This window comes from Primulina eburnea, chromosome 2 (genome assembly GCF_022965805.1).
Source record: "Primulina eburnea isolate SZY01 chromosome 2, ASM2296580v1, whole genome shotgun sequence".
Classification (NCBI taxonomy): Eukaryota; Viridiplantae; Streptophyta; class Magnoliopsida; order Lamiales; family Gesneriaceae; genus Primulina; species Primulina eburnea.
In genome coordinates, this window is record NC_133102.1 from 4703 (window position 1) to 66241 (window position 61539).

A 61539-nucleotide genomic window follows, 5' to 3' on the forward strand; every position below is an offset into this window, starting at 1 on the left:
ATCACCTCCGGTGGTGGAATCGAGATGTTTTTGGTAACATCTTTGATAGACTCACTGAGGCTGAGAGGGCTGTTCGTTCAGCTGAGGATGTTTGTGAGGCCGACCCTTCTGACGCGAATTGGACTTCCCTGTCCGATCGCAATGAGGATCTGGCTCGTATCACCGCCATGGAGGCGGATTTTTGGAAACAGAAAGCGGCTTGCCATTGGCTTGAGGATGGTGAGCGGAACACCAGACTCTTCCATAATATGGTGAGGAAAAAGCGCGTGGCGAATAAAATTTTCCGCATATGGGAGAATGGGGTTTGCCTGACGTCTCAGGATTTGATTCAGCAGTCGGGAGCCTTGTTTTTCCAGGATCTTCTTACCGGGGAGCCCTCTGCGCTCGATTGCCCTGATTTTTCGGGTTTTCCCTCGGTTATCTCTGCCGTGGAGAATGATGGTATTGCTGCGATTCCCTCTTTGGAGGAGGTCCGCGCGACCGTCTTCTCCATTCACCCTGATAGCGTTGCTGGCCCTGATGGCTTTTCCTCGGCGTTCTTTCAGCATTGCTGGGAGATTGTCCATCAGGATGTTTTTGGTGCTGTTCTTGATTTTTTCCAGGGTTCTCCTATGCCTCAGGGCTTTACCGCCACCACGATCACTCTTATTCCCAAAGTCGAGGGTGCACGCGCCTGGTCGGACTTCCGTCCGATCAGCCTGTGCAATGTCACGAACAAAATCATCTCTAAGCTGTTGTACTCTCGGTTGAGGGATGTGGTGGAGAGACTTGTTTCCCCGAATCAGAGTGGCTTCGTTCCGGGTCGATTGATCTCGGATAATATTCTCCTTGCCCAGGAGCTCACTCACAGCATTACTCTCCCCACTCGTGGTGGTAATGTCATATTGAAGTTGGATATGGCCAAGGCCTATGATCGGGTCCAGTGGCATTTCCTCTTCGACGTTTTGAGACATTTTGGTTTTTCAGAGCGTGTCGTGGCTTTGGTTTCGGCCTGTATTTCCCATTGTCATTTCTCCGTGAACATCAATGGTTCGCTATCGGGGTTTTTTGGTTCCACCAGAGGCCTCCGGCAGGGCGATCCATTGTCTCCCCTTCTCTTTGTTTTGGGGGCGGAGTATCTTTCTCGTGGCCTTGACCGCCTATACCTGCAGCATCCTGCGCTCAGGTACCGTTCTGATTGTGATATTTTGATTTCCCATCTGGCTTACGCTGATGATGTCATTATTTTTGCCAGTGGTGGGACTCGTGGTATGCAGCGCCTTGTCGATTTTCTGCATCACTACGAGAACTGTTCGGGGCAGCGTGTGAATGCTGCCAAGAGTTCTTTGATTTTGCCTCCGAGGTGCTCTGGGCGCCTCCGCTCCCGGCTTTTGCGCATCACCGGGTTCGCCGAGGGTCATCTGCCCCTCAAGTACCTCGGAGTTCCCCTTTATCGGGGTAATCGCACTTGCTCCCTTTTTGAGCCCCTCCTACAGTCTGTTCGTAGGAAGTTAGAGGGTTGGGAGATTCGGACCCTCTCCCCGGGTAGCCGCATGACCCTGATACGTAGCGTGCTCCTCTCCATGCCGATTTATCTGTTTCAGGTGGTTCAGCCACCTCTGGCTGTCATGGAGAAGCTTGAGCGGGCCTTCAACGCCTTCCTCTGGGGGTCGAGACCCTTGGAAAGGAAGTGGCACTGGGCCCGGTGGTCCCGGGCTTGCCTCCCCGTGCTTGAGGGGGGACTTGGATTCCGCAGATTGAAAGATCTCGTGGAATGTTTCTCGATCAAATTATGGTTTAGATTTCGGCAGGGCTCTTCTTTATGGGCGAGATTCCTTTTCCGGAAGTATTGCCGGCTGGATGCTCCTGCCTGTGTCCCCGCCCGTGCTTCTATTTCCCCCATTTGGCGTCGTCTCCTCAGGATCCGCCCTCGCGCGGAGCCTGGCATTCGCTGGCGAGTTGGTCTCGGAGATGTTTTCTTTTGGGATGACACTTGGTTTGGGGACGTTCCTTTGTCCTCCCGGTGTGTGGTCCGCGGGGGCCGTGATGTTCGGGTCTCTCATTTTCTTTCTGAGGGGTCCTGGGATTTTGATCGCCTCTGTGCGGTTGTTGCTCCTTCGGTTGCCGAGGAGATTGTTTTGATTCCTGTTCTTTCGGGTGACCCTGATCTGGCACGATGGATCCATAGCTCCGATGGTGCTTTCTCTGTGAGATCTGCTTGGGAGCTGATCCGTCAGCGTGCTCCGTCTTCTGATATATTCCGCCCGTGTTGGGGGAGCTGGTTGAGGCCTACCATGTCGTTCTTCCTCTGGAGATTCTGGCATCAATGGCTCCCAGTTGATGAGGTGCTCCAGCGCCGGGGTTTTGCGTTAGCCTCGAGATGTCAGTGTTGTGATATGTCTGAGACATTCACACACATATTCATTCGCAGCCCGGTTGCTCGGTCTGTCTGGCACTTCTTTGGCGCAGTGTTTCGGGTTCGTATTCCCGACACTGAGGATTTCAGTTTGTTCCTCAGTGCGTGGAAGAGAGATTTGGTCTGGTCCCGGGGGGGCCATGTGCGGGAGTTTCTTCCCTGCATTGTCCTGTGGTTCCTCTGGACTGCGCGGAACGATGCTAAGCACCGTCATCTTCCCATCTCTGGGGAGACGGTGAAGTTTCAGATTTTGTCTTACCTGCGTCTCGCCCACTCTGCGCGTACTGTCAAGCCCAGACATTGGCTGGGTGTGTTTCATGTGGCGAGATTGCTGGGTATTTCGGTTGCTCTCCACAGATTTCATAGGACGGCGATTGTTCGCTGGCTGCGGCCGCCGTCCGGGTGCTTCAAGCTTAATGTGGATGGGAGCGCGCGTGGTACATCTGGGGACTCCTCTGCTGGTGGCGTTGTTCGGGATGATTCCGGGAGGGTCGTGCTCTCATTCAGCGAGTTCATCGGAGCTGGGTCTTCTCTCCGGGCTGAGCTTTGGGCGGTTTGGAGGGGTCTTCTCCTTTGTTCTGATCATTCTTTTTTCCCTCTTTGGATCGAGCTTGATTCTCTGACTTCTATTCAGCTCATTCGTTCCCGTCGATGTTGCTGGGGTCTTGATCACATTATATCCAGGATTCTGGTCCTTTTGAGGGGGCGGTCTGTTCATATTTCGCATATATTCCGGGAGGGTAATTCGGTGGCGGATGCATTGGCGGCGAGGGCCCATACCCTTAGGCACTTTACCTTAGAGTTAGGTCCCTCCCTCCCTAGGCACATTTCCATACTTGCACGTTCGGATACCTCCGGACTTCCCTACCTGAGATATCGATGTTCTTAGCCGCTTGCAGCCCATCCCTTCTCTTGGACCCATTTCTTCGGTATTTCTATATGTATATGTATATTTTTTCTTTGCAGGTACTGTTACTTAGGGGGTTTCTCTTTTCCCCCGTTTTGCCAGTCTGGTGTGAGTGGGCCCAGACACTCGCACACTACATGTTTGGTCTCCTCGGGATTGGGTGGGCTCTCGCACTTACCCTCTTGGTGCTCTTCTTTGGCCCTCTCATATTCCCTGGAGCGCTATTTCTGTTTGGGCCTCTCTTTGGTCCACTTCTGGTCCCTGGCGGGCGTTTACTGCAGTTTCTCCTTGCCCGCCGTCTCAGTTCTTTTACAGGAGTTTACTGGATGTCGTGGTGGTTCCAGGGATTCTTTCCGGACGATCCTCTTCATTGTTATGATACCTTCGTCAGATTTATACTTCAGATGCTGGATCTTTTTGTTCTGGCTGGATTGCGATCTTCATTTTGCTCTTCTATCGTCATTGTACAGTGATTTCCTGGCCTTATCTTATTTTGACTGCTGGGATTCATACAGTTACTCGGTTTCAGATTAGAGTCGTTTTGACAGATTGGATTCTTCAGGGTGATGGCTTAGAGATGAGAATTTCTCCATGGATTCTGCACTCATCTCCCAGTTATCATTTGGTCTTCTTCGGCGTGTTGACTCTTAGCGCAGCTCGTATTTGATTAGTTTCTGGCGCATTTTTGTCGTAGTCTAGGGTTATTTTTGCATTTGTATTTATGTCCCTAGGCTACTTGGTATTTATGTTTCTACTGCTTTAGCCTTTTTGAGGAGGTCTTGGTTTAGTCCCCCTCCTCTTTTAGGTTTTCTTTCTGCTGTTACTTTTTTATTTTGTGGATATATACAGGTAGGGGTCTGCCTAACCCCCCCGCATCCGGCGGTGTTTTCCGGTAAAAAAAAAAAAAAAAAAAAAAAAACCCTAAACCCTAAACCCTAAACCCTAACCCCTAACCCCAAACCCCCAAACCCCAAACCCCCAAACCCCCAAACCCTAAACCCTAACCCCTAAACCCTAAACCCTAAACCCTAAACCAACCCATTTGACCCCAAAAAATTTTCTCTCAAAAAACACACAGTAAAGGTGCGAAAAAACACACTAAAACGTTACTATTCACGCCCTCACCACCGCCATGCCGCCGCCGCCGGATCCCGGCCGGCCAACCACCCCATGTGAACCGCCACCTCACGGCGACCAACATACCAAAATTTCAGATCATTCCACGTCCGATTGCCCCTCCGATTTCGCGTTTGAAATTCTGGCCGTTTCTTCACCTGCTTCGCCGGCGGTCACCGTCGCTCCTCTTGGTGCCGGCGACCATCCATTAGACTCGCCTCTTCCTCCCCGTCATTTTCCCACCCCTGCGCGACCGGATAACCCCGCCGTTCCGTCGCATTTTCCGATTGAAGCCTCGGCAGTACTGTTCACTGCGCAGGCGACTGGTTTTTCTCCGATTCCGGCTGATTCCGACCACCTCTGTGAAAAAGGGCTCCCGATCTGGAATGCCCATGCTGAGACGAAGCTAATGCCACCGGAATCGGGTCCAATGGTGTTCTCCTCCGGCGGCAATTTCAGATCTACGATTTCTGCTACAGTCGCGCCGTTCACGTCTCCTTCTCCGTCCGATTCCGGCGCCGTCACGGCGAGTGTTTTCAATTCCTCTTCACAGCTTGATCGTCCAGTCATGGGTAGGATTTTGCCTCCTTCAATTTCCGGTTTCCGGCCACCGATCGGAAACCCCCAAATTCTAGGGCAAACTCGATTTTATTCTCATCCTTTGGTTCAATCGACCCCTCTGCCGGCCGGTTCTAGTGGATTGAAGACCGGTTCCGTGATCTCCTCGCCGTCGCCGATCTTTGGTACTTCTCCGGTGGTCAACTCGCCGGTCAACTCGGGCGGGTCAACTCAGCGCGTTGACCGGGTCAACTCAACAGTCAACAACTCGGGTATGGCTTCTAAATCTGATTTTCGAGCGACAAAGACGTTTCCGGTGTCATTTAGGGATGCTCTGGCTCCTACTTCCCCTCGCTCGGGGAAGAATGGCTTTGGAGATGTCTTGGATGCTATGGAAGAAATGCCTCGGCCGACTCTTAAGGATGGGAAACCGGGTATTCTTTTCCCGGATGAGGTAATGTCTTCCCTGACCGAGCCTTTTAAGTTTTCTTTAGTTGGGAAGATTTCTGGTAATCGATCCTTAGTCCCAAACTCGGAAATTTCTAAGGCATTTGCTCGTTTGGGATTGAAGCGATCTTTTGATTTGAGGTTTTTGCCTCGGGGTTTTCTGATCCTCTCACTTCATTGTGAGGAGGATTATGCGTTTTTTTGGACGCGTGGGCAGATGATGGTGGGACCTCTCGGGATCCGTTTCTCCAAATGGACCCCGGAATTCAATCTACAGGAAGAATCTCCCATCGCCCCTGTTTGGGTGCGTCTCCCGGGTTTGCCCATTCACCTGTTTAACAAGAAAAGTCTTTTTGCCCTTGCTAAGATTTTGGGCAATCCGGTGAAAATGGATGACTTTACTGCTGACTCCTCTCGGAGCGCTTTTGCTCGAGTCTGTGTGGAGATGAATGTGTTGGAACCACCCGTTAAGCAAATTTGGGTGGGTTGGGGTGATCATACCCAGGAGATTGATGTTGTGTATGAGAAAATACCTGGGTATTGCTTGGATTGCAAGATGTTGGGTCATTCGACCGACATTTGCTATTCTCATGGTAAAAATCCTAAACCTGCTCGATCCAAGCCTGCTGATCGAGGGCCTCCTCAGCCAGAGGCGCCTCCTGCTCAGGCACCACCTGAGGGTGCAGCCCCTGTCATTGTCCCGGGACCACAGCCCCAGCTTCATGTCAATGGCCATGGTCCTCGGCGTAGACAGAGACGGAGGCCTGTTCGTCAGGCTCTTCCGAGGGATGACCCACTTGCTTCGAACTCTTTTGGAGTTCTTTCACATTTGCAGGAGACAGAGGTTGGCTCTGAGGAGCTTGGATTAGGTGTTCCTGATCCCTCTGTCGGTTTGAGTTCTCATCAGGAGGCCCCTTCTTCTGACCGCCCTGCGGTCACGGTGGCTGAGGACGATGAGAGTGTTCCTTTTATGGACTGCGTGGATGACCTTGGATCTCCACGCCCGGATGTGGTGACTGTGTTTGTCCCCCCGGAGGTTTGTCTTGAAAATCATAGCAGCCACTCGGTCCCATCTTTTCCTGCATCCCCTGCTGATGCCACTTCTATGCTGGACGAGTTGATTGCTCGACAGGGACCCCCTATTCTTGAGATGACCCCCAGTCACATGTCGGCTGATGATCCTGATCAGGATTTTGATCGACATTCTGTGTCTGGAGTTAGCTGTGGGTCCGAGTGTAGTATTCTGGACACTGACATGTCCAACCCCAGAAAAAGACCTCAGGATGATGGTCGGCGATCGCATAAAAAGCGATCGGGTCCTTCTTCCACCCGTTCCCCATGAATTGTTTAATCTGGAATATCCGGGGACTTCGAGGTTCGGAGTCCCAGCAGAGGCTTCATGCCTTTGTGAAGGAGAAACAGATTAAGGTTTTGGCTGTTTTGGAGCCCTTGATTGATCTGGATCCGAGATTCATGACTCGCCGTTTGGGGTTTTCTGGAGTCATCTCTAATCTCTCCGGTCATATCTGGGTATTTTTTGCTGCTGATGTGAGGGCGGAGTGTGTTTTTGATCATGCTCAGTTCCTTCACATCAGAGTCTCTGCCTCTTTCTTGCCGACAGAGATATTTTGTTCTTTTGTCTATGCTAGATGTGATTATGTTCAGCGTAGGGATCTTTGGGCTTCTTTGCTTTTGGTTAAGCCTGTTTTGGGTCCCTGGCTGGTTGGGGGCGACTTTAATGTCGTCAGGGATGCGTCTGAGTGCTTGGGCTCCCGTGGTGGTAGGTTGCTACCCATGGAGGAGTTCAACACTTTTATTCTTGATTCTGGCTTGATCGATGCTGGTTTTGAGGGGTCTTCGTTCACTTGGACGAATAAGACCATTTGGAAGCGTTTGGACAGGGTCTTGGTTTCTGTTGATTGGGGCGATCATTTCAGCTCGATTCGGGTTGAACATCTCGCTCGTACTGTCTCGGATCACTGTCCGCTTTTGGTTACCGCCCCTGTTTTTGCCCGTGGGCCGAGCTCGTTTCGCTTCCAGCGTATGTGGGTTAGGCACCATGGTTTTTTGCAGACTGTGAGGCTTAATTGGAATCTTCCTTGCAGTCTGAGCGGCATGCCTCGGCTTTTTGCCAAGATGAAGCGTCTCAAGCATCACCTCCGGTGGTGGAATCGAGATGTTTTTGGTAACATCTTTGATAGACTCACTGCGGCTGAGAGGGCTGTTCGTTCAGCTGAGGATGTTTGTGAGGCCGACCCTTCTGACGCGAATTGGACTTCCCTGTCCGATCGCAATGAGGATCTGGCTGGTATCACCGCCATGGAGGCGGATTTTTGGAAACAGAAAGCGGCTTGCCATTGGCTTGAGGATGGTGAGCGGAACACCAGACTCTTCCATAATATGGTGAGGAAAAAGCGCGTGGCGAATAAAATTTTCCGCATATGGGAGAATGGGGTTTGCCTGACGTCTCAGGATTTGATTCAGCAGTCGGGAGCCTTGTTTTTCCAGGATCTTCTTACCGGGGAGCCCTCTGCGCTCGATTGCCCTGATTTTTCGGGTTTTTCCTCGGTTATCTCTGCTGTGGAGAATGATGGTATTGCTGCGATTCCCTCTTTGGAGGAGATCCGCGCGACCGTCTTCTCCATTCACCCTGATAGCGTTGCTGGCCCTGATGGCTTTTCCTCGGCGTTCTTTCAGCATTGCTGGGAGATTGTCCATCAGGATGTTTTTGGTGCTGTTCTTGATTTTTTCCAGGGTTCTCCTATGCCTCAGGGCTTTACCGCCACCACGATCACTCTTATTCCCAAAGTCGAGGGTGCACGCGCCTGGTCGGACTTCCGTCCGATCAGCCTGTGCAATGTCACGAACAAAATCATCTCTAAGCTGTTGTACTCTCGGTTGAGGGATGTGGTGGAGAGACTTGTTTCCCCGAATCAGAGTGGCTTCGTTCCGGGTCGGATGATCTCGGATAATATTCTCCTTGCCCAGGAGCTCACTCACAGCATTACTCTCCCCACTCGTGGTGGTAATGTCATATTGAAGTTGGATATGGCCAAGGCCTATGATCGGGTCCAGTGGCATTTCCTCTTCGACGTTTTGAGACATTTTGGTTTTTCAGAGCGTGTCGTGGCTTTGGTTTCGGCCTGTATTTCCCATTGTCATTTCTCCGTGAACATCAATGGTTCGCTATCGGGGTTTTTTGGTTCCACCAGAGGCCTCCGGCAGGGCGATCCATTGTCTCCCCTTCTCTTCGTTTTGGGGGCGGAGTATCTTTCTCGTGGCCTTGACCGCCTATACCTGCAGCATCCTGCGCTCAGGTACCGTTCTGATTGTGATATTTTGATTTCCCATCTGGCTTACGCTGATGATGTCATTATTTTTGCCAGTGGTGGGACTCGTGGTATGCAGCGCCTTGTCGATTTTCTGCATCACTACGAGAACTGTTCGGGGCAGCGTGTGAATGCTGCCAAGAGTTCTTTGATTTTTCCTCCGAGGTGCTCTGGGCGCCTCCGCTCCCGGCTTTTGCGCATCACCGGGTTCGCCGAGGGTCATCTGCCCCTCAAGTACCTCGGAGTTCCCCTTTATCGGGGTAATCGCACTTGCTCCCTTTTTGAGCCCCTCCTACAGTCTGTTCGTAGGAAGTTAGAGGGTTGGGAGATTCGGACCCTCTCCCCGGGTAGCCGCATGACCCTGATTCGTAGCGTGCTCCTCTCCATGCCGATTTATCTGTTTCAGGTGGTTCAGCCACCTCTGGCTGTCATGGAGAAGCTTGAGCGGGCCTTCAACGCCTTCCTCTGGGGGTCGAGACCCGTGGAAAGGAAGTGGCACTGGGCCCGGTGGTCCAGGGCTTGCCTCCCTGTGGTTGAGGGGGGTCTTGGATTCCGCAGATTGAAAGATCTCGTGGAATGTTTCTCGATCAAATTATGGTTTAGATTTCGGCAGGGCTCTTCTTTATGGGCGAGATTCCTTTTCCGGAAGTATTGCCGGCTGGATGCTCCTGCCTGTGTCCCCGCCCGTGCTTCTATTTCCCCCATTTGGCGTCGTCTCCTCAGGATCCGCCCTCGCGCGGAGCTGGCATTCGCTGGCGAGTTGGTCTCGGAGATGTTTTCTTTTGGGATGACACTTGGTTTGGGGACGTTCCTTTGTCCTCCCGGTGTGTGGTCCGCGGGGGCCGTGATGTTCGGGTCTCTCATTTTCTATCTGAGGGGTCCTGGGATTTTGATCGCCTCTGTGCGGTTGTTGCTCCTTCGGTTGCCGAGGAGATTGTTTTGATTCCTGTTCTTTCGGGCGACCCTGATCTGGCACGATGGATCCATAGCTCCGATGGTGCTTTCTCTGTGAGATCTGCTTGGGAGCTGATCCGTCAGCGTGCTCCGTCTTCTGATATATTCCGCCCGTGTTGGGGGAGCTGGTTGAGGCCTACCATGTCGTTCTTCCTCTGGAGATTCTGGCATCAATGGCTCCCAGTTGATGAGGTGCTCCAGCGCCGGGGTTTTGCGTTAGCCTCGAGATGTCAGTGTTGTGATATGTCTGAGACATTCACACACATATTCATTCGCAGCCCGGTTGCTCGGTCTGTCTGGCACTTCTTTGGCGCAGTGTTTCGGGTTCGTATTCCCGACACTGAGGATTTCAGTTTGTTCCTCAGTGCGTGGAAGAGAGATTTGGTCTGGTCCCGGGGGGGGCCATGTGCGTGAGTTTCTTCCCTGCATTGTCCTGTGGTTCCTCTGGACTGCGCGGAACGATGCTAAGCACCGTCATCTGCCCATCTCTGGGGAGACGGTGAAGTTTCAGATTTTGTCTTACCTGCGTCTCGCCCACTCTGCGCGTACTGTCAAGCCCAGACATTGGCTGGGTGTGTTTCATGTGGCGAGATTGCTGGGTATTTCGGTTGCTCTCCACAGATTTCATAGGACGGCGATTGTTCGCTGGCTGCGGCCGCCGTCCGGGTGCTTCAAGCTTAATGTGGATGGGAGCGCGCGTGGTACATCTGGGGACTCCTCTGCTGGTGGCGTTGTTCGGGATGATTCCGGGAGGGTCGTGATCTCATTCAGCGAGTTCATCGGAGCTGGGTCTTCTCTTCGGGCTGAGCTTTGGGCGGTTTGGAGGGGTCTTCTCCTTTGTTCTGATCATTCTTTTTTCCCTCTTTGGATCGAGCTTGATTCTCTGACTTCTATTCAGCTCATTCGTTCCCGTCGATGTTGCTGGGGTCTTGATCACATTATATCCAGGATTCTGGTCCTTTTGAGGGGGCGGTCTGTTCATATTTCGCATATATTCCGGGAGGGTAATTCGGTGGCGGATGCGTTGGCGGCGAGGGCCCATACCCTTAGGCACTTTACCTTAGAGTTAGGTCCCTCCCTCCCTAGGCACATTTCCATTCTTGCACGTTCGGATACCTCCGGACTTCCCTACCTGAGATATCGATGTTCTTAGCCGCTTGCAGCCCATCCCTTCTCTTGGACCCATTTCTTCGGTATTTCTATATGTATATGTATATTTTTTCTTTGCAGGTACTGTTACTTAGGGGGTTTCTCTTTTCCCCCGTTTTGCCAGTCTGGTGTGAGTGGGCCCAGACACTCGCACACTACATGTTTGGTCTCCTCAGGATTGGGTGGGCTCTCGCACTTACCCTCTTGGTGCTCTTCTTTGGCCCTCTCATATTCCCTGGAGCGCTATTTCTGTTTGGGCCTCTCTTCGGTCCACTTCTGGTCCCTGGCGGGCGTTTACTGCAGTTTCTCCTTGCCCGCCGTCTCAGTTCTTTTACAGGAGTTTACTGGATGTCGTGGTGGTTCCAGGGATTCTTTCCGGACGATCCTCTTCATTGTTATGATACCTTCGTCAGATTTATACTTCAGATGCTGGATCCTTTTTGTTCTGGCTGGATTGCGATCTTCATTTTGCTCTTCTATCGTCATTGTACAGTGATTTCCTGGCCTTATCTTATTTTGCCTGCTGGGATTCATACAGTTACTCGGTTTCAGATTAGAGTCGTTTTGACAGATTGGATTCTTCAGGGTGATGGCTTAGAGATGAGAATTTCTCCATGGATTCTGCACTCATCTCCCAGTTATCATTTGGTCTTCTTCGGCGTGTTGACTCTTAGCGCAGCTCGTATTTGATTAGTTTCTGGCGCATTTTTGTCGTAGTCTAGGGTTATTTTGTTTTTGTATTTATGTCCCTAGGCTACTTGGTATTTATGTTTCTACTGCTTTAGCCTTTTTGAGGAGGTCTTGGTTTAGTCCCCCTCCTCTCTTAGGTTTTCTTTCTGCTGTTACTTTTTATTTTGTGGATATATACAGGTAGGGGTCTGCCTAACCCCCCCGCATCCGGCGGTGTTTTCCGGTAAAAAAAAAAAAAAAAAAAAAAACCCTAAACCCTAAACCCTAAACCCAAAACCCAAAACCCTAAACCCAAAACCCAAAACCCTAAACCCCCAACCCCCAACCCCCAACCCTAAACCCGAAACCCGAAACCCCCAAACCCGAAACCCGAAACCCTAAACCCCCCAAACCCCCAAACCCCAAACCCCAACCCCAAGCCCCAAGCCCCAACCCCAACCCCTAAGCCCTAAGCCCTAAGCCCTAGAACCCTAAACCCTAGAACCCCCGGAACCCGAACCCCGAACCCCTAAACCCTAAACCCTAAACCCTAAACCCGAGACCCTCAACCCGGGACCCGGGACCCTGGGACCCTGGGACCCAGGGACCCAGGACCCAGGACCCAGGACCCGAGACCCGAGACCCGAGACCCCGAACCCCGAACCCCGAACCCCGAACCCGGAACCCTGAACCCTGAACCGAGACCCGAGAACCGAGACCCCAGGCCCCAGACCCCAGGCCCCAGACCCCAGGCCCCAGACCCTCAACCCTCAACCCTCAACCCAGAACCCAGAACCCTCAACCCTCAACCCAGAACCCAGAACCGAAAACCCAGAACCGAAAACCCTGAACCCTGAACCCGACATCTTTTATTCAAATCTAAAAATATTATAAAATTTATTCAGATAAGAACATAGTTATGGATACTAATTACAAAGAAGCACAAATATTGTAAAATAAAATCTTAAAATTTCTATAAGATTTGGGCTTATCAATGTCCCATTAATATTTTTCAAAGGAAGAAAATACAATTATATTTTGGAATTTTCCGATTATGAATTATTTTGAAATTTTTCTATGTCCCCAATAAAATATGTGGAGAAGCTGAGTAAGACTATAAAAAACAAAAAGAATAAAATGGAGTTAAACCGAAGGGTAAACAATTCAAATAAACAAAAAAAGAAGACTAGAGGAAAAAGAACACGCAACCATCAAAGTGATTAATCAAAATCAAATCTCACAACGAAAAAAAAAAACATGAAAAATAGGTATGATTACTGAATTTAATCGAATAAAGAAGTAGGAAAAATAAAAAAATGAAAAAGATAATGAAAAATTCGAAAATCATGCAAGAAAAAGATTGAAGAAACTAAACCATGGTTATTAAAATGATAGATAAACTGTGAAATCATATTTGTTAAAAAATTGTGTCTACGTGCGTTTGAAAATTTAGGATCAATATTCATTGTGTACTTATCGTTACCCACGTGCCTTGTGCTTTGCTACTTGTAACTTAAAATAAAGACTTGTCAACATTGAACTAGGCAACCATTGCTTACACTTAATCATACCTATATAGTTCCCAAAATCTTAGCTATACTGTTTCAATACCAATGAGTTCAAAATATTTAGAATATAAATTATTATACATCATCATCAACTAAAAACCAAAGTGCAGAAAGCGAGATCAATAATATTGTTGACTCGTATAACTCTAACCGGTGGATAAAAATTAAATATCCATGATAATTTGAGATGTGGTGGCCTGTACAGATAGCTACATGGATACTCTTTTTTTCATTCGCCAAAATTGTAGCATCAAATCAGATAGCATCATTGCTCATCCTATGATATATCAATGATCTCTCTCATGTAAGTTAGCACAGGTTTCAAACCGCCATCTACTTCAAATTCAATAGAAACCAACCAATCAACTCTTTTATTTGATACTAAAGTTATGAAGTCCTTTTTATGGAGACTATTTTCAGAGGTGGGGAAAGTAAAAAAAGCCACTGAAAACGCACATCAACCAACGAATGTAGGGAAAAAAATCTTTAAAGACGTACAGCCCAGTAATGGTGATTGCTGATGTTCCAGCCTCCAGTGTATTTATGAAAATCATCAAGAGGGTCTTCTCTGTAGATTCTGAAAGCGCAAGAGGCTCGGTTAGATTATTAGCAACAACCTCTCCGTTCGAGCCCAAGACACAACCATCATGCCATCACCCTCATTTGTTGCCCTGCATGAGTTTGAAGAAATTAATGGGCAGCAGCATTACACTAAGTAAAGGAAAACTATTTGATAATTTGGTCGACCTTCAGACCTGAAGAGTCATCCCCATTTGCAAAAGGTAAATCTGATGAAAGAAGCAGAAAGAAGGCTACAAGGTAAAGTAGCAGGGACCTGGAACATTGCATGGTTTGAAAATGACAAGACTGGGCTGGATTGATTCATGTAACTTGAAATTGTGTTTGGTTTGCAAATAAATTGGCGTCGAGATGGTAATGTTGTATTAGTAGTATACGTTCTTAAATCGGCGGTGGTTGCATTATGGAAACGAAAGATTGGCTCTAGTTGGAAATGATAAAATAATGGAAGGTACTGTGTTTAAAATAAATATAATAAATAATTAATGGTGTGGATGCCAAATGGCCTGAGATTCGACACAATCCCATCGACACAATCCCAGGCAGTGATAATAAGTCAGATCGATCACCGAAAAGCACGATCTCTGCTCTAATCAACACCACACTATTATCATACTGCCTAAACATAAGGTGAGCAAAAATACAAAATGTTCTGATATATCGCACTTATCTCATCGTAAAATAACTCGTATATCAAATTTAACGGTATACCGAATATTTTGTTACTGATCTCATACTGAACTTTTTGGTATCAGTAGCGGTATGGAATTCAAAAAATTTTGGAACCGAAATACCGATTTTTTTAATATATTTTAAAATTATAATATAATATTATTTGGCTCACTTACTCTTTCAATTCTAATTTTTTATGTTGGCCTTTTTAGCTTTTTGTGATGAGAATAAGACAATTTTTTAAAAAAAATCAGTATTGACGGTATTATACCAAAGTATCACCTCCGGAAAAGAGTTAAAAAAAAGTGAAAACCCGCTGAAGTCGACCTATGATTCAAAACATTGCATTTTTTTATCAAACCAAAAATTCCAGAACTTGGAAAATCACAATCATCCATTAGATAGATAATAACAGTACCGTTGCTGCTAGATTCTGCTACCGCAGCATCGACTTTGTCTTTTAGATAAATGGTCTTGGATTCTCTCCGAATAGCATGGCAGGTTATTACAATTTTTGGTTTGCAATCAATGATACTCTGGGCAAGAGACTCCGAGAAAAATCCAGCAAACACAACCTGAAGAAGCGAGCAATCAACTTTATATTTTTCAGGAGTGGATGACCCACCCAAAAAATGAAGATATAACCTACATATTCTAGTACAGTACCGAGTAAACAGCCCCTATTCGCGCACAAACAAGCATGGCGATAGGAAATTCCACGATCATAGGCAGATAAATCAAAACAGCACTACCCTTTTCGATGCCAACATCTTTCAAGTAATTTGCAAGCTGTTAGGATGCAAAGCAAGGGATGAAAACACAATTATTATATGAAAATCACTTTTACAGCGATTTACAGCAGAAAATATGAGAGTCCACAAGGAAATCAATTATAAAATGACCTGACAAACTCTCTGCATGAGTTGGTTGTAAGTCAAAGTGGCGTCAACTCAAGGTTCATTTCCTTCCCATAGATTGCAAATTTTTCACCATCTCCGGTTGCGATGTTTGCATCTAAACAATTGTAGCAGACGTCGGTAATCCCACCCTTGAACCACTGATCCCAAATAAAAGTCAAACATTTAATAAATTTAGGAGAAGTGCAACGAAAAGCGAAAAGAAATGCGGGAAGTGAATATCTGAATGACTTCAATGTTGATAGACCCCTTTCGAATGTCGACATTCTCCGAGAAAACAAACCGTTCCCATTTTTGTTTCCAGTAAAAATGGATGCAAAGTCGGACCACAATCCAGCAGGGTCCTCCAATAGACTTTCTATACATCTCCGGACACTATAGCACCACCTCAGAACGATTAAAATAAAGGAAGGAGGCATGAAGCAAAGATCAAAACAACTTAAAAAATACCTGGCCGGGGGAAGAGACATGAGTTTGCGCAGAGAAATCATGGCTGGGGATGATTAGATGATCCTCTTCAGAAGCAAGCGCCTCGCCAAGGATGAGAGCATTCAATTGGGTGATCCTGCCAGCTTTAGAGTGGAGAGCGGTCATAGACTCAACGTGGCGCAACGGCTTCGTATCCATGGCCGATTGAAAGAGAGATGGTTGTAGATGGTGCGTGTGAAACTTCAATATAAATATGGAGGGGACTTGGAGATCCAGCTGATCCTCCTCGTTCCTCTCGCAGATTTGCTATTATTATTATTTAAATTGATACAATTCATGTCAGGTGTGATATGGACTCCTTTTCCATCGGATATTATAATCATTATTATGAAAAGAAGGTGAATCGCAGTAGCAACAGACAACTCAACCCGTTGGATGCAAACCGACCAAGGAAAAATGTTTAATTTTTCTCAAACATTATTTATTTCAAAAATAAATAAAATAAGCTCAATTTTTTATTTACACGAAGATGTCAACAGAGTAATAAATTAAACATGATATTATAAATTATTAATTGACCTGTCAAAATGATACATTCAATTTTTAATATATTTTTTTATTTTTATGATAGACAATCATTAATGATTCATCGATTAAGTAAATTTAGATTTTATCACAAACACATCTGATTGAATTTCTCTAGTCTTAACATTACAATTAATTGAAGGTATGATATTGAAGCTTGAAAACTAACTCTTCCATATGTGTTAACCAACAAGAGTAGGTCTCTTGTGAGATGATCTCACGAATCTTTATATGTGAGACATGTCAACCTTACCAATATTCACAATAAAAAGTAATATTTTTAGCATATACAAAAAGTAATAATTTTTTCGTGGATAACCCAAATAAACGATATTCACAATAAAAAGTAATACTCTTAGCATAAAAAGTAATATTTTTTCATGGATGACTCAAATAAGAGATTCGTCTCACAAAATTCAACCCTTGAAACCATCTCACACAAGTTTTATCGAACAACAAATTGACAACTTTGTGTTTCCAAATCAATCAAAGCAAGTAAATGTTGTTGAAACAATATGTAATACAATCTCACAAAAAACCTACCAATAAAATATAACCTCATGTGAATACCCCAAAAAAAATACATATAGCCTTAATGTAAAAATTATGATTTTCGAGAAAAGCCTTTTTTGGAAAAGTCAAACTTAAGGCTTCCTGCAAAAGGGTGAAAACGTGGCTCATTTTAAAACATGGGCTTTTAAAAAGTATTTAATTTTACATTTAATTTTTTATGTTTTTTTATAATATTTATACTTAGACTTTTCAAATCTTGAACACATGTACCTGAAAAACAAATATATACTGACTGCTCAAAATTTGAAATGTTAGAAGCTATAGATCACTTGTTTTTCATGAAGTGTTTTTAGTAATTTCGTGATTTCATGAGAATATTATATGCAATTAACCTATTATAAAACATCATTATGCATTGATCATATTATACATTATATATCGATAAATACCATTTGAAAGCTTATTAGTCGAAATATGTATACATAATTTTATTATACATATAATGAAAAACCAAATAATTCTATTATAGAGGAATTTGTCAAAAAAATCCCTATTCTCATTCTCAACCTTTCATTTACTCCCTACCCTACTAAAACTTTGTTTCAACTCTCCATATCTTTCAAATTTCCAAATTTACCCTTATATTTTTATTTTGAATAATTGATTTTTCATTTGTAAATAATGGCTCATCATGCTTCCGTAAAATAAATTAAATCTTTTACCCCTTTGACCGGAGTACCACCAGGTTATATCCACCGTATTTTACAGATTGCTCCTCACAGCCCAACCACGCGATCGCAACCGATGGTTACCGACGTAGATTCCTTCAGCAGTACTTAGCACAACCCTAATTCGTTTCCTACCTTATGGTGTACAATAAAAGATACGATTTTGAAAATAATACATGAGAGGGGCTAAGAGCAAATATCTCTTTATTCAAACACCAACATTTTATTAATACATAGTAAACTCCTGTAGAGGATGAGAAACTTGTTTAGCTACTAATAGTAGCTGAACTTACTACACATATATACTTGAAAGAGAATTATTACAAATGCTTTGAAGAAAAATGAAGAGGTTGATCGATGCCTTCATCTTCATTCTGCTTCCTTATTTATAGAAGACTTCTTCGGATTTGAAACTCGAACTTCAAATATTGATAAGCCTTTACAGCTTTCATATGGACCATGCAGTGGTTGAGTGGTCCCTTCTTAACCTATCGTTTTCTAGATTATTAATCTAGAAATTAACTTCTCATCTTTTTTTTTTATTTCTCCGAGATACCAGTATAGATGAGTCTGGAAGATATCGGCTGTAATCTCATTTCCTTTTTCTTTGTACATTTGAATTATCGATCTGAGAGCTGCAGCCTCACTTCTATTATACTTGATTCTTATTTTCAAGACTTTTACATATACACGGTACATCTTCAAGTTTTGATTTTGGTGTGCTTAATTGTTTCCATTTACCCTTATTTATAGTGTAAAGTTGGGGTCCAGTTTTCTTTTTTTTCTTCATTGGATTCTTTTTTTAAATTAGTTATTCAATGGTCCTTGTCATTTTCCACCGATTATTGGTGGTCCTGTCTTCCACTCACATGGTGGGTTTTCTTTTTGTTAGTGGACTAGTCACATGTCCACAATCAACTTTGTCGAGGAATCTTTGGCTTTTCCTCGAGAAAAACGTGAATGTGGTCCATCCCACTTGTGCTTGTGTCGGTAGAGTGTTTCCGATCAGATCTCGGTTTGAATCCTTTACGAATTCAGGTTCCTTCTGATTTGTGCATTTTGTGCAGATGTTCTCAGACCATCTTCCTACATGTGCCATGTTACAGAATTTCCGACGAGTTTCTTTACTTGCCGGCAGCTTGCTATTCCACAAAAGATTTCTCTTTTTCTCAAATAAATCTTCTGCAAAACTTGTGGTTTTTCCTATTATGGTATTTAACATGAATGTTCCGTTCACTGAAAGATTATAAAATTTGAATGGGAACTTGACTTTGTCCATCTCAGTTAAAAAATCTGCAAGAATATTTTCATGAGATTTTATTATCACAATATAAAAAATATAATTATGACATAGTGTTTGCCATCTTAATAATCTGGCTTTCTCAGGTTTAGATTCAATTATATTCCTTAAAAAAGATTTCACATGTGTATTATCAACTTTCAAAGTGAATTTCTTTGCAAGTAAGAATAATGGCCATTTTTCAAAAGCCCTTTTTACTGCATAAAATTCTTTCTCGTTGATATGCCATCTAATGGCTTCTGCATCTGAGAATAACCCACTACAATATCTACATGGTTGTTCTCCATCTGGTGTGAGCTTAGTAAGAACTGATGCCCACCAATGATCACTGGCATCGATATACAATACCAGATCATCTTCGTCTTGAGGAATAGCCATTTTTGAAAGATTTTTACAAACCTCCTTTAAATGGATGAGTCCTTCGGTGTGTTCTTCTGTCCATATAAATCTTGCTTCTTTTTTCAATAATGGACTGAACACCTTTCTATGTTGTGCTAGGTTTTTGATAAACATTCCATAAAAATTAACAACTCCTAGAAAACTTTGAAGTTGTTTCTTTTCTTTTAATTCGTTTGGAAAATTTTGCACTTTCTCAAATATATGATCTTGCAAAATTATTCTAGATTCATCGATTTCTATCCCTAGAAATTCGATCTTTCTTGTGGCAATGACTGCTTTCTTTTCTGATAGAACCAGTCCTTCATTCTTGCAAAAATTAGAGAAAATCTCCAAATGCTTAACATGTTCATTCATATCTTTAGATGTTATTAAAACATCGTCAATATAAACAAACATAAACTTAAAATAATCTTTAAAAAGATTATCCATCTTTCTTTGAAATATCTGGGGTGAATTAGCCAATCACATTGGTAATACTTCCCAAATATAATGTTCTTGAGGTGTGGAGAAAGCTGTGAATTTCTTGCTTTCTTCCTGCATTTGAATTTGATAGAATCCGGAGCAATCAAACTTAGAGAATATCTTGGCGTTGCGTATGCAACTAATCAAGTGTTCTATACTAGGTATAAAATACCCATCAAACTCCAGAATTTTATTAATTTCTTGATAATTAATAACCAATATGGGTTTTCAGCATGTTTGCCCATCCGATTTACCGATTGAAGTTCCGAAAATTCCGGCCATTTCTACAGCTCCGACGAGATCAACTCCGATCAGTGTAAATGACCTACCATTGGATTCTTCTCCTCAAGGCAATGCTAATGTCCAAAATTCAAGTCAATCGGAGTTCGTTTGCCCTTACGATTGCACGTTGCAATTTTCGACGACACTATTCATGCATGCGTCGATCGGTTTTTCGCCGACTCCGGCAGTGTCTTGAGGTATAAATTTTTTATGTTTGGTGATATTTGAAATTCTTCGATTTTTGGAATAAAACCGATAAATTGTTAAATCATATAGAAATTGAAAATTGTTAAATACTGTATGATTTTAACGAAGTAGAGAAGATTATAATGATGTTATTTTTAATTAATCTTAATTTATTATAATTAAGGATTTTAATCTTTGGATTGAGATCGAGGAGTTTTTTTTATCAGTTATTAGTAATTCTGATTATATATTTTGATTCTACGAAGTAAGGCTATCTGTTTATATGAATTTTTCGTAGTTTAACAGTTGTTGTAAAATATCCTATTAATTGAAGTTAATTTATTATGGTGTATTTGATGTAAGTATTGAAAGCTAAATACACCCGAATATTAATTTTTGAACGATGAAGATGTATAATCGAGTTTTATATTTTTGTTGAGTTAATTTTTGTTGGGCTATTTGATGTTGTGCATTGAGGATGTTATGATTTTGTTGATACCGTGACAATGATCTGATAATTGTTGTTGAATTATTAAGATACGTCACAAGCCTCGGGATCAAAGAAGTAGCCAGATATTGTTGCGACGTATCGTTGATGTTGCTTGATCGACGATATTGTTGTCATCGGAGTAGGGGGTGCGACGTATCGTTCATTTTGTTTGATCGACGATATTGTTGTCGTCGAAGTAGGAGTACAACATATCGTTGATGTTGTCGTTACAGTAGTAGGGGAGTGATGTTGTTGATATTGTTGATGGTGTGATTGTCCCGAAACAGCAAAAGGGGTATTTCTGTTATCATTTCAGTTATATTTTATGTTGTTGATAATATAATTGTTATATATTTTGATAATGTTTGTTGTGTATGCTCACGCTTTAGGGGCTGTTTCTATTGGACAGGTCTTGTAGTTGATAGTTGATAGTTGATAGAGACAATATAGCTCTTTGTCCTATTGAGTTATATATATGTGTGTATTTATTATACTGATGTAAATAGTGTAATGATTGCACTATTTTGTCTTATATACATTATATTATTACGTCGTTGAAAATAAAATTTTCATGCATATGACGTCACATGTTGCATGATTAAATGACGAGGTTTGGGACGCCACACACATGGTTCTGCGCCAAAGGACATGCGCACGAGACGCGCTGGTTCGGACATAGGACGCATGGTTTGGTCCGAATGAACGTAGTCTGGCTGCTATGAAGGGTGGGCTAAGGACGCACTGTTTGGTTTAAGAGACACTATTTCGAAAAATAAAAATTATTTTCCTAATAAATTTTGTCCAAAAAGATAAATATGGTCAAGAGACCACACCACACCGTACCGAACCGAACCAAAACATGCGTCTCGCGAGCGCGTGTGTTTTACCGAGATCCAGCCTATCAGGGTCTTCCGCCTTCTAAAAACTTCTAATTCCCCTTGGGACCCAAACCCTTGGCTCAAACTTGGAGCTAACAAGGAAGACTATTCCTGGAACGTTTTCCAATGTGGGACAGCTCTCACCCGTTTTCATTCACTACTCACCATTTATCCAACAATCCCCAACATAAATGAAATTAATGCATGTATGCATATTCATTTGAAAGCTCTAATAAAATTTTATTGCATCAGGATAGGTGTTTTTGACTTTGAACATTCCTTAGTAATATTCTATCGAATTTACTAGTTAAGTAATGACCTGATGTCTTGAACTAGCCAACTGTTTTTATAAACCAAGTTAGTAGTACTTACACAACAATAATTATAACATATTATGTTCTCATGTTGTGTCCATTTCTGTAGCGCCTTTACCCAAGCCACTACTAAACAGACTAATAAACATGCAACATTAAACTTAATAACAACAATTAAACAGCGGAAACCAAATACTTAATCATCTTACAACCCAAACAAAAACAAAACAATAGCGGCAGTCTTAAACATCAATACAACCATAACGAAAACATGATTATGAACGAGAAAACGATAAACCACAGAAAACCTCCACTGGATCACCACCGAAAACCCAACTGCTCTAGCCACTGCCCTGATCGTCCGAACCGTCCAACTTAAGACCTGTCCCGTGGAATAGGGTTCCCAAGATGCAAACAATGACGTGAGCGACAATCGTCCAATACGAGAATATACGAGTATGCAAACTGATATGATGCATACGAAATGCAATATGCTCGGATATCAAGGATCAAGTCAAGAATCTCATGCTCAGTCTAGAGGCACCTGAGTGTGTAGTCTCTGATCTGCCCTATGCCAGATTTGGCTCCCACACTCATCATCAAGACGTGGACCTACAATGTCCTAGTCATCAGAGCCCGCGTGTCCCGTTGGACACTGTAGCTCTCGATGCCCCATCGTCCAAAATACAGAATAGGCTCTGAGCAACTCAAACAAACGAAGTATATCCTCATGTACCTTGGCGACACAAACAGAAGCTAGAACAGAATCATGAACTTTACGGCTCAGGGCATCCGCAATAACATTCACCGATCCAGGGTGATATTGAATCTCACAATCAAAATCTTTCAGGAGATCCATCCACCTGCGTTGCCTCATATTCAGATCAGATTGAGAAAAGAGATATTTCAGACTTTTATGGTCCGAATAGATAACAAACTTTTCTCCGTATAAATAATGACGCCAAATCTTCAAAGCAAACACAATGGCAGCCAGTTCGAGATCATGAACAGGATAACGTGTTTCATGAGATTTCAATTGACGAGACGCATAAGCAACCACCTTGCCATGTTGCATCAGAACACAGCCCAAACCTTTACCCGACGCATCTGTACACACCACAAATCCTCCGGTACCTGAGGGAATAGTAAGCACAGGTACAGTGGTCAATCTCATCTTCAATTCAAGAAAACTAGCTTCACATTCATCTGACCAAATGAATCGCTGATTCTTCTGTGTCAGTTGAGTAATCGGTTTAGCTATTTTCGAAAATCCTTCAATAAAACGACGATAATATCCAGCTAAGCCCATGAAGCTACGGATCTCAGGAACATTCGTAGGTCTCGGCCAATTCAATACAGCTTCGACCTTCGCAGGATCAACAGATATGCCATGTCTCGAAATGACGTGGCCCAGAAATACCACTTTGTCCATCCAGAATTCGCATTTGGACAATTTGGCATACAAATGACTAGTACGAAGAGTTTGAAGTACCAGTCTCAGATGTTCAGCATGCTCTTTCTTCGACTTCGAATAGACAAGAATATCATCAATAAACACAATAACGAATCGGTCTAGATAATCTCGAAAGACCCGATTCATTAAATCCATAAAGATAGCAGGAGCATTCGTAAGACCAAAAGGCATAACCAAGAATTCATAGTGGCCATACCTCGTACGAAAAGCAGTTTTGGGTACATCTTCGTCTCGAACTCGTACTTGATGATACCCAGAACGAAGATCAATCTTCGAGTAAACAGAAGTACCCTGAAGCTGATCAAACAAATCATCAATACGCGGAAGTGGGTACTTATTTTTCACAGTAGCCCGATTCAGCTGCCTATAGTCGATACACATTCGCATCGTACCATCTTTCTTTCGAACAAATAAAACTGGAGCTCCCCAAGGTGATACACTCGGTCGAATATATCCCTTATCGAGAAGATCATGTAATTGTTCTTTCAATTCTTTCAATTCCAATGGTGCCATACGATAGGGAGCTTTAGAAATAGGCGCAGTCCCCGGCACAAGATCAATACTAAACTCAACTTCTCGATGAGGAGGAAAATCAAGAATCTCATCGGGAAATACATCTGGAAACTCTTTCGCAACAGGAATCTCGGATAAAGAAGATTCCTTCTTCGAAATATCAATAGCGTAGATAAGATAACCCTCATCTCCGCTAGTCAACAATCGAGACATTTCCAAGGAAGATACCAATGGAATTTTGGCTTGGGAACCCTTGCCATAAAAATTCCACTTGGGTCCATCAATCGGTCGAAATCGAACCACTCCATGACAACAATCAACAGTAGCTCGATTCGTCATCAAGATATCCATGCCAACAATACAATCAAAGTCGTGCATAGGGAGGACAATCAGATTCAGAAATATCACATTATCCTCATATATCAATACACAATTATGCACAACTTTCTCAGACAAAATAATCTTTCCTGCTGGCGTGGCTATCGACAAAGTATCATACAACGGGGTACACTCAATATCGTGAGATGCAACAAATGCATGAGATATGAATGAATGAGATGCTCCTGTATAAAATAAAACACGTGCAGGATAATCGCAAAGCATGCAAATACCTGCAATCACACCACCAGGAGCTTCTCTCGCCTGATCTTCAGTCATGGCATACACTCTCACTTGAGGAGGAACTTGGGCACTCTGACCACCCGGTCCTCGATATCGTGGAACACTGGACTGCTGGAAAGATGGAACAGGAACAGCAGGTCTCGTCATACCAGGGCCACCTCTAAATCCTGGCTGGGGTTGAGCAGAAGTCGTACCCCTGTTCGGACATACTCGAGAGAAATGGCCTTCTTGCCCACATTGATAGCAAGTACCAAACATACCTCGACATTGCTCGATAGTATGTTTGCCTCCACAATGACTACAGTAGGGAGCAATCACAGGACTCCCTCTCTGTGATCCACTAGAACTCGAAGAAGACGAAGAAGTAGAGCCAGTCTTCTTAAACTTCTTACCTCTCGGCCTCAAGGTAGGCTGCTGAGCTGACACCGGTGGTGGAGGAGTATACTGTGGACCTCCCCGCCTAAGTCCAACCTCGGCTGCCTTGGCTCGTTCAACTGCCTCTGCGTAGCTGGTAGGCAATCCAGAAACAACATAGGTATACAAGACAGGATGTAAACCATTTACAAACCTGTTATATTTTGCCCTCGCATTCCCAGCCACGTGAGGTGCATACTTCAACAAAGTAGAAAATTTAGAAGCATACTCTGCAACAGACATCGTTCCCTGCTGCAGGTTATTGAATTCATTCTCCTGAGCAGTATAATACGAAGGAGGAGAATATTGCTCCAGAAATTGGGCCTTGAAGACATCCCAGGTGACTTCAGTCCCGGCCTTCAGTCCAATCTCAGCGGCTTCCCACCAAGATTTAGCTCGGTCTTTCAGCTGATACAAAGCAAGTTTCAGTCTCCGAGCCTTGGAATGCTCAACAATATTAAACAAGTGCTCGATATCCTTTAGCCAGGCCTCAGCTCTTTCAGCATTCTCAGTGCCAAAGAACTTCGGTGGTTTCAGATCCTGGAATCGAGCCATCACAACATCCATGGACAATCCTTCAAATTGCCCAACAATCCTCTCAGTACTGCTACTCGCAGTTTCATTTGTGTGATCCATCTACAACTCAAAAGATGAATATCACAATTTCATATCAATTCATAATCTCATAATCTCATATCATCAATCTCATCAGATACTTACTCAAATCAAATCACATAAGAGCAAGTAATACAAATAAATCAAACACATACGCACAATTCATTTGTGCCTATTCAAGTGTACACAAGACTCAATAGAGCATTCCCAGCTATGCTCTGATACCATCTAGTGTGGGGCCCTTAACTCCTAATCGTTATTACAATACAATCTGATTAGGGTTTAATTAATCACAGCGGAAAACAGGTTTAAAATTTCTTTACAATGAGCCAAAAATATCTCTTCTGATATTTAAATACTAAAAATAGTATCTAAATTCAAATCATAAACACGCCCACACGTAATCAATCACATACAAACATCTCATATCCTCGGGACATGCCCCGGTATATAGATACATATACATATATACTGGGAATCAGACATAAACATAAAACCTCAGCCCAAGCTGTGGCTGATACCATCTAGTGTGGGGCCCTTAACTCCTAATCGTTATTACAATGCAATCTGATTAGGGTTTAATTAATCACAGCGGAAAACAGGTTTAAAATTTCTTTACAATGAGCCCAAAATATCTCTTCTGATATTTAAATACTAAAAATAGTATCTAAATTCAAATCATAAACACGCCCACACGTAATCAATCACATACAAACATCTCATATCCTCGGGACATGCCCCGGTATATAGATACATATACATATATACTGGGAATCAGACATAAACATAAAACCTCAGCCCAAGCTGTGGCTCCCACAAGAAGTACCCTCTCCGGTCTCCTTATATCCTAGAGTACCTGCCATTGTCCACACACAAAGACAACAACAGCCCCCCTTGGGGGTGAGCAAAGCTCCGTATGGAACAACCAATCATATATACCACAGATATCTAAACAATGATATATGGTATGCAATGCATGTATGTCGTGGAGGTATCAGGTCAAATGCCCATCCACTGAGCACATGTCAGAATCAATCGAATCGCTATCAAATCAAATCAATGCTCGAGCTGGCACACCGGCCGATATGGGAATACACATATGACAACGTCGACGAAGCGTCGTCAATCCCACATCTCATATCCAATCATATGGGGCCACAATTGTCTATGCTTTACGGGTCATATAATACCGGCATAGCGATTGTGTTCACAAACCCCGGAATCCAATCAAATCATATCAGGGTATCCAAGGATCATAGCTCAACGTGCATGTCATGTATCGATGTATGCATAAAATGATGTGTGTTAACAAAACATTTATTTTATACATCGATACTCAAATCTCAATGTCATGTATGCCACATCAAATCATCAAATAGGCACATAGACACGTATTGCAATCCAATCCAATCAAATCAATCCAATCATATATCATATAATACAGATACATGTCGTATGTTACCCGGTCGCAACATACCTCAGTTCTTCGTTCCAGTTGATGTAGCCTGAAGATATTGATATAATACTTTATCTACATCCATAACATATTCATTCCAGTCAATAACATACTCCAAAATCAATAATATGAGTTTCAAATATCATTTGAAACTTCAATAATTCATATCAAATCAAAATCATATCATAATTCAATTCCGACTTCGAATATGAGTTTCTTGTCGGTTATTCTACTACATATCAGAAATTCAACTTCAGATACATGCTATTCCAGCACCTTGATATTTATAGCTGCTGGAACTAGAAGAAAATTACCTCAGTCTGAAGCCCTCGACGCGACGATTACAAATATATAATTTGTTTCACGTTTAGACAGCGTTAAAAAGTCGAATCGGACGAAAGAAATCGAATTCTCTAACTTTCCCTCGAAGTTATCGTATAAGAAATGGCGAAGGAAAGAGAAAAGAAAGGATTCTTATCCTCACCGCTCTCGCGCTCGGGCGGTAGAATTCTCGCGCCCGAGCGCGAGACATTCTGTCCCCGAGAGTTGCTTGTACCGCGCTCGAGCGGTCAAGCATTACCGCTCGGGCGCGGCATGTTCTGTCCCATGCCACTCGCTTCGCGCTTGGGCGGTCACAAACTACCGCTCGGACGCGAAGTGTTCTGCCCGAACATCAAGTTTTCATTCCTTGGCGCTCGGGCGGTCATTTTCTACCGCCCGGGCGCCACACGTTCTGTACAAATATTTATGTTTGTACTAAATTGGCGTCCGGCCTCTCAAATCAAATTCATACCACCCAATTCATATACAATATTCGTTTCTTTCAATCTCATTTCTCAATTCATTGTCACGATATACATCAATATACATAATCCATGACAATTTCATTAATTATCGATAATCATACAAGATTTACGATAATACGATACACGGTCCTTACATTTCTCCCCTTCTTAAAAGATTTCGTCCTCGAAATCTCAAACATCACTATATACATAACATTGGTAAACATACATATGTTACCAGTTATAGTACATATCAAAACTAAAATCGGAATAAGGATCAGAATACATCGAATACAATGGAATAGATGTTGTAGAATCAAACAAATGCGGATACGAATCTCGCATCTTGCTCTCCAATTCCCACGTCGATTCTTCAACACCATGTCGTGTCCATTGCACTCGTACCAGAGGAATCGATTTGTTTCTCAATATCTTTTCCTTTCGATCCATAATGCGAACAGGTTGTTCAACATAGGAAAGAGAAGGATCAAGTTCAACCTCATCAGGTGCAAGTACATGTGATGGATCAGGTTCATATTTCCTCAACATAGAAACATGAAACACATCGTGAATAGCAGATAGAGCTGGTGGCAATGCCAATCGATACGCAAGATCACCAACTCGATCCAGAATCTCGTATGGACCAACATATCGAGGAGATAACTTCCCTCGCATGCCGAATCGAACAGTGCCTCTAAAGGGAGATATTTTCAAAAACACTCTGTCACCTTTCTGGAATTCCAAGGGTCGTCTTCGTTTATTCGCATAACTCGTTTGACGATCCTGAGCAGCTTTCATCCGCTGCCGAATTAACTGAACCTTATCGTTCATTTCCTGTATCATTTCAGGTCCAGTCAATTGTTTCTCACCAATCTCATCCCAGAATAACGGTGATCTACATCGTCTCCCATATAGAGCTTCAAACGGAGCCGTACCGATACTCGTCTGAAAGCTATTGTTATAAGAAAATTCAACCAATGGTAACGCATCTTGCCATCCCATTCTAAAGTCCATCACCACAGCACGCAACATATCTTCTAACGTTTGAATCGTACGCTCGGTTTGGCCATCAGTTTGAGGGTGATAAGCAGTACTCATAGCCAAACGCGTACCCATTGCTTCCTGAAAACTACCCCAGAATTTAGAAGCAAATCTGGGATCACGATCAGATACAATTGAGACTGGCACACCATGCAGTCTCACAATATTCTCAATGTATAAACGGGCCATTCTCTTATAAGGATAAGTCCGCTCATACGGAATAAAATGTGCAGATTTCGAAAGCCGATCAATAATCACCCAAATAGCATCACAGCCCTTGGGCGAACGAGGTAAATGAGTCACGAAATCCATAGCAATATGTTCCCAATTCCATTTCGGGATTTCAAGACTATGGAGCAATCCTCCCGGTTTCATTCTCTCGGCTTTCACTTGCTGGCAGACAAGACATTTAGAAATAAACTCAGCAATGTCCTTCTTCATACGTCTCCACCAGAATTGAGGTCTCAAAGTCAAATACATCTTTCGACCTCCAGGGTGAATACTATATTTGCTACAATGTGCTTCTCGAAGAAGGGCAGATCTCAAATCAGAGTCGTCAGGAACTACCAGCCGACCATTAAGTCGTAAAGAACCATCAAAAGAAATTTGAAATCCAGACTGATGTCCAGCAGATACCAGTTCTTTCGACTTTTGAATCTGAGCATCGCTTCGTTGGGCCTTTCGTATATTCGATATCAAACTCGGCTCAATTTGCAATGCTGAAACAGTGACAGAATTCCAATTCGAGTGAAAAGTCCAACCAGAAGTACAAATATCCTCATGTACCTTGGCGACACAAACAGAAGCTAGAACAGAATCATGAACTTTACGGCTCAGGGCATCCGCAGTAACATTCACCGATCCAGGGTGATATTGAATCTCACAATCAAAATCTTTCAGGAGATCCATCCACCTGCGTTGCCTCATATTCAGATCAGATTGAGAAAAGAGATATTTCAGACTTTTATGGTCCGAATAGATAACAAACTTTTCTCCGTATAAATAATGACGCCAAATCTTCAAAGCAAACACAATGGCAGCCAGTTCGAGATCATGAACAGGATAACGTGTTTCATGAGATTTCAATTGACGAGACGCATAAGCAACCACCTTGCCATGTTGCATCAGAACACAGCCCAAACCTTTACCCGACGCATCTGTACACACCACAAATCCTCCGGTACCTGAGGGAATAGTAAGCACAGGTACAGTGGTCAATCTCATCTTCAATTCAAGAAAACTAGCTTCACATTCATCTGACCAAATGAATCGCTGATTCTTCTGTGTCAGTTGAGTAATCGGTTTAGCTATTTTCGAAAATCCTTCAATAAAACGACGATAATATCCAGCTAAGCCCATGAAGCTACGGATCTCAGGAACATTCGTAGGTCTCGGCCAATTCAATACAGCTTCGACCTTCGCAGGATCAACAGATATGCCATGTCTCGAAATGACGTGGCCCAGAAATACCACTTTGTCCATCCAGAATTCGCATTTGGACAATTTGGCATACAAATGACTAGTACGAAGAGTTTGAAGTACCAGTCTCAGATGTTCAGCATGCTCTTTCTTCGACTTCGAATAGACAAGAATATCATCAATAAACACAATAACGAATCGGTCTAGATAATCTCGAAAGACCCGATTCATTAAATCCATAAAGATAGCAGGAGCATTCGTAAGACCAAAAGGCATAACCAAGAATTCATAGTGGCCATACCTCGTACGAAAAGCAGTTTTGGGTACATCTTCGTCTCGAACTCGTACTTGATGATACCCAGAACGAAGATCAATCTTCGAGTAAACAGAAGTACCCTGAAGCTGATCAAACAAATCATCAATACGCGGAAGTGGGTACTTATTTTTCACAGTAGCCCGATTCAGCTGCCTATAGTCGATACACATTCGCATCGTACCATCTTTCTTTCGAACAAATAAAACTGGAGCTCCCCAAGGTGATACACTCGGTCGAATATATCCCTTATCGAGAAGATCATGTAATTGTTCTTTCAATTCTTTCAATTCCAATGGTGCCATACGATAGGGAGCTTTAGAAATAGGCGCAGTCCCCGGCACAAGATCAATACTAAACTCAACTTCTCGATGAGGAGGAAAATCAAGAATCTCATCGGGAAATACATCTGGAAACTCTTTCGCAACAGGAATCTCGGATAAAGAAGATTCCTTCTTCGAAATATCAATAGCGTAGATAAGATAACCCTCATCTCCGCTAGTCAACAATCGAGACATTTCCAAGGAAGATACCAATGGAATTTTGGCTTGGGAACCCTTGCCATAAAAATTCCACTTGGGTCCATCAATCGGTCGAAATCGAACCACTCCATGACAACAATCAACAGTAGCTCGATTCGTCATCAAGATATCCATGCCAACAATACAATCAAAGTCGTGCATAGGGAGGACAATCAGATTCAGAAATATCACATTATCCTCATATATCAATACACAATTATGCACAACTTTCTCAGACAAAATAATCTTTCCTGCTGGCGTGGCTATCGACAAAGTATCATACAACGGGGTACACTCAATATCGTGAGATGCAACAAATGCATGAGATATGAATGAATGAGATGCTCCTGTATAAAATAAAACACGTGCAGGATAATCGCAAAGCATGCAAATACCTGCAATCACACCACCAGGAGCTTCTCTCGCCTGATCTTCAGTCATGGCATACACTCTCACTTGAGGAGGAACTTGGGCACTCTGACCACCCGGTCCTCGATATCGTGGAACACTGGACTGCTGGAAAGATGGAACAGGAACAGCAGGTCTCGTCATACCAGGGCCACCTCTAAATCCTGGCTGGGGTTGAGCAGAAGTCGTACCCCTGTTCGGACATACTCGAGAGAAATGGCCTTCTTGCCCACATTGATAGCAAGTACCAAACATACCTCGACATTGCTCGATAGTATGTTTGCCTCCACAATGACTACAGTAGGGAGCAATCACAGGACTCCCTCTCGGTGATCCACTAGAACTCGAAGAAGACGAAGAAGTAGAGCCAGTCTTCTTAAACTTCTTACCTCTCGGCCTCAAGGTAGGCTGCTGAGCTGACACCGGTGGTGGAGGAGTATACTGTGGACCTCCCCGCCTAAGTCCAACCTCGGCTGCCTTGGCTCGTTCAACTGCCTCTGCGTAGCTGGTAGGCAATCCAGAAACAACATAGGTATACAAGACAGGATGTAAACCATTTACAAACCTGTTATATTTTGCCCTCGCATTCCCAGCCACGTGAGGTGCATACTTCAACAAAGTAGAAAATTTAGAAGCATACTCTGCAACAGACATCGTTCCCTGCTGCAGGTTATTGAATTCATTCTCCTGAGCAGTATAATACGAAGGAGGAGAATATTGCTCCAGAAATTGGGCCTTGAAGACATCCCAGGTGACTTCAGTCCCGGCCTTCAGTCCAATCTCAGCGGCTTCCCACCAAGATTTAGCTCGGTCTTTCAGCTGATACAAAGCAAGTTTCAGTCTCCGAGCCTTGGAATGCTCAACAATATTAAACAAGTGCTCGATATCCTTTAGCCAGGCCTCAGCTCTTTCAGCATTCTCAGTGCCAAAGAACTTCGGTGGTTTCAGATCCTGGAATCGAGCCATCACAACATCCATGGACAATCCTTCAAATTGCCCAACAATCCTCTCAGTACTGCTACTCGCAGTTTCATTTGTGTGATCCATCTACAACTCAAAAGATGAATATCACAATTTCATATCAATTCATAATCTCATAATCTCATATCATCAATCTCATCAGATACTTACTCAAATCAAATCACATAAGAGCAAGTAATACAAATAAATCAAACACATACGCACAATTCATTTGTGCCTATTCAAGTGTACACAAGACTCAATAGAGCATTCCCAGCTATGCTCTGATACCATCTAGTGTGGGGCCCTTAACTCCTAATCGTTATTACAATACAATCTGATTAGGGTTTAATTAATCACAGCGGAAAACAGGTTTAAAATTTCTTTACAATGAGCCAAAAATATCTCTTCTGATATTTAAATACTAAAAATAGTATCTAAATTCAAATCATAAACACGCCCACACGTAATCAATCACATACAAACATCTCATATCCTCGGGACATGCCCCGGTATATAGATACATATACATATATACTGGGAATCAGACATAAACATAAAACCTCAGCCCAAGCTGTGGCTGATACCATCTAGTGTGGGGCCCTTAACTCCTAATCGTTATTACAATGCAATCTGATTAGGGTTTAATTAATCACAGCGGAAAACAGGTTTAAAATTTCTTTACAATGAGCCCAAAATATCTCTTCTGATATTTAAATACTAAAAATAGTATCTAAATTCAAATCATAAACACGCCCACACGTAATCAATCACATACAAACATCTCATATCCTCGGGACATGCCCCGGTATATAGATACATATACATATATACTGGGAATCAGACATAAACATAAAACCTCAGCCCAAGCTGTGGCTCCCACAAGAAGTACCCTCTCCGGTCTCCTTATATCCTAGAGTACCTGCCATTGTCCACACACAAAGACAACAACAGCCCCCCTTGGGGGTGAGCAAAGCTCCGTATGGAACAACCAATCATATATACCACAGATATCTAAACAATGATATATGGTATGCAATGCATGTATGTCGTGGAGGTATCAGGTCAAATGCCCATCCACTGAGCACATGTCAGAATCAATCGAATCGCTATCAAATCAAATCAATGCTCGAGCTGGCACACCGGCCGATATGGGAATACACATATGACAACGTCGACGAAGCGTCGTCAATCCCACATCTCATATCCAATCATATGGGGCCACAATTGTCTATGCTTTACGGGTCATATAATACCGGCATAGCGATTGTGTTCACAAACCCCGGAATCCAATCAAATCATATCAGGGTATCCAAGGATCATAGCTCAACGTGCATGTCATGTATCGATGTATGCATAAAATGATGTGTGTTAACAAAACATTTATTTTATACATCGATACTCAAATCTCAATGTCATGTATGCCACATCAAATCATCAAATAGGCACATAGACACGTATTGCAATCCAATCCAATCAAATCAATCCAATCATATATCATATAATACAGATACCTGTCGTATGTTACCCGGTCGCAACATACCTCAGTTCTTCGTTCCAGTTGATGTAGCCTGAAGATATTGATATAATACTTTATCTACATCCATAACATATTCATTCCAGTCAATAACATACTCCAAAATCAATAATATGAGTTTCAAATATCATTTGAAACTTCAATAATTCATATCAAATCAAAATCATATCATAATTCAATTCCGACTTCGAATATGAGTTTCTTGTCGGTTATTCTACTACATATCAGAAATTCAACTTCAGATACATGCTATTCCAGCACCTTGATATTTATAGCTGCTGGAACTAGAAGAAAATTACCTCAGTCTGAAGCCCTCGACGCGACGATTACAAATATATAATTTGTTTCGCGTTTAGACAGCGTTTCAAAGTCGAATCGGACGAAAGAAATCAAATTCTCTAACTTTCCCTCGAAGTTATCGTATAAGAAATGGCGAAAGAAAGAGAAAAGAAAGGATTCTTATCCTCACCGCTCTCGCGCTCGGGCGGTAGAATTCTCGCGCCCGAGCGCGAGACATTCTGTCCCCGAGAGTTGCTTGTACCGCGCTCGAGCGGTCAAACATTACCGCTCGGGCGCGGCATGTTCTATCCCATGCCACTCGCTTCGCGCTCGGGCGGTCACAAACTACCGCTCGGGCGCGAAGTGTTCTGCCCGAACATCAAGTTTTCATTCCTTGGCGCTCGGGCGGTCATTTTCTACCGCCCGGGCGCCACACGTTCTGTACAAATATTTAAGTTTGTACTAAATTGGCGTCCGGCCTCTCAAATCAAATTCATACCACCTCAATTCATATACAATATTCGTTTTTTTCAATCTCATTTCTCAATTCATTGTCACGATATACATCAATATACATAATCCATGACAATTTCATTAATTATCGATAATCATACAAGATTTACGATAATACGATACACGGTCCTTACAGCTCCCGAACGTTCTTTTCTATCAATTGATGTTACCAAAATCGGTGATGCTAACTGGGAGGTCAGATATTTGCTTGGGGAGCTCGGATAAGACCTTCGGAAGATACCTGGGAGGTCGGACCTTCGCCTAGGGAGCTCGGATCAAACACCTAGAAATCAAGAAACACAAACAAGAGTGTTAGAAGGGGACCGGAAGGTTGTTCCGGCGTAGCCCCTCCGACGCTCAAGTCAGAGAATAAAAAACTGAGAGACTAACGTGTGTGCTGAGAGAATGTGTGTATGTGATTCAGTAAAACAATGAACGGAACCTGATATTTATAGGAGAACAATAGAGTCCTAGTTTGGCACATTAGGATCTTCAGAATCTTCGGAAGATTTGATTAGATCTTGCCCAGATTTGGTTTAGATATCGTGCCAGATTTGATTGGATCTTTAATGGGCTTTACCTTTCTGGGCTTTGATCTTTGTGGGCTACGCGCTTAATATCTGAGTAAAGGCTATCGTAGGTATGAGCCCGCCTGAAGCCAGGACCTTATGGGAGCTCGGCCGAGATGTTTCCAATCACGCCGATATCATAATTTGGGAGGTCGGCTCGGCATCATCTTGGGAGGTCGGCATGGGAGCTCGGCGTGGGAGGTCGGTTGACTTCCCCGATCGAGGGAATTGCCGTTATAGGAGGTCGGCTCGGCATCATCTTGGGAGGTCGGCATGGGAGCTCGGCGTGGGAGGTCGGCTGACCTCTCCGATCGACGGAACTGCTGTTATGGGAGGGCGGCTGGGATCATCTTGGGAGGTCGGCATCGGAGCTCGACGTGGGAGGTCAGAACTGCTGCTATGGGAGGTCGGCTGAGATGACCTCCAACGCTTCCCTGAATGCAAAGTTCTCAACTAGATGGGCTACCGAGAGCGGGCCGAACACATCCTCAATCCGGGGGTATCACGAGTCCCCACCCTCAAGTCGAGCTGACGTTGTAGACCAAAAGCTCGTTGTGGTTTGAGCTCTCGGTGGCCCATGGGCTGTCCTGAGATAGGTCGGCCAGGCACTTGGAGCTCGGCAAACACTAAATAATATGATGAGGTCATACTGAGAGAGGTCGATCGGGAGCTCGGCCCAACACTTCATGAAATAATAACACGAAGAGGTCATCCTGAGGGAGGTCGACCGAAAGCTCGGCCCAACACTTCATAAAGTAATAACCCGAGGAGATCGTTCTGAGAGAGGTCGGCAGGGCTATGGGAGCTCCGCCCAACACTTGATAGATAATAACCTGATGAGTTCATCCTCAGGTAGGTCGGCTGGGAGATCGACCCCTAAAATAATAACCCAAAGAGGTCCTCCCGAGGGAGGTCGACCGAGAGCTCGGCCCAACACTTCATAAAGTAATAATCCTAGGAGGTCATACAGAGAGAGGTCGACCGGGCTATGGAAGCTCGGCGCAACACTTAGATGATAACCCGAGGGGGTCATCCCGAGGGAGGTCGGCTGGGAGATCTAACCCGAGGAGGTCATCCCGAGGGAGATCGACCAGGAGCTCGGCCCAACAAAATAATAACCCGAAGAGATCATCCTGAGAGAGGTCGGCCGGGCTATGGGAGCTCTGCCACACACCTGATAGATAATAACCCGAGGAGATCATCCTGAGGGAGGTCGGCCGGGCTATGGGAGCTCGGCCAAATATTTGATAGATAAAAACCTTATGAGGTCATCCTCAGGGAGGTCGGCTGGGAGGTCGACCCCATAAAATAATAACCCGAGGAGGTCATCCCGAGGGAGGTCGACCGAGAGCTCGGCCCAACACTTTATAAAGTAATAATCCTAGGAGGTCATACAGAGAGAGGTCGAACGGGCTATGGAAGCTCGGCGCAACACTTAGATGATAACCCGAGGGGGTCATCCCGAGGGAGGTCGGCTGGGAGCTCTAACCTGAGGAGGTCATCCCGAGGGAGGTCGACCGGAAGCTCGGCCCAACACCATAAAATAATAACCCGAAGAGATCATCCTGAGAGAGGTCGGCCGGGCTATGGGAGCTCGGCCCCACACCTGATAGATAATAACCCGAGGAGGTCATCTCGAGGGAGGTCGGCTGAACTTTTTAATAAAATAATAACTCGGTAAGATCGTGCCGTGGGAGGTAAGCTCGTCCATAGGAGGTTGGCACAACTCTTCACGAAATAATAACTCGGTAAGATCATGCCGTGGGAGGTAAGCTCGGCCATTGGAGGTCGGCACAACCCTTGACAATAATAACTCGGTAGGATCATGCCGTGGGAGGTAAGTTCGGCCATGGGAGATCGGCACAACCCTTCACAAAATAACTTGGTAAGATCATGCCATGGGAGATATGATCGGCCATGGGAGGTCGGCACAACCCTTCACAAAATAATAACTTGGTAATATCATGCCATGGGAGGTAAGCTCGGCCATGGGAGGTCGGCACAACCCTTCACAAAATAATAAATCGGTAAGATCATGCCGTGAGAGGTAAGCTCGGCCATGGGAGGTCGGCCCAACCTTCACAAAATAATAACTTGGTAATATCATGTCATGGGAGGTAAGCTCGGCCATGGGAGGTTGGCACAACCCTTGACAAAATAATAACTTAGTAATATCATGCCATGGGAGGTAAGCTCGGCCATGGGAGGTCGGCTCGGCCATGGGAGATTGGCCAAATACTTGGGAACATTATGAAACTTTGAACAACGAATTTCTTGCCGAGCTGAGGTTAGTACTAACATCTGTCCAGCGTGATCGTGGTCAGAGGAGCTATGCTGACATCAGAGCTCCAGAACTGAGTGCAGATGAAAATCTTGTAAACTTGGTGTAACCAAGATGAGATGAGCTCTGAGCTCCTGAACTGTCTAAGGGTGAAAACCCTTGTAAACTTGGCGTAACCAAAATGAGATGAGCTCTGGGCTCCTGAACTGTCTAAGGGTGAAAACCCTTGTAAACTTGGCGTAACCAAGATGAGGTAAGCTCTGGGCCCTGAACTGACTGAGGGTGAAAACCCTATTCAAACTTGGCGTAACAAAGATGAGGTGAGCTCTGGGCTCCTGAACTGATTCAGGGTGAAAACCATATTCAAACTTGGCGTAACCAAGATGAGGTGAGCTCTGGGCTCCTGCACTGGCTGAGGGTGAAAACCCTACTCAAACTTGGTGTAACCAAGATTAGGTGAGCTCTGGGCTCCTGAACTGAGATCGGGTGAAAACCCTTGTAAACTTGGCGTAACCAAGATGAGGTGAGCTCTGGGCTCCTGAAGCTCTGGGCTCCTGATCTGATATCGGGTGAAAACCCTTGTAAACTTGGCGTAACCAAGATGAGGTGAGCTCTGGGCTCCTGAACTGACTGAGGGTGAAAACCCTATTCAACTTTGGCGTAACCAAGATGAGGTGAGCTCTGGGCTCCTGAACTGGCTGAGGGTGAAAATCCTATTCAAACTTGGCGTAACCAAGATGAGGTGAGCTCTGGACTCCTGAACTGAGTGAGGGTGAAAACCCTATTCAAACTTGGCGTAACCAAGATGAGGTGAGCTCTAGGCTCCTGAACTGAGATCGGGTGAAAACCCTTGTAAACTTGGCGTAACCAAGATGAGATGAGCTCTGGGCTCCTGAACTGTCTAAGGGTGAAAACCCTTGTAAACTTGGCGTAAATAAGATGAGATGAGCTCCAGGCTCCTGAACTGTCTAAGGTGAAAACCCTTGTAAACTTGGCGTAACCAAGATGAGGTGAACTTTGGGCTCTTGAACTGGCTGAGGGTGAAAACCCTATTCAAACTTGGCGTAACCAAGATGAGGTGAACTCTGGGCTCCTGAACGGAGTGAAGGTGAAAATCCTATTCAAACTTGGCGTAACCAAGATGAGGTGAGCTCTGGGCTCCTGAACTGGGTGAGAGTGAAAACCTTATTCAAACTTGGCGTAACCAAGATGAGGTGAGCTCTGGGCTTCTTAACTGAGATCGGGTGAAAACCCTTGTAAACTTGGCGTAACCAAGATGAGATGATCTCTGGGCTCCTGAACTGTCTAAGGGTGAAAACCCTTGTAAACTTGGCGTAACCAAGATGAGGTGAACTTTGGGCTCCTGAACTGGCTGAGGGTGAAAACCCTATTCAAACTTGGCGTAACCAAGATGAGGTGAGCTCTGGGCTCCTGAACGGAGTGAGGGTGAAAATCCTATTCAAACTTGGCGTAACCAAGATGAGGTGAGCTCTGGGCTCCTGAACTGGGTGAGGGTGAAAACCTTATTCAAACTTGGCGTAACCAAGATGAGGTGAGCTCTGGGCTTCTTAACTGAGATCGGGTGAAAACCCTTGTAAACTTGGCGTAACCAAGATGAGATGAGCTCTGGGCTCCTGAACTGTCTAAGGGTGAAAACCCTTGTAAACTTGGCGTAACCAAGATGAGGTGAGCTCTGGGCTCCTGGACTGACTGAGGGTGAAAACCCTATTCAAACTCGGCGTAACCAAGATGTGGTGAGCTCTGGGCTCCTGAACTGGCTGAGGGTGAAAACCCTATTCAAACTTGGTGTAACCAAGATGAGGTGAGCTCTGGGGTCCTGAACTGAGATCGGGTGAAAACCCTTGTAAACTTGGCGTAACCAAGATGAGATGAGCTCTAGGCTCCTGAACTGTCTAAGGGTGAAAACCCTTATAACCTTGGTGTAACCAAGATGAGGTGAGGTCCGGGGCTCCTACAAGACATGGTGAAAACCCGTGTAAGCTTCAATAATTTTGAAAGAAAATGTATAATTTTAATAATGTAACTGAATATAGCATCGAATACTTAGGTCCTTTCTACAAAAGTAACTGACAGAATAAAAGGAATTAGAGGTATAATATCTAAGTGATGTTATTTGCGGAGGTGGTAAGCATTTCATGGCCTCTTCAATTTCTTCTCTGCCAGATCTTCGAAGTAGTAGGCACCCGAGCTAAGCTTCTCCATCACCTTGAATGGTCCTTTCCATCTTGGATCTAACTTTCCCACGTCCACATCTTGAACCTTCTTCCAAGCTAAGTCTCCCACTTGAAAGCTCCTCTGAATGACCTTCCTATTGTACGATTGAGTTGTGCGTCTCTTGTAAGCTTTCATCCTTATGGCCGCAGCTTCCCTCTTTTCTTCCAAGAAATCTAAGTCTGCTGCTCGCCTCTCACTATTTCGCTCATCATAGAATATTACTCGGGAGGTCTCTTCATCGATCTCTGCCGGAAGCACTGCCTCATTTCCATAAACTAAGCTGAAAAGCGTCTCCCTGATGCCAATCTTCGGAGTGGTTATGTACGACCATAGCATGCTTGGGAGCTCTTCCACCCAATTTCCTTTTGCATTCTCACGTCTACGTCTTTGCTCAGTGTTCCCACAGACGGCGCCAATTGATGTTACCAAAATCGGTGATGCTAACTGGGAGGTCAGATATTTGCTTGGGGAGCTCGGATAAGACCTTCGGAAGATACCTGGGAGGTCGGACCTTCGCCTAGGGAGCTCGGATCAAACACCTCGAAATCAAGAAACACAAACAAGAGTGTTAGAAGGGGACCGGAAGGTTGTTCCGGCGTAGCTCCTCCGACGCTCAAGTCAGAGAATAGAAAACTGAGAGAATAACATGTGTGCTGAGAGAATGTGTGTATGTGAGTCAGTAAAACAATGAACGGAACCTGATATTTATAGGAGAACAATAGAGTCCTAGTTTGGCACATTAGGATCTTCAGAATCTTCGGAAGATTTGATTAGATCTTGCCCAGATTTGGTTTAGATATCGTGCCAGATTTGATTGGATCTTTAATGGGCTTTACCTTTCTGGGCTTTGATCTTTGTGGGCTACGCGCTTAATATCTGAGTAAAGGCTCTCGTAGGTATGAGCCCGCCTGAAGCCAGGACCTTATGGGAGCTCGGCCGAGATGTTTCCAATCACGCCGATATCATAATTTGGGAGGTCGGCTCGGCATCATCTTGGGAGGTCGGCATGGGAGCTCGGCGTGGGAGGTCGGTTGACTTCCCCGATCGAGGGAACTGCTGTTATAGGAGGTCGGCTCGGCATCATCTTGGGAGGTCGGCATGGGAGCTCGGCGTGGGAGGTCGGCTGACCTCCCCGATCGACGGAACTGCTGTTATGGGAGGGCGGCTGGGATCATCTTGGGAGGTCGGCATCGGAGCTCGGCGTGGGAGGTCAGAACTGCTGCTATGGGAGGTCGGCTGGGATGACCTCCAACGCTTCCCTGAATGCCGAGTTCTCAACTAGATGGGCTACCGAGAGCGGGCCGAACCCATCCTCAATCCGAGAGTATCATATCTCGTAAGCCATATTCCTCCCTTACACTTCCTCATCTGGTCAGTTCTCAAAACTGCAACCTTTTTGTATTGCACATATATAGTTGCTGTGCGTGTGTGTAGAGATTGATGAAAAATGTCTGTATACTCCGCCGGTCAAGTGGTGCAGTCTGTGAAACTCTTCGCGGGAAACCACGTCGGCGGCTTTAGGAAATATTTGGTTTTTGTTGATTTTGTGGGATTGTGTGGTGACTGTTAAGATTGGAACTTGGACCTAACTCAACCCCAAAAGCTAGCTCAAGGGGGGAGGATTATCCAAGCCAATATATGCCACTCAAAGGTTAATTATTTAACCGATGTGGGACATTTAACAGTGGCAAGAAGTCCAAGAAAAGTAGGAGCCGTCGAAGCAAAGTTGGGTGTGGTGGTGTCAGGTGTGAATGGTGGGAATGTTCAGAGGAATCTTCTTGTTCCGTTAAGTCAGTTCTTGATGTTGAACGTGTTGATAATGCATCACGACGACAGTCTTCTGACCTGAAACCGAAGGTGGGGTGTTGATTCGCTGTTTGTGTGTGTGCGTGTGCGCGCGTTGAGTTGTTTTTCATATAATCGATTTCTTGGAATCCGGATGACTCTTGTCCAAGCGCATGTGCCCGTTTTTACGTGCAATTGGTTTTAATATTTGGACTTTTTGAATCTTGAGTGAAAATCTTGCGGGGTTAACGAAATGGGTTGTGATCGTAGTTTGTTAAGTTTTTTCCTTTTCCATTTCTTTTACCTTATTGTTCTTAATTTGTCGGAGGATGGCGGAGGGGAGACTCGAACGTGTTTGGTGGGTTGACTTTGATTTCCATCCTCTTTTGTTGTTTGCATGATACTTGACCGTGTTCTTAGCTTGATATCGCTGCTGTGAACTGAAACACCGGTTTGCAAAAGTTATTCTTACCCCCTACTTTATTCATTTTTTAATAATTGATAGGTTGACTTCTTGGCTTCAATCATTTCTCTGAACTTTGTTGTGTGAGTGCAATATGATCAAATTGGAAAGTTATTCTTATACTCATCTCACTTCATTTATCATCATTTCATGATATTCTATTGTGATCGCGATGCTGATAGCATAAACTTTCCCTTTTTCTGACGACAGAGTTCGTTTTGTATGAATTCAGTTTTTATGTATCAGTGAGTCGACTTTCATGCTAAGTTGTCAAGTCCCAGCATTTTTTGGCTTACTTTATTGTATCGTCTGGGAGAATATTTAATATGTTGATCGCTTCTTTAGCATATTATTTGATAATTTTGGAGATTGTCAAGTTTCTGGTTTACCTTCTGTTGAGAGCAGTCAACAACATCCAGAAGGATGCAAATATGTGATTTTATAGTGTGTAAATAGAATTGCACGATGCTGTTGACTGCTCTTAACTTATGCTGTTCCTTGTGTATGATTTTCGGACTTTTCTTCTGTTCCTAGTGAAATATATGTCTTTAGATGTATAGCTGGTTTAGAAAATGGCTATTTCGAAGCTTCATCTAGGCATATATTTGGGGCTGGATCGGGGATACAATCGAGAGTATGACTTGAATCAAAAATCTTTGCTTATGTGGTGGTCTGTAGAAGAAGAGGAAAGGACATAAAATTGGCTTGTTTCTTATGTATATGCAACAGGTTGGGGACCATTGAGAAATTTTATTTTATTAATTTCTATTTTATGCCACATGTCTCAGTAAATCATTCCATGGTGCTGTGTGGTTTTGAATATTTGATTCTCCCATTGAACACAAAATATGAGAACCCACTTATTTATATACTTGATGATGTGCCCTTTGACATTTAATTTGAATATTATACTCTCGCACTGGGGCATGACAAGATTTTGACAGTGACTCAAAAGTGCACTTCTTTGTTGACTCGGATCTGGATATTGTACTTCATTGTTTTTTTCTAAGGATGCGAAAAATTGAGAACTGTTTAATGCATGTTGCGTAATGTTTCTAAAAAATTAAATAATTGGTTGATAAATGCCGTGGAAATTGGAAGAAATTTTAAATTTTTTTTCCATATGGTTAAGGTGTGAATGTGTTTGTGAGATTAGATAAGCTTTTTAAGTTGCAAAAATTGTGTTGATTTTTTTTTAAATTTTTAATTCATATTTAGTGGAAAGTGAGGAAGGACGATCAAGAATGCAAATAAATGCTTGTGGGGGTAGCCTAGGCGCTCCCGAGATATTCACAAGTTTCTTCAGGTTTGGCATCTTTTGTTGTTTAGAGTTTGAGTTCATTATTTTCTATTTCTTTTTTTAACTTTATATAAATATATTGTCATATTTTAGTTAAGTGTGACATTTCAGACAATATTGCCAAAAAAATGAAAAGTAACATATACTTTGAAAATTATCTCCTAGATATTGACGAGATATATTGGAAGGTGGAGGTAGTTGAATCTCTTGACATTTTTAAAGTATTTATCCAAATAGAACCTTAATATATTAGAAGATTCAAGTGATAATTGTAAAGAGTTAGTAGATTCTAAAATATTATTGTTTAGAGTCTTTGAGGGTGTTCGGTTAAACTTATTTAAAATAATTTGTAAGCTCATATGTCTTATTAAATGTTTCATGATTTTACAAACTACATGATCTTATTTTAAAAATAAGTTATTGATGTTTTTGGATAAAATAAGATAAAGAAGTATGTATGATATTATATCTTTTTGTTATGATAATTACCAAAATAACATAAATCATATCACTATGAAATAATAATTTTATTAATAATTGTTCATGTAAGAATGGTAACAATAATAAATATTAATTATTATAATATGATATATGATTAATTATGTTATTATTATTAATTATAATATAATAATTATTAATGACTATTTAATAGTACTAATGATAATATAATACAAGTAATAATAATTATTATTATTGGATATTAATAATTTATATATTTTTTATATGATGATATATTTGAAATATTATAAAATATTATAAAATATATAAAGATAATTTAGTCTTTAAAAAACATTTAAATAAGATCATAAAAATAAGTTATGAAATCTATTTTTTTAAAAAAAAACTATAAACTGTTCCATAACTATTTAAATCATAAAAATAAGTTATGAAACTGTGTGTTGGTATTTAATTATTTGGTAAATTCCATGTCATTTATTGCACTTTTTTTTTCTGCCTTTTAATCTTCCTCACTGAGGCCTTCTATCTTTTATGCAATGTAGTCTGGAGTTTCGCATCGTATTACATAATGTGACTCGTGTAAAGTTTGGGTTCCAGGCGATTTTCTATCTCGTGTTTCCCTCTACTATTTATTTATTTATCTATTCATATTTGTTTCCTCCCCTTTTTTTTTTTTTTTCATTTCATTTCTTTTTCTTTGCTTTGTAGAGAGGCTATTGACAGTGAGTCTCTGTCCGCCGGTTGTGCCTCCTACCGATCTTCGTATTCATCGCCGAGTGTTTTTCATTCCACTCTCATTTTATTTTATTTATTGCACATCTGTCTCTAGAGTGACAATTGTAGTTTTGCTTCGTTTTCATTACCCAAGTCTTCCGCGTTACATAATCCATGGCCAGTTTCGTCTTCATTTTCTGAGGAATATGGACTCACGGCTACCCGACTGAGTATGGTGGTGATCACTGAACGTGTTGTAACTTGTAAGTGTTCATGGACCCGTTTTCTGGAAGTGTTGTCGTGGTGTGGATTTTAAACAAATTAAGAGGGTGCATCTAATTTCCTTCTCCATATGTTTTTTATATACACCCATGCTGAGATTGTTTAGACAATTTTGTTCAGTTGGTGCAAGGAAAGTTAGCAAGTTTTATTGTTTGTTGTGCAGGGGAAGACCACTTTATAATTTTGATATATATTCTTTTGTTTCAACCTTTTTTGGTTGTTGTGACCAAGATAGAATTTTTTGTCCAATGCCTGAATCCAACCAATATAGGTACGTTTATGTTCTTTATAGTTTCTGTGTGTTTTCAGTCGTAATATGTTTTGAATTTCGTTTGAAATATCATAATTAAGTTTTATTTCATTTGCCAATCTTTACTATCGTTTTGTAACTAATGATTGATAATCATATATAAAAATTTTATACAAAATTATATAAAATAATAATAACAAAAAGGATTTTTTTTCTTCCTATTTTTAAGGCAATCGTACAACGTCTGGGTTGGTGGCATGTACAGATGTAGGAGCGAGAAAAATGCGGGGAGAGAAATTTAAAACGGGAAGAACCCACTGGTTAATGTTTTTTCGACGAAAAAAGGCATTTCATATTTTCTTAAGAGTATTTCGGTGACGGGATTAATCGCTCTGCCGTTGCCGTTTCGTCTCCCTGAATGCCTCACCAGTGTTCAGGGTTCGTTTTCCCGATATTTTTTTCATTGTTGTTGTTTATTTTGTTCATTTTTCTCCTCAATTGGTGATGGGAATGTGTTTGGATGCTGTTTGTCTGTAATCATTGCGTTTGTTTGTTTGTTTTGGATGATTCTATGGGCATCACCATGGTATAGTATATTTATTTGTTCAAAAAATATTGAAGCTACGTCCAATTTCAATCTTTATCATCTTTTTTCACGATTTCTATGTATTTATTCTTTTCGTTACATTGATTATGCAAAACGAGGATATTCATTAAAGAATGATGGCAAATGACCCTATCGGTATTCCTGTGCAGTCCATTTTGGCGACCTTTAAGCGGAGGAGCGAGGGAATAATATGATGGTATGTGTGATGTATCTCAACATTTTCTCACAGTTTTTTGCGCATTTTGTGTATCTGAGTTTTGATTCCTGTGTGTAGAATCCAGTTTACATCATGGATTTTAAACGTATTGATTGATGTTTTGCAGGTGTCCGGAGATTAGCACCTTAGTTCGAGTTTTTGATTTTTGCTGTCTTTTTTGTGCGAATTTCAAGTAAGACATCCTTAAGTTCCTGCAAACCAGAATCTTTGGTTTATTGATTTTTCTTCCATATGATGCCAGAATTTTGATTTGTGTCTGTGTTTGTGTTTGAAATACCTACTGTTAGTCATTGAATGAATGACTCGCAAATTGGCTCTGGCTAAGGTCAATTAAATAGAAAGAAACATTGATTCTCCCAACGATAGCAATTGATGATATTCAATCCAATTAACCATCAAGGCTTGGGATCGGCGACCGGGAACTGGTAGCAAAATGATTCTAACAAATTGAATAGAAATTATATGAAACAGTAGTATTATAAGTTCATTGAACTTGTCGATTAATCTTGAAATCTTAAATTTTGCTTTTTGTTTTTACAGGCATGTGATGTCTAATCTCCCAGAGAAGACAAACCCTCTAGAAATCCTTTAAGAAGCAACCTTTAGCATGTATAATAGCCATCGCCTGCATGATATTTCTAAAAATGGCTGTAGCCGTTGATCAAGGTCATGAATTCAAGCCATTCCCCCGACCCCCAAGATACAAACTCCAATCCTTCACTCAGCTCGACTACAAAATGCTCGACTTTAGTCAATCCAAACTCGCACAATCTTTGAAACATGCCTTCCAGTCTACCAACATCTACAGAAGCTTTTCCACCCCATGCCTATCTAATTCTTCCACGGTAGAAGACGACTTTGGTCCCAATGCCAGAATTGAAATAATAGGGGGCCACACTGCACCAAGAGTACGTGCTCTGGTCGTGGAAGTTGCAATAGCCATAGCTTCAGGTGTCAATCCAGAGCCAGCATGTAATGGGCTTGGCGGTGCCTACTTTATGCGCTCTCGAGATGGTGATACTATAGCTGTTGCGAAGCCTATGGACGAGGAACCTCTAGCATTCAATAATCCAAAATGTTTTGGTGGGCGGATGTTAGGCCAACCTGGCATGAAACACTCCATTAGGATCGGTGAAGCAGGTCTTCGTGAAGCAGCAGCTTATCTTCTTGATCATGATGGTTTTTCCAGGGTCCCACCAACGGCATTGGTTAAATTTTCTCACGTCAGGTTCAACATGAATAACGTGGAGGCAGATTTGTCTCCGCCCCTTAAAATTGCATCACTTCAATGTTATGTGAAGCATGATTCTGATGCAGGAGATTTGGGCCCTTCAAGCTTCTCAGTCAATTCTGTACACCATATTGGTATTTTAGATGTGAGGCTAATGAATCTTGACAGACACGCTGGGAATATTCTGGTGAAGCAAGAGAAAGAGAATTATGCTGGGGGGAATGCCGAGTTAGTTCCCATCGACCATGGGTTTTGCTTGCCTGAGTCACTCGAAGATCCATATTTCGAATGGCTGCACTGGCCTCAATCTTCAATACCATTTTCTGAGTCAGAAGTTGAGTACATATCTGGTCTTGATCCGTTTAAAGATGCAGAACTGCTAAGAACTGAGCTTCCATTAATTCGAGAGTCTTCCATCCGAGTTCTTGTGCTCTGTACGATCTTTCTGAAGCAAGCAACCAAATTTGGGCTATGTCTTGCTGACATAGGTGAAATGATGACTCGAGAATTTCATGGAGGAGAAGAGAATTGGAGCACGTTGGAGATTCTATGTTTAAATGCTAAAGTCAACCTGAATGATAGAAATTGTGATGATAATACCAGGGATAATCAAAATGTAGAAGAAGTTAATGAGATGTTCCAATTTGACGATGATGAAGATGAAATGAAAGACGACCTCAACCAAGATTCAGGCTTCCTCCAAATGCTACATAAACCCCCCCTAAAAGGTAAGCCACCACTAATTCCAAAATTCTCATCGATGAGTGCATTAGATGTTCCTTCATCGTTTCACTTGAATAAGAGCGAAGATCGTGACAAAGTTCTTGAGAAGAGCACCTATTTGGATAATAATTCTTCGAATGAAGATGAACACCAGGACGATAATCTCAAATCCAGTGGATTGATGCGGAGCCTGAGTTGCGCTGTACCAAATTATAGCCATGATGTTCAGGTCATTTCTTTCGAGGAAATGTACGAGGAGGAATGGCAGTCGTTCTTGGAGAGTTTTGAAAGACTTTTGCCCGAGGCATTCGAGGGGAGGTCTATGTGCTCATCTAAGCAAAGATTGGGATCTTCTTGTGAGTTTTGAAGAGATAATCTGAAGATCAAGAATCACGTGAGTAGTGTCAAGTAATCATGTATATTAGCACCGTGGAATGTGACTTTCTGTATGTTACAGATACAAGATTCTTATGTGGGAGGAAAAGTGATAGGCAACAAGACATCCTTTCCTCCCTCGCTTGTTTTTGCATGTTTTATTTTCAATTTTACTCACCCTATGATATAGTTTAGAAGGTAGAGATTTCTTTTTCGTTTAGACTGTACATGAATTGATCTTGTTATATTACTGTATTTGCAGAAAATTTTAAGCCGTTTTTAATTGTAAAAAAAAAATACTTCATAAAATATATGGGTATTCAGTACATTTCTAATGAAATTTAACCACCAATGACCAGAAAAGACTTCTTTCCAAGGTCGGATACATTAATTATTTACAAAGAAACTCCTTCCATTTGCCACCCCTACACTCTCTATTTGAGTCCAATCACTTCACGGGCAACTCCCTTCTTCGCATCCGCTTCTATGGCGTTCTCTTTTCTTGTCAATTCGAAGGACCCAAATTTGGGAGTCAATTCAGGTCAGTCAAGACTGAACGAAAACTCGGAATTCAACGTCGTCTTCTTCTTGTTGAGTCCGGGAACTCTTTCTCTTTGGCCGCGAAAGGAGTTTTTAATGTCCGGGCTGTGCTGTTCCATGGCGCGTGCTTGTATTATTCACTGTACAAGTCAACATGTGTCTTATTATAAATTTATAATATTTATTATCCAAATCTATATATATAAAAGTAGAGTTTTTGTCAAAATAAAAAAGTTCACGTCAAAATTACTTACTAAAAAAAGAAATAAAACATTTAATGAATATTGACATATATCTATTGCAATAAATGATCATTTCAATTATTGTTTGCATTGATTATATCAATTCATTTAATTCAATTTTGAATTTAATTAATTTTTTTATTAATCAAATGTAATTTATATATTATATGTTTTTTTTAAAATTTTTGCATGGATTATATCAATCAATTTAATTAAAAATCGTATAATTAAATTTAAAATACAAATGATTGTAATATTCAGTATCACTCATTAGATAAATCATTCAAAATATATTTTTCTATTTTATTTTTCTATTTTAAGTAATTTCTTGCCCAAATTATATATATATATATATATAAAATAAAAAACATCTATCATGAAAATTGACATATGTGTATTGCAATAAATGATCACTTCAATTATTGTTTCCATTGATTATATCAATTAATTAAATTTTGAATTTAACTAATTTTTATATTAATTCAAATGTAATTTATGTATTATATGTTTTTTTTACTCAAATTAAAACTAAACTTTATTGAAAACATAAACTATATAAAAAATTTTACATTGATTATCTCTATCAGTTTAATTAAAAACAGTATAAATAAATTTAAAATACAAATGATTGCAATGTTCAATATCAATTATTCTATTTTAAGTAATTTCCTGCCTAAATTACTTACTAAAAAAGAAATACAATATTTAATTAGTTTATTTAATTTTTCTAAAAATTAAATTGGCTGAATATCAAAAGTTATCACTACAACAAAATTTTCTAATGAACATTAATTTACCATTTAATAATCATAAATTTTTTTATCTCAAATACATATTATTTCGAAATTACATTAATTTGAAAGAATTAATTCATTGTAATTTTCTTCCAAAATAATATTATATATATATATATATATTTATATATATATATATTATATATTTTGAATTGTTTTATTAAAAATTCAAATAAGATAGCACAAAAAAATTAAAAGATATAGATTTAAAAGAGTTTCAAATGAACATTATTACTCTCAATAAACATATATATTACCCTCAATAATCAGAAATGTTTGACACTCAATGTATACAATTCGAGATTTCCATAATTTGAAAGAATTTATGTATGATATAATTATGTCAAAATCATTCAATGTATAATTTTTGTCTCTTGGGATGTCTTATTTAAATTTTAAAATTATAAATAATGCAATATTGCATATTATATTAGAAACCAATTTTATTCTATTTATCTTACTAAATTTATCTACTCCAAAATTGAATTCTGAAATGACTCCTCTTTTTAGCACCATATAAGAGTTGAATCCTTCCAAAATGTAATGTTCGTTTAAATTTATATTTGTTCGTTGTTATGAACTACCTACATATGGAAACAATGAGAACAACAAGACACTTTGAAATCTGTCTTGTATGATCGAGAAGTAAAAAATATTATTCATCTATTTGTACAAAATTTTAATTATTACGTTTTACTAATTTGATAATTTTATTCTATATAACAAAGTTCATGAATACATGATAGTATAAAATTTTCCATAATGGAAATGAATAAACCAATTCTAAAGAAATAAGCATCTTATCAGAAGACACCGTATAAAATTTATTGACATTATTTTCGAATACAAATAATAAATGTTAATTAAATAAATTTTCTGATTTATACATAATTTATTTATGATCATATGTTTCATTTTTCTTTCGGAATAATAGAATGTTGTGTATATTATGAAGAGATTTTGTAAATAAAATCACAACTCATTTGGATAAAAATATTGATTAAACAATTATTGTTATCATTTACATGTGTCAAACACGTGTCATTTCACAAAATTTTTTGTGAATGTGGATTTAGACGAAATTACTGAATTTTTAACAAAATATTTCTCATTAATTTTATTGAATGTGATTTAAAAAATCACATGTTAAAAAATAATAATATATAGCTTCTCGAAAATTAAAGAATTAAATATGTATTAAAGTTGGTGGCTGACATCAATACACTAAAAACGATAAGCATCATGTCATTTCCTTAGGCTAACACAATCTAAAATTTTGAGATATGACAGTGATTATTAGCCAAAAAAATTAATCGACATATGTTGTATCTAAGAAATTTTTTTAAAATTAACGAACAATAGTTTTTTGTTTTTTTAAAAAAAATTATATTATTTTTTTTAAAATTTAAATATAGATTCATTTTTACTAATTTTTAATAATATTATCTCGTGCATCGCACATGTTAAATACTAGTGTGATATAAAAGTATACTTTTTACAATTACACCCTATTCGTTGGTTAGATCGGTGGGGGGCAGGAAAATCGAGTTTATATACAAGAGATGTATGTGGACTGTGGTATTGAAGTGTAATTAAATTCGATACACAATTGCCACATATTAGAGTTTTATATACAAGAGATGTATGCGGCATTGAAGTGGAATTAAATTCAATATACAACTGTTACAAATAGTAGATTCTTGTGAGAAAATCTTGTACATGAGAAAGAATACACAATTGTCACAAATAGTATATTATTGTGAGAAAGTCTTGTAACATGAGAAAGATCGGGTTGATGTATATTTATAATAAAAATAATATTTTTTTACAGAAAAATACTTTGGCTCAGATATTCATATCATTGAAAACAATTGTTAAATTTTATTATCAGATAATATGTGTAAATTAGTTACAAATTGTTGGTTAATTGTTTTCTCGAATTTTAAAATTTTAGTTTTTCTTTTTAAAATGTTCATTGGGTATCATATGATTTAAATCATTAATCAGATCTTTAGATTTGATTTACCTTTCGTTTAAGAACGATTGACACCAAACCAGTCGGGCACAAGAGGAGTTAGTCCTTCTTGTAAATCCCCACTAACAATCTTCTGTAATCAACCACTTTCTTCAATCTTCTAAATCAGATCCACGATCAAAAAATGAATTCCTCATATAGATCGCACAAGAGATCTAAACGAAATTTGCGCTGAGCATTGATCGTCAGAATTCCCAAACTTCAGGGGCGGTGCGGCGACGTTGGTGCGGCGACGAGGCAGTGCTGTCAAGGAGGGTTCTCGGTCGATGGTGAGAGAGAGAGAGAGAGAGAAATCTTGTGTACAAAATTTGTGTGTAAATTTATGTATGTAATTCAACTATTGAATACACATATATTAGAAGATTTTCCATGATCTAATCAAGACTCTCAATTTTCAGGATAGTGTTTTTCACAATTCAAATAATCTCATATATGTATTTCTTACTCTTGAAAATAACATAAATTATTAAATTATTATCTACTTTTGATCATATATATATAAATATACATATTTATTTATAGTCTAAATTATATAACTTTTATTTGATTACTCAATTAATTAAATAATATATTATAGAGCCTTTTAGAATGTTTCCTGAAACTTTTGCATTTAGTATTCGCTATTACTAATTCATTATTTAAATTAATATATTCTAAACTTACTAAATAAATAATTGTGAACTAGTTATAACATTGATTGATGATCAGACATTGTCGATGTGTCAAGGATACAAAACTCGTTCATATAATGAAAAATGAAAATTTTGAAAGTCAATTTTTCCACAGGTCAATTTTTAGCAACGGCCAGTTTTGTGAACTTTTTCACTAAAACAACTCGTTCCATTCTCCTTATTTAATTATCAGTTAAGTTAAATTCCACAACTTTTATTATATGAAATCAACTTATAAATTATTTTATAAGTAATTTATTTGATCTCCATAAAACTACACTCGTCAAATTCAACTCCTTGAACTTTAATGTCTCAACGGGAATATGAAATTATTTGTGTGACACTCAATAGTTCATGGATACAGTTAACCATGGGTTCACAGCTTCATGAGATTTAGAACAATAACTGTTCCTATTCGGGATTACCCTAATTAGTCAAATTCTTTTCATCGACCCCTTGATCAAGAATGTCAGAACTCAAGTCTGATTACACCTATTGGATCATTATTGCCAAGTGTTTTGGAGGCTCTCTTTGCCTTTTCACAATGACACATTTTTGCGGAGCTCCATACACGTTAGGGGGTGGTTTTACACCTCCGCTTGTTCCTTCAGGGCAAGTAGGCCCAGAAACTTTCAAATTTTGCGGCTCTTGGTTTCTTGAATTCCGACAGTTCTTAGTGGGTATCAAAGTTTTGTCTCCATCCAGTTTCAGGCGGGCATTCACTGCAGGTGGTAGGGGCAATGAGCTATTCTGTGTATTAGGAGTCACCGAAAGTCTGAAACAAAAAACTGTCTGATATTAATTCAAAATCTTGTGACACCATTATCTTAAACCGAGTCACTGACCATAATGTTGAATTTCATGTAAAGATCAAATTTGTTAACCATTATGTTGAAGTTATGTGAGAAAACTATGACAAACTTGGCATCCATCTGAATATGATAGCTTCATTTAATGTGTATCGCATGCATTTAACTCGAACTCAAAATATATGCAGGGAAAACATAAGTTGGGTTCATACAAGGGGTTGAGGTGTTATCTTATAAACGGATTACAGTGGTGATATAACTATTTTAAGGTCTTTGTGTTTGGAAGGTAAGTTAGGAACAACCATATACATTTGGACTACTATGGTTCAACAGCTTAGACTTCCTAATGTTGTAACTCACAGTTACCTTTTAAATGCAATATGCAAAAGCGGTGACTTAGGGAAGGCAGAGTGGCTTGTTAGGGAGATGATATTCCAGGGACCTTTCCTTACCACCACTAATTGTTTCCAAAGAGAACATACATTCTATTAATATAATAAAACAAACATCCTAAAAATATGATAGAACTAAGCACTCAAATGCTATAAAATAATATAAGAGTTGAGAATGTGATACTTTGCAATGCCAAATGTATAGATGCATCATTCTAGTGTAAACTACATCTGAATACAAACATAGATTCAAAGACGCTGCCTAACAAAAACAATAAAATATGTATATTGATTTTATTCTTCTTTGAAATTTCAACGTCTACTTCATTTAATTTCTTTGTCGACATCATTAATTGCTAACAGATCTGACACTACAACATATGCTGAGGCAATTTCTTGCATTAAGATGAATCAAGGAAAATTTTACAAACTTCCTCCTCCTTCACTTACACAGAAAGGAGCAAGATCAATACATGAACTGGCTGCAAAATTAAAAGACTTGATGGATTGTGAAGATACATGTAGTGACACGATTTAACATTTCAAAGTTATTGTTCATATTTGAAGCTCAGCCTGACATTATCGTCACAAGTAAAAAAATGGATGTTTTTATCAGAGTATATTTTCATATGGTTTGCTGCCCATTGAGAAGGAAAGCGCTTTCATAATACACAGATATTAGAGGGTCTTTCTTGGTTTCAAATTTCAATGCTCAAACCTGAGTCGTTTAGCGAACGTGTTAAACCAAAAAAAAATTGTTGTTCAAGTTGCATCCTCGTTCAATTATTTTGAGATAGACTCTATTGTGGTCCAATTTTTGTTGGACAAGCAGTTGGGCTTGAAATGTACGAATTCTCAATTTCGTAGACCAAAAACACGAGTAGTTTTTATTCATCACTCTTCACCTAGAGAACTTAGACCTTTCAATCTTGCTAAAATTACGTCATGTATTATGGAATAATTAAACAATGGTTTCATAAAAATGGGAAAATATAATTGGCATGATATTCAAATTTAGTATTTTTACAGGGATAGTGGAGACCATTTATTTTCAGTCACAATCATGAATTATTAATTAATATTTATTTCAATTTGATATTTCACTGATGGATGAATCTAGATTTTTGAATATTTAATTAATTTGCTATGGTGCCAACTAATCAAACATCATTGAATATTCTATAATGTTGAGGATCGAAGTTGAGTTTAGAGGGGGGTGAATAAACTCTACTCGTTTTTCTTTCTCTTCTGATGAGGTACTAAAATCCTGTTAGAGATAGTAGTTTATCTTGTGCGTATACCTTCACCTAGATTACAATAAAACGTGTGGAAACAATATGATGAAGTAATTGAAAGACAATAAAAACAGTAGGCAGCAGTTGTTTATGGAAGTTCGAAGATGAAATCTTCTACGTCTCCCCTTCTTCTGTTTCCAGAAGGTATAACTAAAAGACTTTGTAAATTACAGTACAACTCTTGTACACACCCACTTCAGAAGGACTTACACCTCAGCCTACTGAAACTCTTAGTTACTCAACTCACAAAACGTTATACACAAAGTTCTGAAAAGACTCTTTTCAGATTACAAACTCTTCCTGATAAAGTATAAGTGATGTAAAGATTGTGAAGAGTGTAAGAATCAGTAGCACAAGATGATCTTCAAAAGATCAGATATTAGCTATGAAGCGTGTGCTACTTTTCTTTGTGTTGAACTTTAAGTACTCAAGGAATTTCGAGATTTGTCTGATAAGTGAAAATAGCTTTGATCCTTGAAAAATAATGTTATGCGAAGTGTCGTGTCGTATAAGGATTTGATCCATGTATATATAAGCGACTGAGTTCAACGTTCATAATCAGATGATGTCTCCAGATAACTGATACATTCAGCTTTATTACCAAAAGAGGTTCCTGCAGAAAAGCTATAAAACAATCAGTCTTGTTTTATACTTAATTGGGTAAAGTTCATTACATGACTCCGTATAGTATTTAATGCTGCAATTAATACTAGTACTAGGAACTTTTAACGGTAACAATTAAGGTAATAACGTTAGGCAACGACTTCTACTGGTTCTATATTTCTATCCTTTCTACTGCTTTAGTTTTACTAGACCAGTAGCTTCTGATAAGTTAGTCTACTGTTCTGGTCTGCTGGTTTTAGTTAACATCGCCACAATAAAATTCATGTCTAACAATTTCCCCCTTTGTGGTGATGCCAAAACCTAAACAGTAGAAAAGCGTTAAATAAAGCAGATAATCATTAAGCAAAAGGATAATGTCAATAAAGTATCAAAGTAAATAATCAATCAGTTTCAATATCCATGTAGACGACTTCTTCATTCTGAGGATCTTGAAGTCTTCTGTATGAAGGTTCAGCTTCATCTTCTGATTGCCTAATTTCTGCTGGATCTCTTCTATCTTCCCCCTTTTTGGCATCAGCGGCAACTACATGCGCCAAGAGATCATTCATTCTTCCAGATAGGTTCTGAATGCCATTGGTGAGCATCTCCAGATACGGAGCTTGAGAAGAGATGCGATCATTCAGTGTAGTGAGAGATTGATTTTGAGAATCGATCTTGGCATCCATAAGTTCCAAGGAAGTGGAAAATGATCGGAAGAGATCATCATGCTCGGTGATTCGGTTGAGTATATCAGTTTGAGCAAGCATGATGTTACTGTGATTTCTCGATATAGCCTGTCTGAAAACGATGGTTTCAGCATGCATTCTTTTCCATGTTTTCCGCCGTGTTATATATGTATTTGTCCATGCGTTCTCTGAAAGTTTGAGCACCAGTGAATTCTGAAATGCTTTCACATGACATACGTTTGACTAAATCAGACACGTTGTTGAGTTCCCGTTGCAGAGTCTCAATCTGAACTTCCAAGTTGAATGCATCTGATTCTGGGAGGAAGTTCGCTCAAGCATGCGTTGCTTAATCTCAGCAAGACGAGAGTTCGACTGAGTTAGAACAGGATGAGAGATAGTCAACGCAGTAGAAACAAGATTAGTGTCCATCAAAGCAGTAGAAGGACCAGGGTTTGCTGAGCTTTCTTCTGGAAGAGTAGAGACCGTGGGTTCAGCAGCAACCAGTGGAGGAGCAATTTCTTCAGCGGGAACGGCCAAGTCAGAGGCCAAATTCTCTTCCGTTGGTGCAATGACAGCAGGTGAGTCTGATGGTTCTGCAGTTGGAGGTGCAGAAGGATGATTCAGAAGAATATGCATTTCTGCTTGATGAGCAGCAGAAAATTTCTCTAAATTTGGCAAGAGAGATGTAGCATCTGGTTCTGCCATATGTTGCACTGGGGTCGGAGAAGGAGAAGGTGGCAATGAAGTAGTCGGTGCTGCTTCCTGAGTGGTAGAGACCGTTGGAACAATTGACTCAATGACTTCTTCAACCGAAGTCAGTTCATGTACAGATAACAGGGATGATGACAGAATGGGCCTTGTTGGAGAAGCAGGACTACTGAGAGCAGAAGCCTTTGGTGAGGCTGTAGTCCTTTCCTCAACTGTCTGAATCTGATGAAAGTCTGGAACAAGGCCGACGTGATATATAATAGGCTCTCCAAAGCCCTGTTCTTGAGCAAGAAGTTGCTCACGCATCTGTTTTAACTTGTCAGAAAGAATCAAAATAACGTTTTGATCCTGAACAGCAGAAGGAACAGTAGGATCAAAATTCGATTCAAGAACTTTCAGAACCGATTCTAGCTTCTGACATTTCAGCTGATCGAGGATGAAACTCCTTCTGCGCAAGGCCTCGATGATATTTTCAGTTTTTGCAAGCTGAAAAATTTTCTTCTCTGCGTTCATCATTTTTGCATAGGTTCCTTTTGTCTTGAAGTAAGCAAAAGAATGGAAAAGTCGGACCGTGTACCACTCATCAAAGAAATTCATGTCATCATTTGCAGAGCTATCGATTTCTGCCAGATGAAGATCAACACCGGTTGTCACAGTTGTTTTGAGTCAAAAAACTGGTGGTTCTTCGATCATTTTTCCTTTGCCTTTATCTGATGATGAAATAGGCAAAATGGGTCGGAATGCAGAAGACCCGCTTGTTGATTCTCGAATTACTATTCCAGACGATGGCTTGAAAGCAGAAGCAGTAGATTGTGCTGGAATAGATGCAGTAGCTTGTACAGACGTAGGAGCAATGGATCGAACAGAAGGAACCACTTCTGGAAACACCTGTCTGATAGGTACTTTCTCAATCTCAGACAGTGTTGCTGTCTTCTTGATCTTAAGAACGGTGCGAGCTTTCTTCTTGGTGGGAGTTGGTACGGGTGGTTGAACAACAGCAGCAGACTCTTCTGATGCTGTTTTGTCCGAATCAGTCGAAATGATCACTATTTTCATTTTAATTTTTCTTTGAGATTTTTGAACCTCAGAAGCAGTTTCTCCAATCTCCTTTTTCAAGGCGACAAACTCAGCCACGGTTGGCTTAGGCCTTAAAGCGAGTACGTTCTCAGCATCAATCATTGACACTGAAGCAGCATCTTGATCACTGGTAGAGGCGAAACCAGCATCCTTGAGCATTGCGCTGATTTGAACAGCGAATCCAGAACTTTTCCTGTCAACCATGTCTTTCATGATTCTGAAGAGGAAACGACTCCAGTCCACTTTGATTTCCTTAGTGATGGCAGTCATCACTTGAACTTTCTCCTTAGTCAACTTGTCGAAAGTGCCGGCTTTGATTAAAATGGCTTTTGCCACAATATCGGCCAGAATTTGATATTCCATTTTGAGTAATTTCTTGTGACAAGAAGGAGACAATTCTTCTCCAGAGGCTGAGAAAGAGCTGAGCGCAATAGACATATCTATCTTGGAGATATCAGATAGTTCAGAAATACCTGAGAGTGGGAGGAGAAAGGTCGCTCCCGAAAGTGTGGCATCAATGGAGATGGATGCATCTCCTTGAGAATGAACGATCTTTCTTTCATGTACTGTCGCTTTAGCGTAAAAATCTAGGAGAACATTTTTGTAAATCACAGCTGGTGCTTCCAGGAATTTTCTAAGTCCTGATTTCTCAATGTCTTGAAACATTTTCACGAGATTTTCATCCTTGACGTTGAGAACAGAAGCAAAATTTACTTGATATGCGTTGAGAATGTATACTCCGGCCATTTTTGTATGAATATAGAATCAGATACAGTTTGCAGTAGTTAGAGATGAAGGACAGAAAGCAGTAGCTGAATAACAACAGTTATGAAACAGTAAAGATGAAAAAGTAAAATTTAAAATAAATATACACCCGTCAAATAAACATAAAGACACGTGTCAGTATGTTTTTGGTTGAGTGTTTGAAAAGATTTGCAGAAATTTTCAGATATACGAATGATTTTAAAAATTTGAAAAAAGCGGGCTGTCCAGACGGTTACTAAAAGAAATCATAGGAAGATTTGTCGTTTTATGATAACGTCTGCTGGAAGTTTCAGGGTGCTGAAATATTTGAGCACTTTGACAAAACCAGCAGACTCGCAGTTTTATTGAAAAGACAAAAATTCCATCTGTTTTCTGAAAAAGGTGTCAAAATCTTAGTCTGACTAAGATACTGTTCCCCCTCGGTAAATGCAACTAATAAGTGGGCATTAAAGCGACAAGTGACTCTTGGAAATCTCTTAATCTGAACTGTTGAAAATGAACAGTCGCAAGAGTCTTTGTTTCTTCTATAAATACCTGCACAACTTGAACGAAGTTAAACAAACATAATCTAAAATGAAAACTCAAGTTAAAAGAGAGTTAGAGTCTGATCCAGAAGCCGAAGAAATGTTCAGAAGGAAGTTTGGAGATATCATTCTTTACGTAATGATCATTGAAACAAACTCCTGGAGTTGTAATGTCCACAGTCAAACAGATCTGTTGCTTCCATTTATATTGAAATGTAGCATCGATTCCTTCCAGAAGCATGCTAATGCGATTAGAGAGTGCTGGTTGATCGATGATGCTGATATCATCTATGATGCCCTGTAAGGCATCTAAAAATACATTAGTGCTGACAAGACCCAAGCTTACTAGATTCTTTTAGGCCTTAAGCTTGTTGGAATCTCTATTCCTGTTGAAGTACTTTGCAAACAAACTGCAGGGTGCTCATATTACTGAAGACAAAAGTTAAATGTACCGCTTCTGGTTAAAGAGCATTTGTAGATCTACTGTTTTTACTTCTGCATTGTTTAATGTACTGGAATGGTTTCTAATAAAATTTCAGTTTTACGTACTTGACCTTCACTTCTGCTTTTCTGCAAATGACTTACTGTTAGTTAAATACGATAAATAACCGAGTAATCATAAAAGCTAAACCAAGATAACAGATAATAATCAAGTTAAATCTATCAAACCAAGAGAGTTACGAAAGTAAGAAAACTTATTTTCTGGTAAAGGTTTTGTGAAGATATCTGCTGTTTGTTGATCAGTAGAAACGTATTCCAGACGAATGTTCTTCTTTTGCACATGATCTCTGATGAAATGATGTCTATGTGCTTTGTTCTGGAATGAAGTACTGGATTTTGTGTGATTGCAATTGCACTGGTATTGTCACAGAATATAGGTGATTCGGAGGCTTGAATCCCATAGTCTCTTAACTGTTGCTGAATCCACAATATCTGAGAGCAGCAGCTTCCAACAGCTAGATATTCTGCTTCTGCAGTAGATGTGGCTATGGAAGCCTGCTTCTTGCTAAATCAGGATATCAGCCTATCATCAAGAAATTGACAAAAACCTCTTGTGCTTTTTCGGTCTAGTTTGCAACCTGCATAATCAGCATCTGAATATCCAATAAGATTTAACAATGAATCACTGGGATACCATAAGCCGACATTTTGAGTTCCTTTTAAGTACTTCAACATACGTTTAGCAGCAATATAATGAGATTGTTTGGGGTTAGATTGAAATCTAGCACAAATACAAACAACAAACATGATATCTGGTCTACTGGCAGTCAGATATAATAATGAACCAATGAGACTGCGATACTGAGTTACCTCTACTGGAATTCCACTTTCATCTTTATCAAGTTTAATAGATGAGCTCATTGGGGTAGAAGCAGCAGAGCATGCTTCCATTCCAAACTTTTTCAGAAGCTCATTGGTGTACTTGGCTTGATTTATAAAAATTCCAGTCTCCAGTTGCTTAATCTGTAATCCTAAGAAGAATGTTAATTCTCCCATCATACTCATTTCGAATTTATCCTGCATCAATTTTCCAAACTTTGCACATAATTTGGGGTTAGTTGACCCAAAAATGATATCATCAACATAGATCTGTACTAAAAGAATATGCTTATTCTTGACTAATGTAAACAGAGTTTTGTCTACTGCTCTAATGGTAAAGTCATGATCGATAAGAAACTGTGATAAAGTGTCATACCATGTTCTAGGTGCCTGTTTTAAACCATATAATGCTTTGTGTAATTTAAATACATGATGAGGTGAGAAATGATCAATAAAACCTGGAGGTTGTTCGACGTAGACTTCTTCTTGTAAAAGACCATTCAGAAAAGCACTTTTCACATCCATTTGATATACTTTGAAATTCTTGTAAGCAGCAAAGGCTAAGAATATTCTGATTGCTTCGAGCCTTGCTACTGGTGCGTAGGTCTCATCAAAGTCTATTCTTTTTTCTTGTCTGAAACCTTGAGCTACCAATCTTGCTTTATTTCTCACCATTGTGCCTTCTTCATTGAGTTTGTTTCTAAATACACACCGAGTTCCAATGACAGCTTGGTGAGATGGTCTAGGTACTAGAAACCAAACTTCATTTCGTTTGAATTGATTCAGCTCTTCTTGCATGACTTCAATCCAACTAGGATCCAGAAGAGCTTTTTCAATTTTCTTTGGTTCATCCTGAGATATAAAAGCAGCATGCATGTATTCATTAAGCATT

The 61539-nt window shown here is 40.8% G+C and overlaps 2 protein-coding genes and 2 long non-coding RNA genes across 5 annotated transcripts; 2 read left to right on the forward strand and 2 right to left on the reverse strand.

Moving 5' to 3' along the window:
* Positions 1 to 14625: 14625 nt before the first annotated feature.
* Positions 14626 to 16022, reverse strand: LOC140824416 (uncharacterized). Of its 2 annotated transcripts, XR_012116345.1 has the most exons (5): positions 15711 to 16022; positions 15492 to 15635; positions 15246 to 15400; positions 15010 to 15132; positions 14626 to 14918 (listed from the first exon to the last, which is right to left on the reverse strand). It is a non-coding gene; the product is annotated as an uncharacterized lncRNA (long non-coding RNA). The 2 variants fall into 2 exon arrangements; XR_012116344.1 differs by having other exon boundaries at positions 15246 to 15635.
* A 19728-nt stretch (positions 16023 to 35750) lies between these two features.
* Positions 35751 to 36914, forward strand: LOC140824417 (uncharacterized). Its single transcript, XR_012116346.1, has 3 exons — positions 35751 to 36176; positions 36477 to 36546; positions 36839 to 36914. It is a non-coding gene; the product is annotated as an uncharacterized lncRNA (long non-coding RNA).
* A 2785-nt stretch (positions 36915 to 39699) lies between these two features.
* Positions 39700 to 40116, reverse strand: LOC140823006 (uncharacterized). Its single transcript, XM_073184055.1, has one exon. The coding sequence runs from the start codon at positions 40114 to 40116 to the stop codon at positions 39700 to 39702; it is 417 nt and encodes a 138-aa protein (XP_073040156.1).
* A 5184-nt stretch (positions 40117 to 45300) lies between these two features.
* Positions 45301 to 48473, forward strand: LOC140815553 (phosphatidylinositol 4-kinase gamma 8-like). Its single transcript, XM_073174633.1, is given in 5 exon segments — positions 45301 to 45471; positions 45790 to 45836; positions 45964 to 46029; positions 46398 to 46443; positions 46445 to 48473. Coding segments are annotated over 2 exon segments (1773 nt in total). The 5' UTR covers positions 45301 to 45471; positions 45790 to 45836; positions 45964 to 46029; positions 46398 to 46404; the 3' UTR covers positions 48179 to 48473.
* Positions 48474 to 61539: the final 13066 nt, after the last annotated feature.

Bases quoted from the DNA above. Each gene is read 5' to 3' on its own strand.
- LOC140823006 (XM_073184055.1), bottom strand. From the start codon at position 40,116: ATGCTATGGTCGTACATAACCACTCCGAAGATTGGCATCAGGGAGACG.